Source organism: Cydia fagiglandana, chromosome 1 (assembly GCF_963556715.1).
Source record: "Cydia fagiglandana chromosome 1, ilCydFagi1.1, whole genome shotgun sequence".
NCBI lineage: Eukaryota > Metazoa > Arthropoda > Insecta > Lepidoptera > Tortricidae > Cydia > Cydia fagiglandana.
The window spans coordinates 2546569-2618657 of record NC_085932.1 but is presented as its reverse complement, the minus strand read 5'-3'; the positions used below and the strand labels follow the sequence as shown (position 1 = coordinate 2618657).

The 72089-nt window shown below is 38.6% G+C and overlaps 2 protein-coding genes across 2 annotated transcripts; both read left to right on the top strand.

Moving 5' to 3' along the window:
* The first annotated feature begins 12041 nt into the window (after positions 1–12041).
* Positions 12042–13617, top strand: LOC134669812 (uncharacterized). The gene is made up of 2 exons (XM_063527433.1): positions 12042–12318; positions 12755–13617. The coding sequence occupies exons 1-2, from the start codon at positions 12111–12113 to the stop codon at positions 13615–13617; spliced, it is 1071 nt and encodes a 356-aa protein (XP_063383503.1). The 5' UTR covers positions 12042–12110.
* A 20839-nt stretch (positions 13618–34456) lies between these two features.
* Positions 34457–71034, top strand: LOC134674351 (ATP-binding cassette subfamily G member 4). The gene is made up of 11 exons (XM_063532444.1): positions 34457–34762; positions 63909–64079; positions 64834–64970; positions 65268–65413; positions 65727–65965; positions 66138–66388; positions 67053–67221; positions 67699–67799; positions 68107–68262; positions 68735–68940; positions 69233–71034. The coding sequence occupies exons 1-11, from the start codon at positions 34519–34521 to the stop codon at positions 69372–69374; spliced, it is 1962 nt and encodes a 653-aa protein (XP_063388514.1). The 5' UTR covers positions 34457–34518; the 3' UTR covers positions 69375–71034.
* The last annotated feature ends 1055 nt before the right edge of the window (positions 71035–72089 follow it).

Here is a 72089-nt window from a genome sequence, read left to right as displayed (position 1 = left end):
CGATATTTTTACTTTTTTTAACGGTTTGGGATATACGCCCTCCCTAATGCAAGCATTGAATAGATAGGCCACAATCGGCGCGATTGGTTGCATGATTGATCGGAGTAGGCTAGGTGACATTCCATATAGGTCAGTGCTATGTTTTGGAGCTATGTACTTGTTTAGTATTATTATTATTTCGTCAGGGGTGAACAAAGTTAGCCGCAGTGACGAGTCACTGGCCGGTGTGCCAGCGCGCAGCGCGGCGTGCGCGCGCACCGCGTCGGCCGGCGGTGCTCCGCACCTACTGGCCGCCGTAGTGAATTCTGTGTTTAGTGCATCAACTAATTGTTGTTTGGTGTCAAAAACTACCCCATTGGCGTTAAGTAAGATATCCGTATAGTCGACCCTATCGTGGTTTCGTCGGCCGAGTTCTGTGTTTATAACGTTCCACATACATTTGGCCTTATTTGGGTGCTCGCTAATTTTTTTAGAGTAATAGTTAGTTCGTTTCTCTTTTAGACTGGCGTTATATTTGGCGGAGTAGTTTTCGGCTGTATTTAGGAGATCCGCATTGTCTGGGAACACTTTTGTTAAATGCAGAATATCAAATAACAGATTCTTTAAATTTTGAATATCGCTGTCAATCCAGCAGTTATTTTTCGTAAAGTTTGGTTGTTTCTTTATGGGAAAACATATGTTAAATTTGTTGACTATAATAATATATTTAAAAGAGTTTGCGCGAGCGCATTACAGTCGCGCCCCGATCGCTCGACCACCGCAGACCAGTCGATCGACTCGAGGGCGTTTGCGAAAAGATTCTTATTCGCGTTTGTTATAGACCGTCGCGCGACGCATCGCGGCGGCGACGCGGCGGCGCGCGAGACGAGTACGCGCTGGGCGTCGTGGTCACTGAGATGCGCCGCGACGCTGGTGACGCTTGTGATGCATTGCTGGGGGAGGTTACAGTAAACGTGATCTATAAGTGTCGCCGTATTTCCCTCCACCCTTGTTGCGAAATCCACCAATTGGTTAAAATTATGCCCGGATAGAATATCAACTAATTCATTTTGTGTTTTTGCATTTTTAAGCAAATTTATATTTATGTCGCCCATTGAAATGGCATCCAATCCTTCGTTACATATTTTAGTTAGTAATATGTCGAATAATTTTAGGTACGCAATATCATCTGTTTGGTTAGAGTGATATATTGCGACCACTAATATATTTTCGTCTACGAGCTGAACGGCACACACGTCAAACAATTGTTCGACTGATAAGTCACAATAATCTTGTCTATTTATTACTTTAATGCCACTTCTAACGTAGATGCAGCTTCCGCCGTGGCCTATCGTTGATCTACAAAAGTGTGATATTAAGTCATAATTAATGAGAGTAACGGATACTAGCTCGTGGCTCTGGAGCCAGTGTTCGGTCATTATGAGGACATCGCAGGATAGCTCCTTTGTTAATAATACCTCTAGTTTTTTAGTCTTATTTGTTAAACATCGAATGTTCTGATGACATAAAATTAAATCGTTTTTCTTTCTCACTGTCGCCGAATCGCTAGTTGAGGGTGGATTCGTGGTGACCAGCGGCGGCGGTGGCCGGTATCGATGCGCCGGAGTGATGACGTTCGTGACCCCGCGCGGCGCGGGGGCGGGGGCGAAACCACTCCGTGAACCTCACACGCGGAGGCCACACAGTAGGCGAGTTAAAAGTATTAAATAAGTTGTCCGGAATGCCGATTAGAAATGAGGCATGCCTATTTGTCTTAATATTCCTTTTCTCAACAAGATAGTCATGTGACATTACCTTTTCTTTTAAGAAACTTAGTATATTCTCGGTGGTCAAGAAACAGGAACACTTAATTACATACCAGAGTGGAGGGAAGAAAACTCAGATTGATTACATTTTGGTCGACACTAGATCGAAAAAATATTTTAGAGACTGTAAAGTGATCCCGGGTGAAGCATTAACATCACAGCATAGAATCCTGGTTGGGGTTTATGATTTGCCTAAGCCTTTGAAGCATGTATTTGATAGAACTGCTAGAATCAAATGGAAGGAACTCGCCAGTTCAAAGGGTGATATTCTCTTAGAGAATCTGCGCGCGCATATCACAGAAGACATGACTAACACGTACCACAGTGCCGAACCAATGTGGTCAAATTTCGAAGCATACTGTCAAAAGGAGGCAAACGTTACACTTGGTGTAGCTAAAGGAGGAGTAAGCACTGGGAAAGACCCTACTTGGTGGAACGATGAAGTTAAGGCTAATGTGCGGAACAAGAAAAACCTGTTTAAAGCATGGCAAAGGTCGGGTCTGGACGAAGACCGGGAAAAGTACAAAGCAGCAAAGCTGGCAACAAAGAGAGCGGTTGCACAGGCGAGAGCTTTTACACGGGAGGCATTTTACAGCCACATTGAAACGGCAAAAACAGACACAGATATTTTTAAAATTGCGAAGTCCAAAAACAGAGATAAACAAGATATAAAAACAAATAAATTTATTAAAGCTAAAAACCATAATTTGTTAACCACTGATAAAGAAATAACGCACAGATGGTTTGAATACTATAAGGAACTTATGAACGAGGAATTCCCCAGTGAAAAGTTAAATCTTATGAAACCAACTGAAGGACCCATAAAAGAGATTGGTATCGACGAAGTTAAGGCTGCAGTTGCAAGGATGAAAAACAACAAAGCCATCGGCCCAGATCAAGTTCCAGCCGATATTTGGAAACGCCTCGGAGCAGTAGGCATAGTTTGGCTTACCAGACTTTTCAACCTGATACTTGCTACCAACAAAATACCAGACTCATGGCGCCTTAGTCACCTCGTCCCTTTTTTCAAAAACAAAGGCGACATTACGGAATGCAGTAACTACAGAGGTATAAAACTGACGTCGCATACCTTGAAAATATGGGAACGTATTCTGAACCATCGTATCCAATCAAGCGTTACTCTGTCCCCAAATCAATTCGGGTTTACACCCTCAAAATCCACAACTGATTGTATCCAGACGCTGAGAATCATGACCGACAAATATCGCCTGAACAAAGAAGACTTACATCTTATCTTCATTGACCTGGAGAAAGCCTTCGACAGAGTACCACGAAGACTCGTGTGGCAAGCTCTAAGAGCTCAACACCTGCCAGAAGAATACGTAAGGCTTATTCAGGATATGTATGATCGTGCATGCACCAGAGTTAAAAGCCCCGCAGGTCTAAGTGAGGCATTTGAAGTGAGCGTCGGAGTTCATCAGGGATCGGCCCTTAGTCCTCTTTTATTTAACCTTGTCATGGATCTGATTACCAAAGATATCCAAGCCCCTCTCCCCTGGAATCTCCTCTATGCGGATGATATCCTCCTAATATCTAATACATCAAGGGAGGCAGAAGCTACATTACACCTCTGGGTCGATACTTTGGAGAAAGCAGGGCTTAAAGTCAGCAGATCAAAAACTGAACACCTCGAATGCCGGTTTAGCAAAAACAGTCAGTCTACCACTGTTCGCTACCCTGACCAAAATCCGGTACCCAAAGTATCCCAATTCAAATATCTAGGCTCGGTTGTATCTGAGAGTGGCAAAATCGAGGCGGACGTGGCCCATAGAGTAAGTGTCGGCTGGCAGAAGTGGCGTTGCCTAACAGGAGTACTCTGCGACCCCCGAATGCCAATCCGCACAAAAGGAAAGGTATACAAAACTGCTGTTAGACCGGCATTGTTGTATGGAGCCGAATGCTGGCCAGTGCAGAAGACAGATGTACAAAAGCTTCACACGACAGAAATGAAGATGCTTCGATGGTCGGGAGGGGTTACTAGGCTTGATAAGGTCAGAAATGAACACATACGTGGAACCTTCAAGGTAATCCCTATCCCCGAAAAGCTAAACGAATGTCGTCTGCGGTGGTACGGACACGTCATGCGCAGAGATGACGAGTATGTGGTGAAGAGAGCGCTATACCTGCCGGAAAAAGAAAGAGGTAGAGGCAGGCCCCCAACGACGTGGTGGACCAGCATGAACAGCCTATTAAAGAAGGAGGAGCTTCCTGATCCGACAACCCTAGACAGAATGTCATGGCGCAGAAAAATTAGGAGAGCCGACCCCACCTAATGTGGGAATGAGCAAAGAAGAAGAAGAAGTATATTCTCGGTGGTCGTCTCAGGTCTAATAAATGACCAGGCCTGTATATATCTCAGTCGTTCCACCCCTTAGATGTTATTATTGTTTGAGCCCATACCTACTATTATTTTGTTCTTTTTACGTTGGTTTTGGGGACTTAGAGTTTCTGAGTTGACATTATTAGTTAGTACAGTAGGCACCGTGACCAGTTGCTCGGTTTGAACCTCGGATTTTGTGGCCACAGTAGTCGGCGGCGCGTTATCTCCGCTATCACTGTTGTTCGGCGGCCGATTCTCGGGAACTTTCGGCAACGGTTTCGGTGGAGGTGCAGTTGTAAGCTTACTCGCAGGTGTGAGGGCGACGGGTGCCGCAGTAGGAGATGCCGCGTGCGAGAGAGACTTCCGGGGAGCAGAGGTGGTGGCTTGCACGTGTAGTGTCCTTGCATTCGCACGCGCGGCGCGCGCTGATGTTGTCCCGGTCGTTGCTGGTGACGTACCTGCTGGACGGCCTCCTCGTGCTGACTTCGGGTCCAGTTCGTCTGTCGTCGGCACTTGCACTGGGTGTTCTTGCTGTACTGCATTGACGCCATCTTTGCCGTTATTTTCTTGTTCCCTCGAAATCACAGGCTCTAATTTGGCTAATATCGCGTCTAGTTTAAAGTGGCATTCGGATATTTTAGTCTGTAGTGGTTCCACTGCCTTTTGGATTAATTTTTCGATGGCTTGTAGGGTAACTTTTGCCATATTTGTTCTAGAATGACAATATATTTTGCGAGAGTTCGTAAGTACGTGCGTTCGCGATAGGGGTGCGGGGAGGACACGTATTACTTATTGTATTACTACACATGTATTACTTATTGTATCCGCACACCTGACAATTAAAATCCAATCACTATCAAATTATGCATCAATTAATGTAGTCCGTCATCATTAATCGAACTAAGAATTAGAATGGAATATAGGTACCAAGTAATGACACAACAATTCATTAGGGTATTTAACATCACATTAAACCACTGTATGGCGGGGGTTATATTTGTGCGACTCTTGACCACAAAATTTCCAGTTTGGTTTATTTAAATGCCATAAATCCGAGGGTTGATTTTTGACAGCTAACTATACCTAATTCCAATGTGATTTAAATATCGGTCTGTACGGCCACAGAATAAACTAGGTACAGAAGACTCACTCTCTAACAAAACACGTCTGTTACGATCAGCACAGATATGGCCGCTAGGTGGCGACAGCGCCACGCTTATGGCTTTCCCCAAAATTGGGGCGGAACGGATGTACCTGTACCTGTACGGAGCTACCTGTAGCAAAGCGACGAAATCGCGGAGTGAGCCACGCCTGATACGGCTACCACCAGTTTTGACATTGACAGATACGCTCGCGTCTACGTAAATTACTTTCTATACATCTCGCGCGCTTGCACTAACTAATATGCGAGTACGAGCGAGATGCATAGAAAGTAAGTTACTTAGACGCGAGCGTATCTATCTGTTAATGTCAAAACTGGTGGTAGTGGTTCTGATCTGATAATATCAGAGCCATCAGAGGGGCTACCGCGAAAACGGAAATTCGCAAAATGCGGGGATCTTTCTCTTTTACTCCAATGAAGGCGTAATAAGAGTGACAGAGAAAGATGCCCGCAATCTGCGAACTTCGATTTTCGCGGTTATAGCCCAGGTGCACGTTCGAATTGGAATGTAAATCGTTTGGTGCCGGGCGGCGCTAGTCATAGAGCATTTAGTAACTGGAGACGTCATGTCTGTCTTTTTCTGTACAAAACAGTCTGCTGATTTTTGCAGCGGACGGAACGTCAAATGTATTGTTATTTCTAGATGATTTCTACGTAACGTACAAATAGCCATGCCAGTCCATACAAAAGTTTGCACAATTGTGCATGGTTTTCGGCAGAGAGGTAAACTCTTAAAGGCGACTCCAGTTATTAAATCTCTAAGGTGCGAATGGATGATTTGCACGACTCTCTCAAAATGACACACAATATTATACACAAATACAATGTACACACAAATATTATTATACGATATTTGTCTATCGCAGGAAAATTGTAAGAATCCGCCGTTTACAAACGGCGTCGTCAATTTACAAACGGTTTCACGTTTTGTAAATTGTTGTAAACCCGCCGCCGCCCGCCGCCCCGCTTTAACGCGCCGCCGCTCGCTTGTTTCCAGTCCACAGCCTAAAGTGTGTTGCTGTTAGTATGCCTCCCAGTGAATAAGTGATTAAGTTAACCTGCTGCTGTAGTCGGAGAGCTGGCGTCGGAAAATGGTGTACAGTTTATACCGGGTGTGCTGGGTGGCCTGCAACACGCGCAATAAACTGTAGGTACTCCTCAAACTGATCGACATTTGTTCAGCTACTTTTAAAAATGACTCGTGTTTTGATTTTTAGTACACACTTTAAAATTTATTCTAAGACGCAATGTATAGCGAATTTAGTTGTGTTACTTGTTTAAGGCGTAACAAGCATCGTCAGTTAAAATGATTATGGCGTACCTACATTGTTGAAGATAATAGGTATTTAATTTGTATTAAAATAAGAAGTCTAAAGACCTTTTGAGAAGTCAATAGTAGCACAGCTACTAACAATGGCGATGCCAGCGATCGGGTGCGCGCGACCCCTTCCCCCCTCCCCCGCCCCCTCGACTGTGTAGACTGGATAGTAACTAGTAGTAAAGTAGCCTAGGTCAAGTTACAAACATGAGCCCCGATCTGCGATTTCAAGACCAAATCGACATTAGCGAAGCTAGCAACAAGTTGGTTTATAAACCTACCTCTTTCCGTGGCTGGCTTTTAGACTATACAGGGTAGCCAAAAAATAAGTGCATTCCCGTTGCCAGGGAGGTTTCGAGATTATATTGAGCAACTTTTAGTATGGTACCAACCACGAAATCGAAAAAAAATTACCCTCTCATAGAACATGGAAGGAATATAAGGATTAAGTAAAAGTAGGGATTTTTAGACCAAATCGACATTAGAAGAGCAGGCATGGTAATTTGGTCTATTAACCTACCTACTTCTTTCCGTGCTGGCTCTTAGACTATTTAGGTACTGTAAAGTAGGTTAGGTCAAGTCAGAAACATGAACCCGCGCTGCGATTTTAATTTTAATTAGGGAGCCCTTCTGCATGTCATTAAGCAGACTTTGACTTCGTGTATGCATTTAATCGTGAATACATTTGTAAAACAGGAAAGGGTTGGTTTAATTGACTCAAATGAAAAATAACCACAGAATTTATATAGTATTTTGTGCAACAGGTACATTATGAGGGTTTTTAAAATTCAAGGGCCAAAGTTTTTTATTTAAACGAAACGGAGTTGAGTGTGGGTGGGGATGGCTACGGTGTCGGTTTTTCGTTCGCACATCAAGGGTAGTGGGCCAGCGATGGTGCGTACGCAACGCATCTACTAGTGCGTGTTCTCAACCATCGTATGGCTATCTTGCTGATCCAGCGCTGGGCCATCGTGTAGAGGAGGAGCCATAACCATAGTATGGCCATCTCGCTGGTCCAGCGCTGGGCCGTCGTGTAGAGAAGCCATAAGTTACATGTGACGTTCCACGGCAAAAGGTACCTTATGGCGGCTGGCGCTTACGTCGCATAGCGCCGCAATAATATTAGAGCGACGTTAATAATAGCGTAAACGCCAACCGCCATAAGGTACCTTTAGCCGTGGAACGTCACTATGAATAATGTCATAAAGCTTGTAAGTTATAACATAGGTAAGTAAGCCCTAAAGCTACTTAACGTCATTAAATCATGCTCCAATACCTTTTATTGCCTACGTTAAATTTGCATAAGCTACCTGCTACCAAGAAAAAATGGTTATCTTGATATTATACTAAATAGCAATGGCCGGCAGGGGACGCGTGCGGCTGTGTCGAGCTCCAGGTGGTGGAACAATACAAGTACTTGGGCTTGCTTATAGATTATAAGTTCTCGTGGCAGCCACATGTAAATGGCTTATGCAATAAATTAAGGGCAGTACTTGCAAAATTCCACCATCTGAAGTTCGTTTTGAATAGGGCTACTATGTATGCAGTCTACTATGCCCTAGTGGATTCGCTATTGTCGTATGGGCTGTTAAGCTACGGTCGTACATTTAAAACGTATCTAGACAAAATAAAGGCACTACAGATTAGATTCATGAAATTAATGGTTGACAAAAAAACTAAAATAAAATGTAAAAGTACTTCATATGAACAGCTCTTTTCAGAATGTAAAATTTTAACAGTTCATGAAAAAGTCACGTTATTTTTAGCCTTAGATCAAATGTGTAATGATGAGTTTAAAATACCTATTGTCAATCGAAGGTTAATAAGAAACAGAGATAGTAATAAATTGCTGGTACCTACATAGTTTTACGAATTATTATGGCCAGAGATGTAGGAAATATTTAGTCCCTAAGATCTATAACGAACTACCGTCGGATTTAAAGACCACAAGGATGACAAAACAAACATTTAAAAAGAAATTAAGTAGTTTTCTATTAAATAAGATAAAAGATCAAGTGCAACCTATGTAAACCATACACTAAGTTTTTTATATTGTACGCTCAGACCATAGAGTTGACCCCTTAACTTCATACCATAAATAAAAAGTATTTGTTTAAAAATGAACTTTAATAGCTATCAATAGTTTTCTAAATTGTAAATGCCATATTGGGCTACGCATGCGGTAAAGGGTTAAGTAGATAAGTTTAAGTTACATATAAATAAACTACCTAGTACTTGCATATTAAGCTAATTATAATAGGAGCCTCGTCTGCCAACAAACCGCTATGTGGTTTGGCAGAAGAATGTATTGTATCTAAATGTAAGTAAGCTTGTGAATAAACGCTTTATTTATTATTATTTATTTTTTATTAAATAGGTCTGTTCGTAAAGAAATTTACATATATGCAATGTGACCCGTTACTACTTCTACAAAAGTCTGTTCGGAAAGAGAAGAGTCGTGGAGTATGGGACTCTACGTCAGAATGATTTTTTGTTCGACTCGCGCGATATAGAGAACAATCGTTCGAAAAAGTGTACCTCAGGTAGAGTGTTTAACTCTGGTGAAAGGGCATCATTTCAGCCTCGGACTATTGGCGCTCTCACTGCGTTCGAGCACCAACCTCATTGGCCACAGCGTCTTTGCAGATAGTTAATTGCAGCGACTAAAGAAGGTATTCTAAGGAGATAGTTTACGTCGACTGCGATAATTGTATAGACCAATGGTGGCCGATGGGCACTTTTTGCCGCATCGATCACAGACGTGTCTTGACTCCTGGGGTGGTCCTTGGTTAACAATCTACTATTTACGGGAACCTATTTACGGGTTAACAATCTACTATTTACGGGTACCTTTTTTTTTATTTTATTATGGGCTATTATGGGCTTACTCATGGCCACAGACTAGCCGAGGCGTAGACGTGGCCTACGATGGAGCGAGCTCGCCCAGAAGGTGCCTGTTCACTCTTGATTTGAAGGTTGCCGGGTTATAAGAACACGGAAATATAGACGCCGGCAAGGAATTCCATTCCTTGGCAGTGCGCATAAGGAAAGTAGAAGCAAAGCGCTTCGTGCGAATTGGTGGAATATCTACCAAGTAAGGATGAAAACCGGCCGTGCGTCTAAAAGTCCGATGGTAGAATGGGGACGGTGGAATAAGCTCGTGTAGCTCTTGGGCACACTCCCCGAAGTGCAACCTGTAGAATACCGACAGGCTGGCGACTTTCCGCCGATGGGCCAAAGACTGAAGCTTAGCCGTTAGCTTCTTGTCGCCAATCATCCTCCTGGCTCTGCGCTCCACTGAGTCCAAAGCCTATTTAAAAACAAAGCAAAACCTATTTTAAAGTTACCCTTTTGACTTTTGATTGTAATTAACTGGGCATAGTGGATTTAATATTTGAATTGCTGCAATGCGGTAAGTTAATGGGAAGAGCGATATGCGCGGACGTGGACGGCCGCCAGTCACGACCTGTAATTAAGTGGTAGTTTGTTTATTTCAATATTTTTTTATGAAAATAAGTAGGTAAGTACCTACTTATTTTCATAAAAACATAATGAAGTACTTCAACATTTAATATGGGTATAACATAAAAACTACGTTTTGTACACATAAATTTTGACATAATTAATGCCATTAACGAGTCTAACGCGATTAAATTTCATTATTTTACCTTTTTTGATTTTATTATTACACGACTGCCCAAACAAAAAGAGTGTATTGTTTTCAGCGTTCATGTTTGTATGTATATATGTATGTGAGTTTCTTTATTCCACCATAACTTCTGAATGCCTTAACCGATTTAGATGTATGATACATCATTAGAATCCTTACGTCATCCCGACTAACATAGGCTATGTGACGTTATTATAAAACCAATATGGCGGACGTAATACACAAAATTGCGTCACGTTTAGAAAAAAAAATCTTGCAATCCTATCGAGTGGGGTCTCAAAATGAAGAACCTTGAAAGACGATTTAAAATATATATGCAGCATACGCGTTTAAGTCTTATTTTGGTTAAATAAGGATTTACAAAATGTGCTAAGAAAAATAAATCCTTCTATCTAATTTAGTGAGCTATCAAATGAATGGGTATTGACTGCTGATCATAAAATATATACATATAGGTCGACTGTAGCAATAGAAGTGTATTGTCATTCTATGTCTGAACACCAAATTAAAGGCGCACCAAAGGTAAACTTCGCGTAGGGCCGAAAGCCCGAAGTGTCCAAAAAAGGCGTACCTACCTTTAGTATAATATTGTACGCTTACCAAAGCCGAGTTCCTTCGACGCCCTCATACTCAAAACGTTGGGCGTAGCCCGACGTACGTTGCGCGCTGTACGCTTACCAATCCCGGGCGCCTCCGGCACCCTCATACTAAGAGTGTCGGGCGTAGGTAGTCCGACGTACGTGGCGCGCTGTATGTGTTCCAAAACCGGGCGCCTTCGGCGCCCTCATACTAAGAGTATCGGGCGTGCCCGACGTACGTGGCGCGCTGTACGCGTTTCAAAACCGGGCGCCATCGGCGCCCTCATCCTAAAAGAGTCGGGCGTAGCCTGACGTACATGACACGCTGTACGCGTTCCAAAGCCGGGCGCCTTCATACTTAAATCGTCGGGCGTAGCCCGACCTACGTGGCGCGCCGTACGCGTTGAAAAACCGGGTGCCTTCGGCGCCCTCATACTAAGAGTGTCGGGCGTAGGTAGCCCGATGTACGTGGCGCACTGTATGCGTTCCATAACCGGGTGCCTTCGGTGCCCTCATATTTAAAGCATCGGGCGTAGCCCGACGTACGTGGCGCGCTGTATGTGTTCCAAAACCGGGTGCCTTCGGTGCCCTTATACTTAAAGCGTACGTGTACGTGGCGCGCCAGACGCGTTCCAAAACCGGGCGCCTTCGGCGCCCTCATACTAAGAGTGTCGGGCGTAGCCCGACGTACGTGGCGCGCTGTACGCGTTTCAAAACCGGGCGCCTGCGGCGCCCTCATTCTAAATGAGTCGGGCGTAGCCCGACGTACAAGACACGCTGTACGCGTTCCAAAGCCGGGTGCCTTTGGCGCCCTCATACTTAAATCGTCGGGCGTAGCCCGACCTACGTGGCGCGCCGTACGCGTTTCAAAACCGGGTGCCGAACATACTAAGAGTCTCGGGCGTAGATAGCCTGACGTACGTGGCGCGCTGCACGCGATCCAAAATGATGAGTCTTTATTGTGGACCTTCAAACCCTCATGGCCATTATACTTCGAGCTTCAACCGAAGACGATTTAAAGTTTACAAGGCAGCAGTACACGGAATGATGCCGTCTCAGTCACACATTTAGAGCCCACAGCAAAAACTAGATTTTTTATCTCACTCGCACACTCCTGGTGGTGGTGGAAGCCGGGGCTCGCGCCATTACGCGTTTTTGTGCGGTCGAAGTCACACGTATCTTAAAAATTAAGCTACCGTATTCCTTATTTCAAATACGCACAAAAAGATTTACGCCATGGGGAAAAGGAAAAGGTCGCGTTCTAGGGACGACGATTACGACAGTATATTAAGAAAGGTTAAGAAACTTGAACAGCGGTTAAAAAATCGTCGACGAAGTAGTTCGCGCTCGCCGTCTATAGAACAGGAAAATATAGATGTGAATATAGACGTGCATCAATCGGAAACGCAGTCGCCGTTGCGGGATATGGAATTTACCGAAGCAGGTAGGTTGTGTTGACTATTTAGTGACCTACCGCTAGAAAAAACAACATTGTTGCCGTAAAGTGAAAATAGCTTCGCATCCGACTTTGAACCTTAACGTATTGGATTAGGGTTTCTTGCCACCTAAGTGCATATAGACGAAGTTTAGTATTAATTTATTTTTTCATACTTCGCTGTAGGTACGTATTGGCTCACGTATATCGTGTGGCTTAATACAAGTTAACTTCCTATATGGAATGTTAAATCTCCACTATTAGTGTCGAGTAATTGACCTAACATCCTATATGGATTGTTATATGAGTATTTTCCGCGTATATCGCGTTGATAAATAAAGGTGCCTTTATGGCCCTTAAGACTGGTGATCGTACGCTATAAGTGTGCAGTCTGTTTGCTATATATATATATGCATGTCAGCGCTTTGTTTTTTTTGCATTGCAGATAATAATGACAACGTGAATGAAGCTTGTTTAAATAACAAGAGTGTAGATAACGCTGAACAGACTACAAACGTGGAACCCGAGTTGGACCCTAATATTTTAAGCATCTTAGGAGATGACCCCCATAACGAGAATACTTTTGGTGAAAAATTACACAAGGATGTTTCAACTAGATGGCAACATCTTTTGATAAACGGGTTACAAAAAGAAGTGAAATCCGAAATAATAAAATTATATCCAGTTCCTGAAAACTGCAGTAGCTTGAAGGCGCCGAAACTTAATTTAGAAATAAAGGCGGCCCTTACCGAAATGAACTTGAAAAAAGATAACTTTAGCGAGAATAAACAAAATCAGTTATCCAGCGGTATTGCAGCTCTAGGCAAAGCGTTAACCGTCGCATTTAGTAGCAACCCGTCTTCTCAAGACCTAATAAAATACTTGAGCGATGCGGGACGCTTGTTGTGCGATTACCATTACAGAGAATCTCAATCGCGTCGATACTCTATCATAAATACTTTAAATAAACAGACACGCGATACTATTAGGGATACTAAACTGGACGAATATCTCTTTGGGTCTGATCTTGCCGATCATTTAAAGTCATCCAAGGCGATTGAGAAATCGGGATTAGAATTAAAGCCCGTGTACACGCCGCGGGTGCAATCAAAAGTAGATCCGGCCGTTCAACATCAACGAGGGGCTTTAAACTCACGGGGGGCGTCGCGGACAGCAGCCTCCGAGACGCGCCCGTACGCCGCTGCCCGGAGATCGCCAGACATCGCTCCGACGACCAGGGATCGCCGACACGAACCGTCAACGAGCCGCTCGAGCTACTATCATCGTCAGCGAGGGAGGAGACGCTGAGCACCGCGTCGCAGGTACCTACACGACTACAACATCCCAGTTGCTGGGAGAATAAAATATTTTTATGTAAATACTCGTGCGAGCTAACACACGGTTACATGATTTTATCTTGGATCAGGGAGTATTGTACCCTTTAAGGATAAGCCTTCTCAATCTTCGATACCTACTTACCGATCGATCATTAAAAAAAAAAAGAAAAGAGTCATTTTGCCGAATTTACCGTTGGATTGATAATATCGATGACTATTATTGTCCTTTATATACCTACTCGTACCTAATAATAATTACGAACTTATAATTTTTACTGATGCTAGTCTTAGCTTGCATCTTGGAAACTTGTACCTCACTCTGAGGTAATAGATGCCTTCACTTTAAATTGGAAAAACATGTAATTATGTTTATGCTTTTCCGGCCTTTTGCCTAATTTTAAAGGTCTTACTTACACTTAACCTTGATTATTGTCATTAATGCCGAAGTGTTTTTTAGTAGTACCTAAATGGTCATCACAGGCATAGTACTCGCTGTGGCTGACTAATATTTGATCCTCACAAATATTTTTTGCATTCTCCTTTCAGATTCTGCCACCCGCTGCACTCAAGCCTTTCCCTGGCGGCCGCGAGGTTATCGGGCAATCGTTTGCGAAAAGAGGCACACCTCATAATTCCCCAAAAATTATCATGGCCTCATTTTCTAACAATACTATTTCTCAGTATAGTTCATCATTAAGATCATGGTGGGCATTTTGCCAAAAGAATGATTATGATTTTTACGAAGCTACACCTTCTCAAGTTTTATCTTTCTTAACAGAGGCGTTTGAGAATGGTGGCAGCTATAGTACACTTAATACTCATCGATCAGCATTATCGATTGTCCTTGGGAAGGAGATAACAATTAATTATTGTATAAATCAGTTTCTTAAGGGAGCGTTCAGATTAAATCCTCCTAAACCCAAATATGATCAAACATGGGATACTGTTAAAGTTTTAAATTACCTATCAAAACTGTATCCCTACAATAACATTTCCATTAAAGACCTAGCATTTAAGTCTGCCACGTTGCTGGCTATCGCTTCCGCACAGCGGATGCAAACCTTGAGTCTGGTTAAATTAAATAATATTTCTATTGATAATGATGCAATTGTGATTAAAGTACCAGATTTAATAAAAACATCTCGACCTGGAGCTTTTCAACCAATCATAAAATTACCTTTCATTCGCGAAAATCCAAATATATGCCCTGCGCTCGCAGTACAGAATTACATCGAAAAGACGGCAAACTTTCGCGAGCAGTCTGACGATCACCTCTTTATAAGTATCCAAAAGCCATACAAAAAAGTTGGCTCTCAAACAATAGGCCATTGGGTTAAAAAGACATTGGGTGACAGTGGTATTGATGTGAGCGTGTTTGGGGCGCATAGCACCCGCCACGCCTCGACGTCAGCTGCTCATAAGGCTGGTGTTAGCCTAGATGTATTGAGAAAAGCTGCAGGTTGGAGTGACAAATCGAATGTATTCTTAAAATATTATAAAAGAGATACAATCAACTGCTCCAATAACGAGTTCGTTAATGCAATTTTTGATGTACAAGCTACAAATTGATTTAAGTACTTATTTATGTATGCTAACTTCAAGTGAATCAATATTGAGTTACGCTGAATAAAATTAATTGATTATTTAAATATGTAGTTTTTTTTTTTTTTACATACAGTAACTCTAAACATCTGCCTTGTAAACTTTAAATCGTCTTCGGTTGAAGCTCGAAGTATAATTAGGAATTAAACGAACTTACCTTGTGAAGTTCAATTCCAATTATGCGAGAGCTTCAACCGAAGACGATTACACTCCCACCCATAACCCAAGTAATAACCCAAAAAAAAAAAAACTACATAGGTAAAACCTCTAAAAAGTAATGGCGCGAGCCCCGGCTTCCACCACCACCAGGAGTGTGCGAGTGAGATAAAAAATCTAGTTTTTGCTGTGGGCTCTAAATGTGTGACTGAGACGGCATCATTCCGTGTACTGCTGCCTTGTAAACTTTAAATCGTCTTCGGTTGAAGCTCTCGCATAATTGGAATTGAACTTCACAAGGTAAGTTCGTTTAATTCCTAATTATAGTTAAAAAATTCTACTTCTTTCTAAGAAGTTATATTTAAAAATGTCGAATATCCCAAATTGTGAACACATCCACATATTGTCCACAGAAAAGAAGCCCGGACGTATTCCGGAACGGTGAGCTTTAATTAAAAGGTCCCAGTTCCAGAAGCTAATATCCACATAAAAAAAACTTCGTGGACAAACTAAATGGCCGGGGGAAATCTATATACCTACCTTAAATCATAGTTTTATACTTAGTTTTTTTCACTAAAATGTTTAAAATAAAATAATTAATTAAAAATATAAAAACACGACTGCTGCATTTTAAAGCGAACTGAAAAGCTAAAAATAATGTTCATATGTTAGTTACATAACTTTATGGTCGTTTCTCAAAAAGTTGGCACCGCCAGGTTAACGTTAACGTTTTTCAAAAATTTTGCGTTTTCGCATTTTTTTTTATTGGGATCGTTAAAAGGCAACTTTAACTATTAGAAAATGTGGAAGGGAAGCAATTCCTTCAATTAGTTTAGGAGATATAGGCGTTTGAAATTCAGGTTAATGATATCAAGGACAGGTGAAAGATATTTTGTCTCCAGGTTATCGATAGTAGAAGCAGGTTATCGAGAAATAAGTACAAATTCCAATGAAAATATTGACAGGTTATCGAGAGGCGTCATTAACCTGTGTCCGTTGCCGTTAACCTGGTTTCTTGTCATCGTTCACCTGTAATGAGTGTCATCCACCTGTCCACCACATCATTTTCAATGCCTTCTAAAAATAATCGAAAAATGTGTCATCTTCTGTAAAAAGGGACCTTATTGTCCACCATGATGATTAAAATTTTGGATTCTGACCCACCTCACCTTCGATAAGATTCCCAATTTAACAACAAGTTTCTGTGAATAAGTTCTTACTGTCTATTCACCCTGGCAGTACCTAGTCCAAACTCAGGTTTGGTGTAACATAGGCACATGCAGTTTTGGTCATCCAACTCGTCTTGGTGAGCACTTGGGAGAGCAGAACTCAAGATAGAGCTGATGCTGGACCATCGCAGTACCTAGTGGAACTCAGGTTTGATGCAACATAGACACACGCTGTTTTGGTCATTCGACACGTCTTCATGAGGACTTGGGAGGGCAGTACCCAAGATAGAGCTGATGCTGAACCCTCGCAGTACCTAGTGGAACTCAGGGTTGGTGCAACATAGACACACGCTGTTTTGATCATTCGACACGTCTTGATGAGGACTTGGGAGGGCAGTACCCAAGATAGAGCTGATGCTGAACCCTCGCAGCACCTAGTGGAACTCAGGTTTGGTGCAACATAGACACACGCTGTTTTGGTCATTCGACACGTTTTGATGAGGACTTGGGAGGGCAGTACCCAAGATAGAGCTGATGCTGAACCCTCGCAGTACCTAGTGGAACTCAGGGTTGGTGCAACATAGACACACGCTGTTTTGATCATTCGACACGTCTTGATGAGGACTTGGGAGGGCAGTACCCAAGATAGAGCTGATGCTGAACCCTCGCAGCACCTAGTGGAACTCAGGTTTGGTGCAACATAGACACACGCTGTTTTGGTCATTCGACACGTTTTGATGAGGACTTGGGAGGGCAGTACCCAAGATAGAGCTGATGCTGAACCCTCGCAGTACCTAGTGGAACTCAGGTTTGGTACAACATAGACACACGCTGTTTTGGTCATTCGACACGTCTTGATGAGGACTTAGGAGGGCAGTACCCAAGATACAGCTGATGCTGAACCCTCGCAACACCTAGTGGAACTCAGGTTTGGTGCAACATAGACACACGCTGTTTTGGTCATTCGACACGTTTTGATGAGGACTTGGGAGGGCAGTACCCAAGATAGAGCTGATGCTGAACCCTCGCAGCACCTAGTGGAACTCAGGTTTGGTGCAACATAGACACACACTGTTTTGGTCTTCCAACACGTCTTGATGAGCACTTGAGAGAGCAGTACCCCAGATAGAGCTGATGCTGAACCCTCGCAGTACCTAGTGGAACTCAGTTTTGGTGCAACATAGACATACGCTGTTCTGGTCATTCGACACGTCTTGATGAGGACTTGGGAGGGCAGTACCCAAGATACAGCTGATGCTGAACCCTCGCAGCACCTAGTGGAACTCAGGTTTGGTGCAACATAGACACACGCTGTTTTGGTCATTCGACACGTTTTGATGAGGACTTGGGAGGGCAGTACCCAAGATAGAGCTGATGCTGAACCCTCGCAGCACGTAGTGGAACTCAGGTTTGGTGCAACATAGACACACGCTGTTTTGGTCATCCAACACGTCATGATGAGCACTTGGAAGAGCAGTACCCAAGATACAGCTGATGCTGAACCCTCGCAGTACCTAGTGGAACTCAGGTTTGGTGCAACATAGACACACGCTGTTTTGGTCATTCGACACGTTTTGATGAGGACTTGGGAGGGCAGTACCCAAGATAGAGCTGATGCTGAACCCTCGCAGTACCTAGTGGAACTCAGGGTTGGTGCAACATAGACACACGCTGTTTTGATCATTCGACACGTCTTGATGAGGACTTGGGAGGGCAGTACCCAAGATAGAGCTGATGCTGAACCCTCGCAGCACCTAGTGGAACTCAGGTTTGGTGCAACATAGACACACGCTGTTTTGGTCATTCGACACGTTTTGATGAGGACTTGGGAGGGCAGTACCCAAGATAGAGCTGATGCTGAACCCTCGCAGTACCTAGTGGAACTCAGGTTTGGTACAACATAGACACACGCTGTTTTGGTCATTCGACACGTCTTGATGAGGACTTGGGAGGGCAGTACCCAAGATACAGCTGATGCTGAACCCTCGCAACACCTAGTGGAACTCAGGTTTGGTGCAACATAGACACACGCTGTTTTGGTCATTCGACACGTTTTGATGAGGACTTGGGAGGGCAGTACCCAAGATAGAGCTGATGCTGAACCCTCGCAGCACCTAGTGGAACTCAGGTTTGGTGCAACATAGACACACGCTGTTTTGGTCATTCGACACGTCTCGATGAGGACTTGGGAGAGCAGTACCCAAGATAGAGCTGATGCTGAACCCTCGCAGTACCTAGTCGAACTCAGGTTTGGTGCAACATAGACACACGCTGTTTTGGTCATTCGACACGTCTTGATGAGGACTTGGGAGAGCAGTACCCAAGATAGAGCTGATGCTGAACCCTCGCAGCACCTAGTGGAACTCAGGTTTGGTGCAACATAGACACACGCTGTTTTGGTCATCCAACACGTCTTGATGAACACTTGGAAAAGTGGTTACTAAGATAGAGCTGATGCTGAACCTTCGCAGTACCTAGTGGAACTCAGGTTTGGTGAAACATAGACACACGCTGTTTTGGTCATTCGACACGTCTTGATGAGGACTTGGGAAAGCAGTACCCAAGATAGAGCTGATGATGAACCCTCGCAGTACCTACTGGAACTCAGGTTTGATGCAACATAGACACATGCTGTTTTGGTCATTCGACACGTCTTGATGAGCACTTGGGAAAGCAGTACCCAAGATAGAGCTGATGATGAACCCTCGCAGTACCTAGTGGAACTCAGGTTTGGTGCAACATAGACACACGCTGTTTTGGTCATCCAACACGTCTTGATGAACACATGGAAAAGTGGTTGCTAAGATAGAGCTGATGCTGAACCCTCGCAGTACCTAGTGGAACTCAGGTTTGGTGCAACATAGACACACGCTGTTTTGGTCATTCGACACGTCTTGCTGAGCACTTGGGAAAGCAGTACCCAAGATAGAGCTGATGCTGAACCCTCGCAGTACCTACTGGAACTCAGGTTTGATGCAACATAGACACATGCTGTTTTGGTCATTCGACACGTCTTGATGAGCACTTGGGAGCGCAGTACCCAAGATAGAGCTGATGTTGAACCCTCGCAGTACCTAGTGGAACTCAGGTTTGGTGCAAGGTTAGGTCAGGTTAGGTCCGGGTTCAGGTTCAGATAAGAGCCGGGATCCAGGTCCAGGTCCGACTCCGGGTTTGAGTCTAGGTCCGGGTCTGAGTCACAGTCCGGGTCCGAGTCCGGGCCCGAGTCTGGGTCCGGGTCCCAGCCCCAGTCCCAATCCAAGTCAAAATCTAAATCGCCAAACGTGTACTATGCATCGTTGAAGAGTTCTGTTCTAATCATCATCAGCAGTTCCACTTCATCAAATGCGACAGTTTTTAATGAAAATGCTTGATTTTCTGATGTAAATCCAAAAGTCACTATACGCATGCCTTTAAGGTTTGAGGAGTTCCCTCGATTCCTCATGGATCCCATCATCAGAACTCGAGATTGACGAAAATGCAGCTTATAAACTTATCTTGCTTAACAAACATAACGAAGAGGACAAATCGCCAAACGAGAACTATGCATCGTTGAAGAGTTCCGTTCTGATCTTCATCAGCAGTTCCACTTCATCCAATGTCACTTTTGTGAATGTATATGCTTGATTTGTAAATAAAAACACAAAAATCACTATATGTATGCCTTTAAGATTTGAGGAGTTCCCTCGATTCCTCATGGATCCCATCATCAGAACTCGAGATTGACAAAAATGCAGCTTATAAACTTATCTTGCTTAACAAACGTGAACTATGCGTCGTTGAAGAGTTTCGTTCTGATCTTCATGAGCAGTTCCACTTCATCCAATGTCACTTTTGTGAATGTATATGCTTGATTTGTAAATAAAAACACAAAAATCACTATATGTATGCCTTTAAGATTTGAGGAGTTCCCTCGATTCTTCATAGATCCCATCATCAGAACTGGGTTTTGACAAGAACGGGACTAATCTGCATATACTTATACTTTTTACAAAACATTTTAATATATGTCTAAAACTAAAAACCCTCATAAGGTACCTTTTCCCGTGGGACGTCACAAATCTAGTTTGAGTATATGTAACATGGATTTTAAATAATTATCGATCACCTGTCATATGGCAGGTGAAGGACGCTTCGTTCACCTGCCATTGCATCATCCACCTGACTTTTTTGGACAGGTTAACGAGACTTAAGACAAAAGTACAAAAATTTCAATAATATGCAGCTTTAACAGATAGGATAGTTTTTATTCCTAAATTAACACACAAAAGCGATATAACCGCTATATAATTATATAGTTACGAGTATTAGTTGTGGTATCAGTGACATTAACCTGCCGCAAAATCTCATCCACCTGGCAGTTTTAGCCAGGTGGACGATATGCAGGTGATGGGGAAAATGGCAGTTATATCGCGAATACACAAAATGTATTAGCTTGATGAACTCCATACTTAGGCATATAAAACTAAACTATTGTTTACGTTACATATCTTGATAGTAATGCGATAGGTTACATAATTAGCAAGATATCGACTCCAGGATAAAGAGTACTTACCCATTACAAACTCCAATTTCCGATACTTTGTCGTTTGTGTTTTATTTGCGAAGCACAATAACCACGTCTTCGTCCTACCAGGTGATAGCTGATGAGTGACGGCTTCAGCTGGTGCGGAGTGAGACGGGAAAGGTGTGGTGGGGGTTATACAATCGTCGTGAATGTGACGCGCCAGGTGACTGTTAAGAATTGCCTTGGACAAACTTTGAAGCCGAATAACTTAAAATATAAGTATAATATTGTTATGCGATAGTAATATTTTAAAACTTAAGGATATATGTTAATAAAATACGGTAATGCCGTTAAATTAAGTTAATATTTTGTGTGGTTTTCATAGCTCGGAACATCAGTACCTCGCGTTGGGACACGGCAGGTTAACGGATAAACGTAGTTACAATATTTTTTTTTGTAATCAATATTTATTAATTTTTTTTCAAAGTATTAGGCCTCTGTGTAAAAAGTCTCTCTAAATATGTATTAATTTTTTATATATAAAAATAGTACATAACGAAAAAAAAGTTCTAACATAAACCTATTTACAGGTGGCGGTGCCAACTTTTTGAGAAACGACCTTATGAATCTAAATTGGAATGTAAATATACACTCACGGTCATTCACAGTAAATACTAAGGGTTATGCTCATTTATGACCGTGAATGTAGGTACGTGTACATTTAATTTCTATTGCAGTCGGGGGACCTTTTGAATGAGATGCACTTAGTTGGCACACCAAGGTCCCCCGATTGTAATTGAAATTAAATGTACACGTACCTACAGTCACGGTCATAAATGAGCATAACCCTTAGTATTTACTGTGAATGACCGTGAGTGTATATTTACATTCCAATTTAGATTCATAAAGTTATGTAACTAACATATGAACATTATTTTTAGCTTTTCAGTTCGCTTTAAAATGCAGCAGTCGTGTTTTTATATTTTTAATTAATTATTTAATATTTTATTCCTATAAAGTTTTTCTTTTTTCTGAATGAAATTTTACCGCATTAGTCCCGTTATTAATATAGGTTTTTGATTTAAATAATAGAAGCCAATTCGAACATATACCTACATACTGATGAATGATGAAATTTAGTTGTGGGGCGTCTCTCTCGCGCACATTTTTTTGTGTGATAAGCTGATAAGAATAAGAATAAGTTTATTTTCAAAAGAATATATAACTGAAATTGCCAGGGGACTGCACTAGGCTACGCCTGTATCACGGGCAAGTAAGATCATTCTTATGTAGCGACGCTACACGCTACAGTAGCGTGCACACAATTACACACACACCCACATACACACACACACTTCACCTCGAATATAAATTCCACTTACCCATATCTCACCTGCATATTTTTGTATTTTTCTGCATGCAATTTTTGTACTTAAACTAATTTTAGATTCGACAATATCAGCAAAAACGTCGTCAACTTCGGCGCGGATCTAGGGTCATCTATCCCCATTTGTCCCCGCCCTACGTGACCGCCACCACACAAGAGGAGACAAATGGGATGATTTGTATAAAACCACCTGTGCCCGGCGTAGACAAAAAGGAAAACACCGAGAAACAAGTTAGAGTCAGACCAAGAAAATTCTGCAGCGGATTTGATAGCCCACACAGTAAAAGTATTATTTTAAACGTCAAACTTCTATGAAATTAAGACGTATAAATAACACTGGCACTGCGAGGACTATCAAAATCGAGTCGATCTGAATTATCGTGGCTTAACTTTATAAGGAAAAGCATTCAGTGAATACCCGTCGCCGCCGCACGTACACCGTGAACCGGCCAATTATCGAAAACCTGGATGTTGCCGAATACCGGCTAGACAAGGGTAGTCTAACAAGCGTGTGTTCAACGACTGGGCCTTGTTCACATACGAGTACAATCGACTGCAAATTGGACAGGTAGCTAAGCCTATTGAAGAACAAAGGTGCCGTAAATTAGTCCACAACTTACAACAACTACTTATGGTCCATATTCATGTTTTAGTAAAATATGTTTAAGTATTTTTCATATTATGTTGAGTAAATAATACAGAAAGACCATTAGTGTATCTGTCGGCGGCCGATCGTAAGATCCTGTAATGTTCCTGTGTAATGTTTTAACGATCGAATTACTCTTGACAGAGCAGTCGTGGTCACGTTGAACGACGAACGATTCTACGCCAGTTCTCCCTGGCAGATGCTTCTCTGGCACATGTGTTAAGTGGGGTGTTGGTAAGGGCTTTTATCTGATCCGTCCAACGCATTGGGGAACCCAATATATAGGTAGGATATAGGTTCGTTAGGTTGCTTCAGATGCCCGAAGGGCAAACTGTCCAGAAATAGGAGCCCCGCCTGGCGGGCCACCTGCAGCAGTCCAGTATAGGTAGGTACCTATACTGGACTGCTGCAGGTGGCCTCACTATGTTTTTCGTCATTGAAAAGCAAGTGGTACTTAAAGATGAATCATGTGCAACTAGATTTATAAACTGTATTATAAATACATACATATTATATACACATACCTATAATAAGTAAAATGTAAATAGTAATTATGTTTCTTTTACCAATAAAATATTGTATCACTGTAATTATAATTTATTTTTTCACGGATAAGAAATACGTTTACCCGCGTCCCTTCAGAATCTTTTTAAGCGGATTTACTGTTATACCGGGTGTGGCCTGTAACACGAGCAAATAATTAAAAGATGGATTGAACTCCTCAAACGGTGACACTTTTGTTCGACAACTTTTAAAAATTATGAAGTATTTAGACTCCCTATTTTTCGTACAAAATAAATATTATCTTCAATGGACGCCATCGCCACGCCATATCATTGTGATTGACGTTGCTTGTCACGTCTTAAGGAATACTCACGTTAGACCGGGCCGTGTCCGGACCGGAGCTTCCGGCGCATCGTTTTCTATGGAAAGCATCACGTGATCGCCTGTCATGTCATAGAAAAGTAAGCTCCGCAAGCTCCGGCTCGGACACTGCCCGGTCTAACGTGAGTCGTCCTTTAAACATAACAAAATTCGCAATACATGCGTCTTCGAATAAACCTTAAAGTGTATTATAAATCAAACCACAAGTTATTTTTAAAAGTCGCTGAATAAATGTTGATCAGTATGAGGAGTGCAGCCTACAGTTAAATTTTTTGCTTATATTACAGGCCACACCCGGTATAAACAGTGATAATACTTTTCCCATTGCTATAAATAAATAATAACTTAAGTGTGTAGCCCAGGTGGCCCGATCACAAACATTCATACAAACGTAGTCCTCATTTCCCTCTCCGGATATTAATATTATTGAAAATATTATAAGGAAGCCTTGTGTGTAGACTTCTTTGTAAATGGAATAGGAATGAAAAAGAATACGTTTTTGGTCGTTACGTATAAAAAAAAAGTTCTCATGGCAACTTTCTAAGTTTCTTTCATGTAATTTCTCTGAAATTTCCGAGAGTATGAAATCTCATATTCGCTCCCAATTTCAACCATAATCAAAAAATCTAAAAATGTCAAACGTATGGGCATAGCTATGGCTAATAATTGATATACATCCACTTATGTAAAAATATTTTCCATAATATCAATATCCAGAGAGGAAAATGGGGACTATATTTGTATGGAGTCGCGGCCGTCCCCTTTCCTCTGAAAACTAACAAGGAAATAAACTAAAACAAAATAAGTGGAAAAACAGTTGAAAAGCTTCAAAAACTGTTTGTCCTTTGTTTCGACACGCAAGTCGGCGTTTAAAGCTAATTGCCACTTGTCGTAACGGAACACATGTCGTTTATTATATACTCGATCGATAATCTATTCTGACTGAACCAAAGTGGAACATTGGAATTTTACACTCGTTTCTATTTCACTCGCAGGCCTCGCAGCGTGTCGCTCTTGAGCGGGATGTACCTACACTGGCGATCAAAAGTGCATGCACATGTTTCAACCCTTGCCCCTGCCATGCCCTTTTGAACGCCACTGTACATCTAGGGTTGCCAGTGGTCGGGATTTGGCGGGATTCTCCCGATTTTTAGCATGTGCTCCCAATTCCCGACAAAGTGAAAACTGTCCCGAAAAACAGCTTCACGTTATAAAACAATAAAAAAGCCCTTTTCGATCTGGCAACCTTATGTACATCAGTCAGTATCATAGAGAAATATAAGTTAAGAAAGAGTAACTCCATACTTACATCAGTTTTCTTACGCGAGTTATTTCATAGTCGACATCTAACTTCAAGTAGTGGAACTATCCGTAGGTACCTACCGCCTTTTTTTTTACACCGAATGTTACAAGTGTCGCAAATGACGAAAAATGTAGCTAGAACTAAAACAATTTACAACTAATATTACGAGTATAAACAGGAGTTGAAAGACCGTAGGTAGTTATGCAGAAAACGACCAACTCAATTTTTCTCAACCAAAGCTACTGTCAAAGTATTTTTGTCAAAGTGACTTAAGCCCCTCATTCACACTCCTACCTTGTAGGCCGCCTCGTAGTCCGCCTCGTTGGGTAGGATTGTGTATGGGGGTTGCGGACTACGAGCCGTCCTACAAACGGCTAAACGGTAGGACGGCTCGTAGTCCGCAACCCCCATACACAATCCTACCCAACGAGGCGGACTACGAGGCGGCCTACACGGTAGGAGTGTGAATGTGGGGCTTTACACCCTAACTCAGTAGCTTTGGCCGCTTGCTGCATTGATAAAAAATTGAGTTGGTCGTTTTCTGCATAACTACGGTCATTAGACTTCCGGCTATTGCCTTGACTGGTAAGTTCCGGTACTTGACGCCAGTGGCCTATTTTATAAAGCTACAAGTTACAATTTACAAGCGGAAGTCTCGTTCTAACACATAGAGTTAGAAAGAGACTTCCGCTTGTAAATTGTAACTTGTAGCTTTATAAAATAGGCCACAGATGTCGACTAAGAAATAACTCGCGCTTTCGTAAGAAAACTGATGTATGAAGTTACCACTCTTTGTTTATACTTCTCTATGGTCAGCATTAAAAGTAGCGGATTAAAGGTGTTTACCATTCTCTAATAACTAATGTTCAAAATATATATATGTATGTCTCAGCTATAACTAGGTATGTAGAAAAATTGCAGATACTTTTGAATGCAACTCTCGCTTGGACCGACTCTATCACACAATTAATACGTCACTCACAAATTGAAACCCATAGGCCCCATTCGCACGACAGCTTTTTCAAAGCGCGTTAAAAAAGCGTTTGAATGACACAAATGGATAATCTGTATTCACACGACAGCGGTGGCGCTTTTTTAACCGACTTCCATTTCATAGAAGGAGGAGGTTCTGTATTCGGTTGTGGCTATTTTTTTTTTTTTTCTATGTACGTTCACCGATTACTCCGACATCCGTAGTCCGATTTGAGTAATTCTTTTTTTGTTTGAAAGGAGCTACCTCCGAGATGGTCCCATTTTAATTTGGTTCTGTTCTGATGATGGGATCCATGAGGAATTGAGGGAACTCCTCAATTTTTAAAGGCACATGCATGGTGATTTGGGTGTTTTCTTAAGCAACTCGAGCATTTTCTCCCGAAAACCACCACTTTGATGAAGTAGACCTGATGATGATGATTGTTTTGATGATAATGATGATGATTTATTAAATGTAGTATGTTCAGCGATTACTCCGGCACCTGTGATCCGATTTGAGTAATTCTTTTTTTGTTTGGAAGGAGTTACCTCCAAGGTGCTTCCGTATTATTTTTGGTTCTGGTCTGATGATGGAATCCATGAGGAATTGAGGGAACTCCTCAGTTTTTAAAGGCACGTGTAAAGTGATTTCGGTGTTTTCTAAAGTAACTCGAGCATTTGCTTCCGAACACCGCCAATTTGATGTAGTGCAAGTGTAGCCTTACCACGAGTTTGACATTGACATATTCGCTAAGTTAGCGACGCTAACGTCTTCGTAACTTACTTTTTATGCATCTCGCTCGCACTAATATGCCACTACGAGCGAGATGCAAAGAAAGTAAGTTACACACACGCTAGCGAATAAATCAATGTCAAACTCTTGGTAAGCTGGTAAGGCTACTGATCGGGGGTTAGGTTTAGGAGTTAAGGGGTCGGGGATTAAGGGGTCGGGTAATGGTGGTTGAAGGGGGGGGGGTTGAGGGATTGAGTCAGTGGCGGGGCGGAGGATGGATTTAGTGTAGTGACAGGAATTATAATTTCCCAGACGGACTCGAAAAAATTCCAGATTACATATTTATTAAAGTAGATACACGAATTTAGTGTTAATCATGATGTTGTTTTTCATTCACGCGTCGCGCTATAACAATGCGTTAAAACTAAAAATGGAAAAATAAAAACTTTTTACAAAAAAAAGAAAACCGACTTCAAAAAGGATGAAATAAAATATTATCCTTTTTAAGTCTATGTCTATTAGTAAAGAATACCCGTCAAAAATAATCAGCTTTATGACTAAAAATCCCATTAGAACTGTACCATTAGAACTATTATAAATGTGTAAGTAATTCTGTCTGCCTCTTTGTCGCCTTTTCATGGCTAAACAACTGAACCGCTTTAGGTGAAATTTGGCAAGAACGTAAATTCCTTGAATTGTTTTATATTTTGAAATGTATAGTCCTCTGAATAAGGGACGGGAAATAACTTCAGTCCCAATCCCACGCTTGCGTGCCGACAAACATGGTACGGACTGTGCCAAGAAGGTTTGATCGTGTGTTCTGAGGTGTGTTCTTAGGTACAGTCGACGTCAAAGATATGTACACTTTTGCACCTTACTCCTTTGTAATAAGACGAAAAGTGTAAACATATTTTTAACGTCGACTGCACCTACAGAAAGTACGTTCATTGTAAGGCAATCCAACGTACATCCTTATCGAATCGCACCAAAATCATGGTATGCTTCAAAAGTTGGCTTGGCACCGACTTCAAACATATCAGTTGGTAACGCATAGACTTAAAAAGGATAATATTTTATTTCATCCTTTTTGAAGTCGGTTTTCTTTTTTTTGTAAAAAGTTTTTATATCAAGCGTTGTTGGATTTTCGACTTTAAGCCTTGGTCATTAAATCGAATTTAGAGTGCGGACAGATTCAAGCGCTTTTTTAACGCGCGTTGAAAAAGCTGTCGTGCGAATGGTTGATTGGTACAGTCGCCATCAGATAGGTATATCGGAGCGGCCAAGGTATTCACAATATCTGAACACGCACTCTAACGCCTTGACAATAGAGGCGTGTTCAGATATTTGTGAACACCCTGGCCGCTCCGATATATCTGATGGCGACTGTACTAAAAATGACATGACGGTGACGGTACGGTACCGGTACCTACATTAACTACTCAGGTATTCATTTTCATTATGCAATTAAATGGACCTAGTTTATTTTCCACATGAGATAGGGTTTGCTAACAAAAAACAGCACACACTGGTCGATACGCGGATATCACCGTGTCCGCACCGCTCCGGTGTGTGAGCGAGACAGCGCTATGCACGTATATAGTGGTGTCCCGCTCGCACACTGAAGCGGCGTGCGAATCTACCTCCAATCACAGAATAAATAATAGTACTAGGTACAGAAGACTCACTCTCTAACAAAACGCGTCTGTTACGATCAGCACATATATGGCCGCTAGGTGGCGACAGCGCCACGCGCGGCTTATGGCAAACCCCAAAATTGGGGCCGAACGGATGCACTTTTAGCTACCTGTAGCAAAGCGACGGAATCGCGGAGTGAGTCACGCCTGCTCCAATTTAAAGACTGCCATGCATCACCGCAGTTCGACGAAACCAGTTTTAGCAAGTTGGTAAAATTAACAACTTTGAGGCCGTTTTAGCAATATTATAGCAAGTTCCAAACACACGTACATCAGTTGTTTTGTTTATAATGTACTTATACAGGGTGTTACTGACCATAGGGCTTTAAATCCAGGCCTCGATTCTACTCGCTAAACTGAGCTACTTTTATTATAGCACCAATCCCGAAATCCCGAATTTTTTTTTACATTTTCATACATTTTGGCTGATCAGATGTCGACGTTTTCTATGGAAAGGCCAAAAAATTTTCCCCGATTTTTGAGTTGGTCCCATAGTAAAAGTAGCTCAGTTTAGCGAGTAAAATCAAGCCCTGGATTAAAGCCCCATGGTCAGACACATACTGTATGTTTAATAGCTAGGTGTATATTTTTTACAGATTTATCATTTAGTAATTGCGAAGACCTCTTCTTTAAAAGCGATAATCCCTATTTTAAGACAGACAATTTTACTAAGCAATCTTCTATTTTCTTTACTTTTGGGACCAGCGCACACGGCCCCGTGTGTTTCTCGCCTTATTTCGCGGGAGCAATTTTATAGAGTTTAAATATTACACAGTAGTCTAAGAGCTAATCCTCGAAAAACGTTTGTATAATCACAATACAATTTATCAAAGGGGACAAGAAGACAAACATGAAAATCGGCCGCTATTTTGAATCCGTGAGAGCTCTGTCGCATCGAATAAAATTTTTATATGGAGTAGCTGTCATGTATGTTATAGCAATAATTTTTGGAGGTAAGTAACATAAATTAATTACCCAAGTAATAAAAATACGGAAAAACATATTACTCCAAATATTTTTTGAATTAAGCCCAATCTAAAGAGACTTGAAGGAACTATCATTGCGACCATCATTCGAGGCGAGAGGTATGCTTAAAGCAGTGGGGAGACACTCTTCTTTTCGGGCATTCTCGGCTCCGTTCGGCTGAGCATTGCTCCGAGCAATTATTATGGTTGGTACAACTTGACGTCCCTTTGCGTGTACGACCACAGATAAGATAATGACTTGAATTTTGACAACCCTAAATAGCCGAAAGATTTAGTACCATACAGCATACCCATAACACACCATACCACCACCACCACCATACCATACACCATACCATACCATACCACCATACCATACTACCACCACCACCACCACCGTACCATATAGTATAGCATAGCAGTAGAGACAGCAAGTTCGTCCGCTGTCAAACTTCGGTTTTGTAGGAAGCTTCCTTTCTGTACGGTCGTACTGTTATTTATTCTGATATTTCTGTGACTAGCTCTTCGACTACGAGCTCGCTGGCGCTACCTATTTTCATTTTACTACTGTTTGCCGGAGGTGGGCATGGGCACTGTTTTACTTATTCCTGGCTTTATCGTACCGTAACTCCGAATACGGGGATTGGCCTGGATTCCGCCCGTATTGGGCGGGAAGCAAAGTAAAGCATTGCATGTAGTTTAGTAAAGTTTGGTTTGGTGGTTTGTGTCCCAGAGGCGAGAGAAATGGAGAGGAAAGAGGAATTTTAGAAAATATAGTAGTACTATAATTATGTAGGCACACTTAAGTTCTATACAATTGATTGTATGGGAGCGGGTTTTTGGCGGCGGGTTCGCGAGGTTCTTATTAATATTTTTCACGTCCTTTTTCGACCTCGGTATCAATGTGTGATTATTTGATTTTCTCAAGACTACCCCGTATATTATAAATTGTTGATACTTGACAACAGAGCCATCTACCGACAACCGCCAACACTTCTTTTTATTGTAATAATGTTAGCAAGGAATGGAGCTTGTGCCTACTCCATTTAGTTCACACCAGAGTTGATAGATGGCAATAAACACAAGATTTGTACTACGACCGACTCACTGACCTACCTTTAATTCTTAAATAGTATGATAATTATTCATAGCCTAATTTAACTAAAGAATCTTGTGACTCTGTAAGCATTAGTTAGTTTTATTTCATTCAAAATAGGTAGGTAGGTTGCCATACAAGGTGGCCACAAAATACGTTGATACATTTTTTACTGCATATTTTTGATAATTTTAACAAACGTTTGCGTTTACGGTTTTATTTTAATTAAACGGTTATTGTTCTAATTTTGAATTAAGTACATTTTGTAAATAAAGTAAAAGTAAAAAAAAATCTCAAATAGTTATTTGTTTTACAAGGGGGCAAATTTGTTGTTTAACCGCTCGTGCTAATATTGATACCCGAGCAGGCGAAAGATTCCAAAGTTCGAAAAATGGAATCATGAGTGTTGCGAGGGTTTCAAAGCACGAGGGTTAAACAAAATTTGCCCCCGAGTGAAACACAAAATTTTTCACCACTCCAACCGGAAGCAAACATTAAATGTAAGTAAAATATCAAACAAAATCAAACCAAATCAAATCCAAATTTATGTTATTAAATATTTATCATCCAAAATTATTATTTGAAAGTTAATTCTACCAGCAAACATAAAAAATGAACTCAAAATTTGCATTTGATTACTTTGCCTCACATGTGAATAAAATGCAACTTTGCTATCCGTCTTTGAAGTGCAAAGTAAGCCTTTCCGAGCTGGTGTGGTGAAAAATTATTTGTTAACGTAGTAACTACTACTTTGGGCTAACTGACTAAATAAATATTTTGGGCCACCCTACAGGCTGCATAGCTGCTACATGAAACAATGCCGTTATTTTCTATGCACACATTAATGCTGGTTGTTTTGGTTATTAAATAAATAACAGGTAATTAAGTAATTACAATTACTAATAATTACAATTACTAATTAGCTCTTAAAGTGTTTTCTAATTTAGGTACTTAACTACAACTGATTTTTGTTCAACTAGGGGCCACATGCACCATCCCACTAACCCGGGGTTAAGCGGTTAAACCGTTAACCCAGTATCAAAGGCTTATAATATGTGACGTCCCAAGGGTAAAGGTACCTTATGGCGGTTGGCGCTTACGCTTTTATTAACGCCGCCGCCGCTCCAATATTATTGCGGCGCTATGCGACGTATAAGCGCCGCCCGCCATAAAATTCCACGAAGTCACATATGTACTTCCAAGGCGAGTTTAAATGTTCCTACAAGTATATGACACTTACAAATGTTGTTTGCGAAAGCAGTAATTTAAGAAACACACTTTGTCCGAATAACGTGAATTACCTACCTACTCGTACGTACGTAATTGTAAACAAAGGCGGATTTTATTTTTAGATGGTGCTACAATAACAATGATATACTGCCGTATTCGAACTTCAAGATATTCACAAGAGATGACACGTACTAGATCCATTCTAGATACGTTATAGTTTAGATATCAACTAGTTCTCTTTTGCAGCGCAATTCGGGCAACCAATGTCACTTTTGTGTTAGATAGAGTAAAGATATCTATTAGATCTGAACTGGACATAAATAGGAATATAAAACTAAAACTAACTACAATTAAAATAATTAAAACTAAAAATTTAAAATACCTATCAAAATTTGGTGCCCTCGGGAGGGTGCCCAACACGCAGGCAGCGTTCCCGCGCTGGATTGCGATGGCAATTCGCTGCGCGAGAAAGCTGCCCGCGCGGGGGTCACCCGTTGCCTCCCTCAACCTAAGTCATATCAAGTCATATCCTATGGAAATCGTTCAAGTGTATCTCCAGAATCACGCAAATGTCAAATTTGACAGGTTAGATTTTAGAGTGTGCGCGGAAAAAGAAGAGTCGTGGAATGTATGGGGCCCAATTCATTTCACAACTCTACTCTTTCCGAACAGACTCCAAACATATCGTTATCGTATCTTGGTGATGTCTAACAGATGTCTAATAGATGTCTATTTCAAAATCCGAATCGGGCCCATCGACATCATATTAAGGTTTCCCTTCCATTGTGACCACACTTTTCATGAACCAAAGCGATTGTTTTCAGAATACTTAGTTGCACTCCAATGCAATTTAATGGCTCCACTACACGATGGGCCAACGCCGGCCACTCCAAGGGACGAAGCCATGCGGTAGAATGAGATAGCAATATCACTTGCTCCCTCTAACGCCTAAATGCGTCCCTTGGAGTGACCGGCGTTGGCCCATCGTGTAGAGGAGCCATAACACATGGAGTGCATGGAACACGCGGCGCGATTCGGGAAATGAATTAGAGATTCACTATAGATACGAAATAGTACAGATATGTGGCGTTCCACGGCAAAAGGCTCCATTGCCCCGGCTGAATATTGGCGACGTTAATAAGCGCCAGCCGCCTTAAGGTACCTTTTGCCGTGGTACGTCACATATCTTTACTATTTCATATCTAGTGAATCTCTAATTCATTTCCCGAATCGCGCCGACGCTCAGAGTTCCTGCTCACAGCTCCTGTTCGTAGTCGCTTTCTTCTACAAACTGCCGTATTCGAACTTCAAGATATTCACAAGAGACGACACGTACTAGATCCATTCTAGATACGTTACAGTTTAGCAACTACATAGTTCTCTTTTGCCGCACAATTCGGGCAACCAATGTCACTTTCACGTTAGATAGAGTAAATATATCTATTAGATGTGAACTGGATGTTTAAGTCATATCCTGTGGAAATCGTTCAAAAGTATCTCCAGAATCGCGCAAATGTCAAATTTGACAGGTTAGATCTTAAACATATCGTTATCGTATCTTGGTGATGTCTAAAAGATATCTAATAGATATCTATTTCAAAATCCGAATCGGGCCCAAAGCGTGAAAACGCTGGGATCGGCTACGAGTGTAGCGCTACGAAAACGTTGGCAGAGAAAAACTAATTTAATACCTACCGCAGTTCCACTTATTGCCGGTCACTGTCCTTTTGTCTCATCGTAAATTCGCCCAATAAATGAATAAAGCCTATTGTTCAAACATCTTCGTAAATATTGCCACTTACAAATTACCGAGAGAAGCACGATTTAAGAGGAAAGGGGACGGCCGTTTTTCCATACAAACGTAGTCCTCGTTTTCCTCTCTCTCTGTGCCTCTCTCGATGTTAATATGTATTATGGAAAATATTTTTATGTGATATACATATGTTATGCTATGCCCCTACGTTTAACTTTTTTCGATATTTTGATTACTGTAAAAATTAGGAGTGAAAAACAAATTTCATAAAAAAAATTAAATGCTTCCTAACTCTTATAGAGTCAGACCAAGAACAGTCTTCTTGAAATTATGACGTATAAATGACACTTGCACTGCGTGGGCTATCAAATCCGCTGCATACTTTTTTGGTCCGACTCTAATAGCATAGGTAGCTGTGGTTGATATGCAGCAAATTGTGTCAAAACATTTTCAATAATGTTAATATCCAGAGAGGAAAATGAGGACCACGTTTGTATGAAAACACGATTTCGCGCGGGTCCTCCACTTTCGTCTTAAGTCGATTATCTTGCGGACAAAGGGTGCTAAGACATTCACACAACAATCATCCACAAAACCAGTCTATTTAGACCTCTTATTTCACTAACTTAGCACTTGACGCTATTCTGGTCAGGAAAAAGACCGTTGGCGAAGTAAAAACAACAGCTGTTGACAGATGGTCGATGGTCGCTCGCGCACTCGCCCGCGCGACATTCGCCAGCGCGCACGCGTTACGCACGCGCGAATTTCGAAACGAAAATGATGCTCGCCGGAGCAGAAATTGTCGACAAGAGTGTCGCGTTCAGTTCTGATGGTGTGGTGCTGCCAGCTCCTGCGGCAATACCTGCCTCAGCTGCTCCCGCCGCTCCTGCTTCTGCAGTTCCTGCCGCGGCAACAATGACCCAAGCTGCCCCGCAAGGACTGTCAAGGGTGCCTGAGCGGGAAGCCGTGGATATCCACTTCAGCAACATAACGTGTACAGTCAAACTTGGAATTAATAAAGGTATTTATTTATATTTTTTATACGCGATGATTGCTAAAAAGCACGCGGCGTTTGTAGTTTGAATGCGCATTTGAAAAACGTGATATATCATTTTACTGGTGTTTGAAATTTTATAAAACCACAGTGAAGTTGCTTTAGAGTACCGACATAACTTAAAAAGATTATGAAGTTTAAAATAAGTACTTATAATAAACATTGGGCGAGTACATTACGTATTTGATACCTATTTTAAAATTGAAACACGTTGACTATAGAACACTTACTACCGTAAACGTCTTCCCGGCTTTGCCTGACCTAAAAAACTGATAGTCTACCAAACCTCTATCCATATCTAATTCATAATAAAATGGAAATAGGGTAACTGTTTAAAGTGTGACCGTTAAAAGTTGTAATACAACTTACACAGCCATTTGATAAAGAATCACTGTTTTTTCAAGCCAGGCAATGCCACTATTTGGTAACTAAGTACCTTTATTTTATAAAATATCGACAAGTCCTCGGCACTTTAATATAAGTAAGTAATATATTGTTTTTAACCCCAATTTCACTAAACTAATACATTCTCTCTTATATTATTTTAAGTCAAAACGTATCTTCTCAGTATTTTTCACATACGAGTAGCTTGGGTAGAGTCTGTGTGGTAAGAGAAGAGTCATAGAACGTATTGATTCTCTTATATTCCACGACTCTTCGCTTTCGGCACAGACTCTAAATGGACTAAAATTGTATGGAGATGACAGTTGTCACCGTAACGAATCTACTACTTACTTACTTGGTTGACGCGGTGACCCAAAATGAGTCTTGGCCTCCAACACAAGAGCACGCCACTTTGATCGGTCCAGAGCGGTATCCCGCCAGCTTTCGCCGACGCCGAGCTCACGGAGATCTGCCTCGACTCTAAAGCCTCATCTCGAATAGATGGGTGAAGATCGGGCAGCCAAAAGGGCCTACTTGGGTCGACCAACTGGGCACCGTCCTGTTGGTCGTCCTAAATACCGTTGGCCGTACCGAATCTAATGAAAAATAATAACTCTGTCCTCAATAGGTCAAATATCCTCTAATTATTGCAATTTCCTCAAGATGACGCAAATATCTTAATGAATGCCGAGATAGCTCGCTAATCAGAACCAAAGGTCGCTTTTAAGGTCATCTAGCGTTAGATATTACAACCGGACCTAGATAACTCGTGCTTAGGAACTAATGATAGGTATCAAGTGCGATTATAAACAACTTAATAGATAATATGAAGTATTTCTTATTACCCCGGTATTTATTACTCGTATTATTCCGGGTATGCCCTTAAACCACGTCCAAGGCCACCGGTAGACGGGCAGCAGCGTCCCTCAATTTCGCTGTACTCGACTGCGATCGCCAACCCGCCTGCCAAGCGTGGCGATTATGGCATTCACCCCCAAAGGGGGAGGCCTATGTTCAGCAGTGGACGTCATATGGCTGAGATGATGATGATGATGATGATGATGATGATTTCTTATTTAATAACTTAATATTCCGTGTCTTTATTGTTTAAAAAGTTAGTTTAATGTCGTCACAACATACGCATACGTGACGTCGATAGACTCATTGGAACTGTTTAAAAACAAACTTTAATGCAATTTCAATTGTTTTAAACGATTAAACTGACAAGTATTAAAAACTAGTAACTTCCAATAGAATTTCGGTCGTTTTTAATGCTCAAAATTCTAAGTAACAAATATTTACAAATTTTATTTAAAAAAAAGCTGTACAGCAACTACGTATATAATGTACGTAGTCGCCAAGACCGAAACGGCCAGGACAGGATGATGATGATGATGATATAAGTACAATAAGTAGGTAAGTACTACTGTGTCGTACTGAGAAGCATTAAAAACTGGTAACTTTTCGTATAGATTTCAATAGAAACTCAGCCGTTTTCAATTCTTAAAATTCTAAGTATCAAATACTAGTACACGAAGCGAGCGAGTAGCGAGTACTCAAAGCTAATGTAAAACCTTGTAAAATACCTAAACGCAAAAACACGACTTCTTGACATGTAACCGAACGTTAAATACCTATCCTCTTATCTTCAATACATTTGAATGATAATTGGTAGAGCAGTTGTAAATAATGACTTAATGACATTAATGACTTGAGTGCTTAGTGTACGAGTTAGACACGATTTGATAAGTTTGTATTGACCGAGTGTTAGTGAAGGTCTCCGTTGATCTTAGCGAACAACTTGGACAAAAATGCTTTACGGCCCAAATCGAAGTTTAAGATTGTGTAGGTACGTCGACGTAATATTGTCTAGATACGATATGGATTAGATATGTCAGTGTCAAAAGTGACGTTATTGTTCAAATAAACGTCGCTTTTGACACTGACAGATCCGATCCATATCGTATCGAGATCTAATTTTTGACGTTTATTAAAATTAGTGTCAGGGCGTTAGTAAGGTCAGATCAGTCGGACGTTCTCCTTTAGAAGTAGCAATTTTCTACTAACCGATTCTCGTGAAATTTTGTAAGCAGGTTCTATGTTTATTATTTTTTATGTGGATTTAATTTGTGGAAATATTTCAAAATGGCGGAGCCATACATATATTCAGTTTTCAAAGACCACTTGGTTGTAAAACTTGTAAAGGGTGTTTTCTGGGGTATGGGGAGCAAAAACAGTTATTATACCCAAAGGTAATGGTTCGTTAACTATTTTGTCGCAAAATCATGAGAACTTGACGTGGCGGCGAAAATGATAAAATGTGAAAATTAAGGTTACACATAAATTAAAATTCACTGCTTAGTTTTATGAAATATATCGTTAATCCGCAAATACGCTAGGTAACGAGATCCATGCATATACGTACCTAATAATATACAATATGTATAATTGTATATATATATATAGGTATGTATGTGCATTGAGTGCACCAACGCAAGGTGTATGCGGTTTTGTCTTCACACACTTGACTGACTCGTAACGGACTATTATTATTTAAATTACCATGTGGGAGACACAGCAAAAAATATATACGATGCCTTCCCACATTGGTTGTATCCAGCGGAACGGAGAAGAGAACCATTGTTTTTGATTCCCTTCCATTAGGATAGTTTTATGCTACAACTTTCTAAATATTCAGAAAAAAACAGTATGGGACTCGTCCGATTGTACCCAAAATAATAATAATTTGATGAAGTATTTTTTTCTTACTCAATCCGTATTTATGCTTAACAAATGAAAATGTGCATAGAAATTCTTTTCACGCCTTACGGATATAGCTTATCTCGTATTAAATATTTCGAGGTGAATTTGATTAGATAATGAAGTATTACTTCATAGTAAGAGAGTTGATACGTATTTATTTTATCTTCGGATTAAATTCATTACAAATTAATTTCACAATTTTCACGCGAGTCAAGGATACTTCGATAATTCCGATATTCGTCCTCTTTATTGTATGTGAATGTTTTAACATAGATTACTTCCACAAGTTCTCGCATTTTGTAAAATATAGGTACTATAAAGTATTTAATAAACTAACAATCTTGGATTTAGTTGAATAAGTATGATTAAAGTCAGTTAGACGTTCTGTACTGATTATTTCAAGTATCAATATCAGTTAACTAAAGAGACAAGTGATTAATTATTACGAAAAAACTAATTGAAACCATACTATATGCAGTGTGATGTAATTTTTTGTGGCCCTAATATAGGTAATAATTGTACTTGTATTTAGTATTGCCGTACTGCCGGAATATTCAGGCAAAAATAATTTATTGCATTTTTATGCCAGCCTTATCGAAATCTGATTTTTACGCCTTATATCTCAGTTCGTCATCGATATTATGATAAGAACTTTAGTTTAAATTATAGTCTTGGTTGTCAAATCAGGGACCGTTACCGGTATTCTGACTACAGGTTATTATTGAGGTATAACCGGTGTAATTTGAATTTGGGTATTTATATCACTTAAGCTCCGAATAGAGGTATTCGAATACCGGTATTCAATAGTGTTATCGGTTTAGCCAATTGACAACAAATACCACTATTTGATAGTTTACTCCTAAAGCTATTACCGGTAATAAGTAAGTCCCAATACCGGTTGTAGTAGTACCACGATTCGTTCCTTCGCTACTCGTCAAGGACATTGTCCGGCCCGCTTGTAAAGTTGTAAATACTTAAGATTCGGATCTTAGAATGCCCGTTTTCATGTTGCTGGTGAAATTAGCTGTTAGGTGATGATTTTGATGGATAAATATTTAATAGCGTTCATTTGATTCTTTTAATTGTTTTTTTATTGTTGATTTAATTGTATTTTATTATGTATGTAGTTTATAATCTCAAAGATATGAGCGCCGATTAGACGTGCGCGCCGCCGCCATAAGGAGTCCGCGCGCCGCCGCCGCCGCCGGTAGTTTAAAATTCGCGCCGAATATTTTTTTATAAGACCGTATTATGCAGCGTTAAAATATGTAATAGGTTATAGTCCGATAAGAAATAGTTGAAAATTATTGCGGGCGCCACTTCCTACGAGCCCCGATGCATATGTTTTCGTCAGGTGACCCCACTTTTTGAGGTTCTCGCGTTTGTTCAAAAATAATGTTTTTGTTTAAAAATTACTAATATTTAATGCTTATATTAATGTAATTTAATTTTATATGGTAATACTCTGCAATAACTAAATCCAAATACAAGAAATACCGTTTGTACTGAAAGAAAAAAAATAATGTTTTTTTTTTTTTTTTGACGGGTAGGATTACAACATATGTGAAAAGGGCTATTACCAGAGAAAGCAATAGGGCTCTGCCAATGTACTGAAAATTTTGTTTCGAGCCCATGCATGCAGCAGTGCTGTAAGAGAGGACAATATGATTTGGACAACGTTTTTGAAAACTCCTTTTTTTCAGCAATAAAAGTCTCGTGCAATTTTATTATACGATCAAAATAAACTACATTAAACATTGCTATTATGGTTCCCATTACTGGGTCATTATATGTTCATGTGTAAAATTTATTAAAATAAACAAAATTGTTGCGCGGAACTAGACGAAATCATTTGCATCAGGGCTCGTACGTAACTCTCACATTATTGACGTAAAATACTTACTTAAAAATGGCAATAATTACGTACTTACGGAATTTTTCTGGTTATATAATTGAATTTCTACTATTTTATGTCGCACCAACACCATACTAAGTCATTATTTGTCGTATTACAACGTAATGAACCAAATAGATAAAAAAATATTATTACGGATTTTTTTTCCTGTGCGTTCATCAAGACATCAAGAGACAGACCCGATTTCATTTAAGAAATTTCTTACGAAAATATTGATAAAATTACATGCATTATTGTATACCATTGTTCAGATGTTGCTGCATCCTACGATACCCCGCTAAGTTTGATTTAATGTTAATAAAATGACGCCAATGACTGGTAAAATTTTACCACCTACGAGCTATAAACTTTTTGGAAAAATATAAAAATAATAGGTTTTACTTTAGTTTATAAGTTGACATTATCAGTAAGTGTATTTATAATTAAAATGCAATTATTCTATATTAATTTAAAAAAAACATGATATTGACAAAAAAAAACCTCATGCATATAAAGTACTGTATATTCGGCAACGTCCAAAATACTAGACGTCTTTTCATTATGCGGCGTATCTTTTTATTTACACCGAACCTGGCAACATCCAACATATTTGTCATACCTATGTTTTTTTCGAAACTATTATAAATAGATTTTTTTCATGATTTTTCTACAATAAACAACCACATACCTAATAAGATAATAACACCAAAAAAATGATACTAACACAGTTTTTAAGATTTTTTTTTCCCTTGTCGATTTAAGGGTTAAGCATGACTTTTCATTATACGTCTTAATATTGAAAAGTTGAAAAATTCCACGCCGCCGCCGTGGATTTTTAGGTGGCGCGCCGTTGCCCAATTATTTTCGACCGGCGCGCACGTCTAGCGCCGCCCGATAGGCATTTAGCCGGCGACGGTTCGCCGGTCAAAATTGGTTGGCGGTGGCGGCGAATCGGCGGCGTAGCCTTGAAAACTTGGTTTATGCGAAGATAATTCAAACCTTTTAATTTCAAGGATTATTTATTGAATTATGGTAGGAAAAAAGTTTTTCATGCCATGAACTGTAGATAAGCAGCACAATGAACATCTTTATATTGTGAGGTTACTGTTAATTGAATCTATCACTAATTCACTACACATTATAAAACAAAGTCCCCCGCCGCGTCTGTCTGTAACTGTATGAATGTATGTTCACGATGAACTCAAAACCTACTCAACTGATTGTCATGCGGATTTCAGCTATCAATAGAAAGATTTTTGAGGAAGCTTTAGTTTAGGTGTACAATTTGTTAATGTTTTGTGTTATCCGTGCGAAGTCAGTGCGGGTAGCTATAGTCAAATATAATAGTTATTTAGGGTTATGTACGTATCGCCAGGAGAGGTGAATGATTACACACACTGCTCGCACAGAGTACCTACTAATCGCAAAAATAGTATGAATGAATCAATGAGTGAATGCGACTTAAACGTACGATATTAAAAGCCTATAAAAAAAACCTTCAAGAAACTTTTTTACAGTTGATATCAACTTGATATTGGTACGAAATACGGAACCCTAAAAAGAATATTAATTTCAAAATCTCACTGTCATTACATGATTTTATTGTTGTGTGCGTGACTTCAACTATCGTGCTCATACCTTTACATGCAATTGTTGAGGATATGTTCTGGAATAGACGTAGTAGGTTAGGCTCCATATCACCTATTTCTTATTCATTGACATTGCCTGGCCACCGAATCGCTAACTACTGCCACATGTTTAGCTTAAGCATAGACAAGAGAAAGCATGCAGTCTAATATATATTAGCCAAAAAATTTATATATCCGAACTTAATATAAGATGCTAACAAATTAGCTACCAATATTTTTACAGCTGATAATACTCGACTCCTGGAATATATTTAAGTATGAAACATTTAGGTTTTATGTTTTTTTGAGAAAATTGGAAAACAAATTTGCTACGTAAAAACACCCTGTTAATGAGATAATTAAATGAGTCCTCTTTTTAACTGGCCACTTCACGTTGATAAATGAAATGACACGTTGATGATAATGACATTTAACACAAACAATTGTTGACAAAACAGAAAGTGTTAAACATCTTGTCAGTTAAATCATAGACAAATATAGTAAGCATAGAGTGCTCACTCCGTACATCAGTTTTGGTACCAAAAAGACTATTATTTTCGTAGTTGACATTTAGCATCCAGTAGCGGGATTATCAGTACCGCTACTTGATACTAGATGTCTCAAATGTCGCGACTCACGAAAATTGTATTGAACAACTATTTACAACTAATATTAAAGCAGAAGGAGTTGAAAATAAGTTCCAGATAATCCTTGTTTAATATTCGCTGAAAGTTGTTGAGCATTAGACATTTCGGTCGGTGCAACATCTATTGTCAAGTAGCAGTACTGATAATTCCGTTACTCGATACTAGATGTTGACTACGAAAACAATAGTATTTTTGGTACCAAAACTGATGTATGGAGTGAGCATGAGCACTCTATGTATTTTTTCTTTATGTGGTTAAATGCACGTAATGATTATTTTTAATTAATTTTTTTAATATAATTCTAATTTATTATTTTGTTCGGTAAATAAAACAAAAATATGATATGAAAAGTTTTCTTGATTTCTATTTAAAGTTAATTGTTTTTATATAATAAAGTACCATCTCTTAAAATATCGGTACCTAATTTGTTAGCACCTTATATAAAAGCAATAAATTCCCGATCAAACTAATCTGCATAGCATTTGCAACGACAACGTGTGAACGATGAACGATGATATTTACATCGTTAATGTCAAATTTCTATGAAAATATGACGTTTATATTATAATAACACTCCCTCACTTTGTTCTGTTCAAATCGGTGCAAAGTTAGCTTAGACAGACTCTAGTATCTAACAAGGTCACGCCGATGCCACGGCGATAGCGCAGTGTCGGCAGCGGCGACGCGAAAATTTTGGCGGCGGCGGCGGCGCGAAAATTTTGATGGCGGCGGCGGCGCGCCGGCGCGGCGCTCATATTTCATATGGAAATGTTTTCTGGGGTTAATTCTTTTCATTAATTCATTCATTAACCTCGTGCTTTGAAACGGTCGCAATTTCGAACCACTTGCTACGCTCATAAATTATGAAATATTTCGCTTGTACAGCGATCAATATTAGCATGAGGACTTAACAAAAACTTTAACCTCTTGTCGCAAAGTTTTTGGTTACTCTTTGATCAAGTGCAATGAATACCGGTATTAAATACGATAACCATTACCGGTATACTGAATACCTGTTATTATTGAGGTATTAATGAATACCGGTATTTCATTATGTCAATTAGTGTAGTTTAGCGATAAAGACAAAAACGGAATGACAGCAATACCTCTAATTCGAATATAGGTATAACATTTTAACCGGTATTCGTTTGACAGTTTATATACAGGTATTTAATAAAACCGGTTATACGGTCCCTGTGTCAAATACAACGTTATACATAATCTTTCTAGCGTTGTCCCGGTTTTTTCATGTAGGTATCACTCAGGGGGCATGAAGGCTTAGCCAAGTGAGGTTTCGTTAACTATAAAAACCAGCATTCGAAATTTAAATAGGTAATGTACTTAATGTAACGTTTATGGGTATGCGATTGTCATCTTGGGTACGCCCGTGGGGTCCGCTCGGCGACGATACGCTCCATAATGAAGGAGCCAGTGGGAGGTAATCTATACTTTTCCCCCTTCGATAGGATGCCGCCAATTTTACCCAATTATTGTGTATTTGTCTCAATGGTTCTTTGTTTTGGTGCTTCTAATATAAAATGTATAATATATATTTATGTAGAGCTGACTTTACATTTTTATGTAGGGCTCGTAATGCTCGTATCAAATAACTGTATAAATGTAGATTATTGGCTCTTATGTTTATGAGAAAAAAAGTATATAACTTCATCAATAAATGTACTTAAGTAACTTTCTGTTGATTTATTTGCATTTGTCGTTAGACGTGTACTAGTCATAGGTAGGTATAGCATGTTGTTTTACATTAAATATTTATTACATGTGTCAAATTTAATTTTGCATGCCATTTGTGGCTAAACATGTATTGCTACTTAAAAATAATGTACAATCTTATGTACCAGTGTACTGTACATTGTGCATTACCACTGTACTTAAAGTTCGTTTTTTTAGCATTAGAAAAAAGGTAAACAATCTTGATGTGTATTTTAATTGAAAAACACGTTTTAAAAATAAGTCACGGCAAATATGTAACAATTATGAATCTAATACGATCATTTATATTCTTCGCCTTTCATAAGAAATAGCTTTTGATTTTTAAAAAGCGATATTCAATTAAAAGCATGTCAAGATCGCTTACCTTCTTGCAAGTTCTTTCTAATGCTAAAAAAAACGAACTATAATGTACCACCCAGCAAGCTTCCTGGCCTAAACACGGTACTCGACTGAAAAGCTCTCCATTATATCACGATTGTATAAAAAACTACTTATTTACGAATCATTAGTTAACATTGTGGACAACACATTTCGATGCGCAATCGCCATATATCTACGATATATCGCGATAGCGACATTTCTTTGTCTCTGATTCTTTGTTATATAGTTATATGCCCAGTAAATTAAAGTACCACGTTTGTTTGTTTTATGATTCAACAACGTAGTCTATTACATTCACATAATAGTTATAAATACTAGTGATTCTTGGACATTGAACTGTTTGTGAGGTTATCTGGAATAAACAGAAAACATTGTGTTAACCTAATAATTGAGCGTTTTATAACACCGTCATTATTGTAGCCATTATACAACCAGAAATAGAAGTGTTCGTGGAAAAAATGAGTGTTTGAGAACATACTTAACATTTCGATAAATCCGTTATGGATAAGTCAGTCATAGATTAATAAATAAAATATTATGTATAGCCGGCCAAATAACTTTGTCAGCAAAAAAAGGCGCGAAATCCTAATTTTCTATGAGTTGATAACTCGTCGCGCCTATTTTATTTTTATTTTGCCGCTTTTTTCTACTGACGGAAATGTCTTGGCAGACTATAACTTCTACTTGCTGTAAATTACCGAGAAGTTTCAAGAATGTAATTAAATCAATTAGAAATCGGATAACTACATAATTTCTTTCTTACATACGTAGGTATATGTTTAGTGCCAAAAAACAAAAACGATACCTCGGAAACTAACTTTTTAACTCTGCACAGACTTGGGAAGCGGAAAAATGTACCAGCGTCTCTATAAATAAACGTCACATTTTTATAGGATTCTAAAGTTCATGGTGACGAATCCACACTCTGTCGCTTCCTAAGTCCGTTTAGAAAAAGGTTTTTATTTATTTATATTTAATTATGTAGCTACTAAAACGCAATATACTTATTTATTCCCATGAATTCAATATGAATCATTTCTGGCTTCTGTGCTGATTATACTATGTTTTGAAACAGTGTGTTCCATATAAATTTGATACTTGTAAAAAATTGAATATACCTAATTGACACCAGAAAAATAAAGTCAGCATGCGAATTCAGCCACACACGTGTCAGATCAAAATACGCAAAACGTGTGGCGGACGTGAGTCGCCTGCGCAAGCCGATATTATGCAGTTATACGACGAGGAAGCTCATTAGGAAATGGCCAAACAAAGGTGGTGTTTATCTGACAACACAATTACTATCCCGAGACTTCATGATTCACACGAACCTATATAGCCGCTGCCATACAATCGATGTTATGGTTTAATTTTAAAACGGCATGAAACATGATATTGGGCATGCACATTTAAGTAACAGCGACTAGTTTTCGTTGCCAGAAATAGTAATACCTATAAAAAAATTCGAGCGAAAAGAAGAAAAATGGTGAGACAACTGGACCTATCAAGCAAAGATTAGAAAACATGCATACAATTTTCATTTGGTATATTGTACATTGCGGTATCTGATCATTGATCAAACATTTGAATGCACTTTTAGCTTACTATTTTAATCAGGGTTAGAGAGCGTCGTTCTCATTAAATAAAAGCTTGTAAATAGTCCTCGAGCCAATTCTCAGGATTACAAATGCCAAGTTCAAATGAATATGACTCTACATGCAGCAAAATGCGCTCGCATATCCAGTTTGATGCGTATATTAACACATATGCGGTCAACATACATGCGGCCGCGGTCGGGTTTTCCAATCAAGTTGGCAGCCTTGAACAATTAACGTGAGATCAATGAGCAAAGTCGAACATTGTTTAATGACTCAAGTATCAAGTGTCAAGGGTACTAAGTGCTACTTAGTGTTAGCAAAATCTTGACAATTATTTATTACTCAACGAGAAAAAAAGACAAATGAGGCATTTTTGCTTTATTAAAGAAAAAAATGAGATGTGGCCTTATAGCAGGCAGCATACGAGGTAGTGATTGTATACTCGTAGTTGCAAACCTAACAATTAATAAAAAAACCGGCCAAGTGCGAGTCGGCTTCGCGTTCCAAGGGTTCCGTACATTACAAAATTTTTAACAATATATTTTTTTATATATGTGAAACGCGAGTGAATTGCCTTTAAAAAACTCGTAGGGGTTGGATCAAAAACTAAGTATATAATTGGTCCGACTCACGCTTGACTATATATTTCTAATAGGTTTTCCTGTCATCTATAGGTAAAGAAAGATCTATTTTATGTGTTTGTTTCAAAATTTTAGACCCAGTAGTTTCGGAGATAAAGGGGGGGGGGGGGGTGGGAATGGTCATTTTTTGCCTATTTTCTTGAATTACTTCTAAACTGTTTATTCTAAAATTATAAAAAAAACATGTTTAAGATTCTCATATTGAGCTCTTTCATTTGATATGTAACACGATCTAGTTTGAAAAACTTTATTTTTTGATTTTCTCATTTACCCCCCAAAAGTGGCCCCCATGTTTAAAATTCATTTATTTACGTTACATGTCCGTCTTTGGGGCACAAACTTACATATGTGTACCAAATATCAACTTAATTGGTGCACTAGTTTCGGAGAAAATAGGCTGTGACAGACGGACAGGCAGACAGACAGACAGACAGACAGACAGACACACGAGTGATCCTATAACGGTTCTGTTTTTTTCCTTTTGAGGTACGGAACCCTAAAAATTGCGAAAAATAAGCATTACATTATAAAAAAGTGGAACGGATTCCTCGGAGTGCAAGTTCGACTTGAACTTGACCGCGTTCTTATACGTCAGCAGCAGAAGTTGCTACGCGGGCGAGGTGTTCAAAATTACCTTGACACGCTCTTATTCTCTGAACAATAAAGTCGCGTCAAGATCATTTTGAACACCTCACCCGCTTAGCAACTATTGCTGTTATCTGTACCTATATCAGCAATTATATTTTTTTTAATTTATTATTCATGTCAAAACATACAAATTGATAATCTTAACTTATAGAAATAAGTCGAACGCTACGAATAGGAATAAACGCATACAAAGTTTGATTCTTTCTTTTGTATGAAACCATATATTTTTTAAATATATCGGAATAATAAATTTCGCAGTAGCGTTGATAATGATAAACTTTATTACGAGTTAAACGTTCTTTACCATTTACCTGTCTTTGACCAAACATTCATCGATCCGGTCAAGGATAACGATGTTAGCGAAATCTGCGACTTCGTGATTTTTTTCTGTTTTATAATAATTATCATGTAGATACATGCTAAGAGGAATTATCAATAACTGATCATTGGTAGGCGTTATTTCTTTGAAATAAGGTTTATTTTCAGTAAACATTTAAGACGCAGTTACGCGTAGATGCTAAAATAATAGGTCGTGGTCGATGACAGGAATGGCATGGTCAGAGGGCCTTTGTGTTGCCACTCTGTCGCACTTGTAAATTATTACGCAAGTGTGACAGGGAGGCAACACGTCGAAAGTGTTGGTAACTTGTTGCGGCGCGACGTCGTTATTACCGCCGCTGTAAATATCTTTAAATTCCCTTGTACAGATGTAGTGCATAATTTTTCCATTGTATTTTCTCGGAAACGTTCGTATTTTTGAAGTAAAAACTTCTTAAGCGGCGCTGTGCACTTTTTGTGATGGGGAAATTTTTTAAACTCGCGACAGGTCACGTGACCGTAAGATTCGTAAGACGTAAGACGGACACGTGACCTGATCGAAAAACTGTGACAATGTCATTGGAATAGAAATAGAATAGAAATAGAAATAATTTTATTCGTGAGCCCAAACACTTCAGATTTCAATCACAATTGAGTATTCACTTCTGCCGGCACTCCCGGAGTGCAACCCGTTGTTTTTTTTTTTCATGCTAGTTCAGTCAGTCAGTACTTTTTGAACGAGACTGACTTTATACTTCATTTCATTGAGTTGGCACTGCGAGATACGAGGTTTTTTCCTAGTGACGATATGGCCCAAAGCATATTTAGTTGAATGTGCTTAATTATTTCAAAATATGCATGACCCCGCCACAAAACAATTGTCAAAATCATAATAATTTGGCATAATCAAGCATGCCAAGAGTGCCGTTAACACGATATTATAATATGATATATTCCGGTTTCGGGAAAAAAGAATATGTTATTGACCTGATGCCCTTTCTGTCATAAATGACGTAATCTTAAACATATATATTATATGTCATGAGTTGTAAAACTGGTATATTTATTTATTAAATATGTACTATTCGTAGATAAAACAGCTTAACAGCCATTGGAGCGACAGAGTGTGGATTTGCCACCAAAAACTTTAGAATCCTATTAGTATGTTGAACAACCTTTTTGGTTCCCGATGCGGCTAGAGTTAAACCACAATAAGTCTGCAACGATTTTGATAGCACACGCAGTGCAAGAGTTATTATACGGCATAATTTCATAGAAGTTTGACATTTATAATAACACTATCAAAATACTGATCTAAACTTTCACGATTATTTAACATTATGAAACTACACAACGCTCTATCTTGCCAACGTTTTATCTTAAAACTTAAATACGCGATTAAGTCCCGTTGTGTAGTTTCATAACTATCAAAATAGTTTGCAGACTTATTGTGGTCTAACTCTACAGACAAATATGCAACATGGATATTGTATGTACGAGTACATAGGTAGATTTGTACATAGATATAGGTATAGATTTTGCTCATAAATGTACCGACTATTTGATTTAAGTGCCTATATATTTAAACAACAAACAGTAGTAAATAGGTAATGTTAAGGCCAACATTACATTAACTATAGGTAAAACAGTTTCGGGTGATTCTAAAAAAATGTATTAAGTATTAGGACTATTAGGTACTAAAAGGCCAATTCAAACGTGCGTGAAAATACGATGGCAAAAGGATTATATGCACTACATATGTAACGAATAGTTAAAATATAAACAACTTCAAGGATTGCAAGACATTTTATTTTAAGTTTTAGACGTAGGTATACTTACAGAGATATTATAGGTAGAGTTGTAAAACCTTATAGAGAAAAGACGCGAGTTCCTACTAACAGTATTGTGTGTGATCCGATTATGTAAGCCTGCTTGTAGATACAAAATACAAAATGCTTTATTTCATAAAATGCACAAAGATTATGATCTAAGGGATGATGCCTCCCGGTAAGCAAATTGTTGCCTGTGTTGGGAGACACCGCTCTTCCTTAGGTACTTAATAAAGATTTCATTTAAGTACAGATTGTTATACCCGTTATACCTAAACATTTTTACAGATAGAATACAGTATATTATGTTTTAGTTAATGATAATACCAGTAATGAATCACGCTAAATGGATACCGGGTGCGAACTCAAAGTACAGAGTCTGTTACATGTTACACACTAGGTATCTCGCATATTCACGCTGACTCATACTTACCTAATAGTTTAACATTAGCATGTATGTACTTAAATCATAATAAATTTCCATCGTTTTCATTATGACATATATGTATATGGCCGATTGTTTAATCCTTTAAACTCTTTAAAGGTCACACACTTAGATTTAATATGGCGAAAATGACCACCCTATAACATCGTATAATAGTATGTTTTTTTTCTATGCAGAATTTTTAGGACTTTATTGAGGCGATGAGACTTGAAAACTTTAATTTGTTAGAATAAATAGTTAGATACATACTTATGATAGTAAATAGATTAAATATATTACAACCGGATGTGTGTAGTACTCAATAATAAATCTAGATACACATTTCCTGCCGTTTGGACTAGATTGGAATAAACCTCTGAATAATAATCAAATATGTACCTACCTAACATTCAATAATTACTAATAATTATTTTCTGATGTTACATATATAGGTAAGTAAATATATGAACAAATAAATTATCTACAAAGATAAAAATGCCCAAAATGATGTTAATTACGATATAAGTGTGAAAAGTAGGAAATTTAATCGACACGAGTTATGAATGGTAACTGACGTGATTTTTTTTCTTTTTCCGCGAATCTAGATTACCTAGATTCAACGGCGAAGCCAGCGGTCAGAATCCTTCAAGGCTAACTAGGTTTAGCACGTTAACCTCTACCACTAAATATCCTCAACTACTTGGTTGTTCACAATTATACCCTTCGTTAGGATACCTAGGTATTACTGACACGTAAATTCTACCTTAATAAGCTTCAAAATTAATGACTGCAGTGTTAATTTCCTTCGATAGCGTGACGTGATCGCTGTTCAAAATCCCATACAAAAGGAGACTTAACGCTAAATCGAGTGAAAGGAACCCCTCACTAGGGGTTCAGATTTTTTTCGTAATTCCCTGTGACTTGACAATCTTGACATCCTTTGCTACATTCGACTGTCGATGTTCATTACCAACATTTGACTTTAAGACACTTTAAATAAAAAATATTCTAAATCTATGGTCAGTATGTACTTAGGTATAGCGAACTGCAAAATTGCATGGACAGTATGTGGACAGCATGGACTCATTGTTAATGAATTCCTTCACTTGTATAATTTACAAAAAAAAATCACTATAAACTATGGCGAATATCTTGCGAAAACATTAAAACAATCATAATGTATAACTACGAATATATAAATGCAAATACGTGTAATTTAGCATGAAATATAAGACCTACAATAAAGTTAGTAGGCACGCATTTTAATCACAAACAAGTTGCTTGGTGTCGCGTTTCTGCTTATTGGACAGAAGGTCATTTAACGATACTGTTACCCTAGTAGCCTAGCCGTGGCATTAACAAGACATAATTAATCATTTTAAGCTGTACTAATTAGTAAATTTGTTTGTCTAAGCCTCTAAGCCCTAAGGCTACACAATACATATTCGTTTACTGATAATGAGAAAAACTGCTTTCGCAAAATAGATTGACCCAAAATTGGGAGGCCAAAAACAGTATTTTAACATTGCCACTCCTATACACACGCTATAATATAAAACGCATTTTTCGCGAAATACCATATACACAATACCTATACATAGTTAGTATTTTAATCACAAACAAGTTGCTTGGTGTCGCGTTTCTGCTTATTGGACAGAAGGTCGCCGTGACGATTCTGTTACCCTAGTAGCCGTGGCACTAACAAGAAGTTATTATAAGCTGTACTTATTAGTAATTTGCTAGAAGTAAATTGAGGTTTGCAGTATGTAGGTATTTAAGGCGTTTATCACACTAGCTGGATAGCTTAGGTAGAGGAACTTGCAAGAGTGGCCTGTAATGCCAAAAATATAAGTACTAATATTGTATTTCCGTTTATTGAAAGATAAAAGACAATGCCCCTTTAAAAATTTACAATTCTATAGGAGAAAAAAAGAGTTCTAAAATTGACATATTTTCTTACCATTTAAAGAAAATTATGAAAAATGGTAACGGAATGGAAACAAAACCTGAGACTCTTCTTTTTTTCGACAGATCGAAAGACCTTGTATTGTAATTCTGAGCAGTAAAGTACCATTTTTGTCTTTTTATTTACACACGTGAATCATTAGACAGAGATAAAGAAGTAAAACGATGAGCTACATTCAACAAAAAGCTTGTGAGATAATTATGCTAATTTAATGGGTATTAACCTTGATTCGTCACATTAGACAGTGTATCGGAATCGGAGTTCTTAATGCCTTTTTTGTGAAGGCAAGGACGTCGCTGTACGAAAGTAGGGCAACAGACTTCAAAAGTATTTACACATATTAGGCGAGAATGATAATTGGAAATAATCGATCTATATATTCCGTACTATTATTGCGACTTCAGTTAGTAAAACAATATTTAAGTTTTTTTTGTATGTATTACCTAGTTTTTTTTATTATCTTAAGTACCTATACAAGGAAGTAGTCAGTTTATAGCGGTGCGAATTGTAATTTTTTTTGTGAAAATTATGAATTCCTAATTCGAAAACGTCAAAAATTTTTACGCTTACCCTTTTTTCCTAAGCAGATTATTACACCTATTTAAACATCAGGGGTTAGAATAAGAACTCAAGCCTTCATTGTTTTGTGTGCATTTAAGAGCTAAAGTACGATTATGATGACAGGTGCGATTAAAAATAAAGACCTTATAAATTATTACTTATTTACACTGTCACGCGTGTTTTTACACGCCAAGGTCACAGATAAGGAGATATATTATAATAACCGCTACCACACGTTGCACAAAGACCTATTATCATTTACATGTGTAGGTTAGGTAGGTGCAGGCTAGATTAAAAGTAATTAAAACGACATAATACTTTGGACTTTGTATGATAAGCAAGTATGTTGTTGCATTGCATACCTACTTAGTTACCTATATGATTATTTCCAGAGGTGTCACCAATTAGTCAATCAGTGATCTGCTGTTAACTGTATTGTTTTTGTTTTAATTTGAGAACTGTTATCTTATTTCTACAATATTAAAGATCTCGAGCACTTTCGATCCTAAAAGGAAAAAAAATCCCAAAATTTTTATTTCCATTCCGTTACTATTTTTTATAGACTTTGTATACAGGAATATAGTGTAACAAAAATATTAGGGATCCGTTTAAGCGCATACATTTGTAGCAAAACTAGTGGGAATCCATTTAAGGTCATATTGGGTATCATGTTCTGATTAGGAAAAATAATGCAAAAAACGAAGTACCAAAGGATTTTGCAAACGCATCAGCACGTGCGCGTGAGTTTCGGCAAACAGTGGCCGTATCGGTGTCAGTGAACGCGTGACGTCACGACAGCTGATAACTGATACCGATGTAGAACAAGGGGAGCTGCGCGGGCGCACAAAGGAGACCTCGCGGTCACTGACTTTGTTTAAAGTCTTTGAGTACTTTGTTTATTTTTGTGTATAATGCCAACTGAAGGTCTTGACTTAGGATTAACAGTTAAAGTCTTAAAGTGCAATAGAAAATGATACGAGTTTGTAAAACATCTTCTTGCACAACTCTTCTCGGTATTTTTGCGCTATAAATAGTAGCTTTTATAATTTAGAAAATGATGTGAAATTCAAAGAATATTACGGGACATCAAACCAAATTTGAACCTTTCTGGCTACCTTTTGTAATTTGCCGTAATTTTCTTTGCAGAAATGTTCCAGATTTTTTAACGGAAATATAGCGTTACGAATGTACAGGTAGATATGCAGTCTTTTTCAATTAAAAAAAATCATCCGAAAAAGTAATTAGAGTACCTGCTTGTTATGTCCAAAAAAGCGTCATCAGTTTTCTCTAACACAGCTTGGCCCTGAATAAAAGCGGGGCGCACAGTTAATTAAATTAAGTTTGAATTGTACCGATTATCACTAAATGTAGGTACTTGTCACTATGCTAAATTGGGCAACTTTTTGTTTATATTTATTGTATTACTAGGCGACATTTAGGCCGGCGCCACACACGACGACATTCGATAAATAAATTAAAACCGGGACAATACCAGCCAGTAACCGAATAAATATTTGGGAACAATATCGTATGTATACTTAGGTATCGCCAGGAGAGTTGAGGTGATGATTACGCTGAGTACTAATCGCAAAAACAGTATTGAATATTGGCTAAAAATAATAAAAAAATACCTCGAAAATACTTTTTGGTGCATCTTGAGGCTGGCGGTTCAACTTTTTATCAGAACGACAAAAAAAACTCATTTCAAAATCTTGCCGTCGCGCGTCGTTACGTGATTTTGTTGTTGTGTGCGTGACTTCAAGTCTCGTTACCTATACTAAAAACAAACTTAACCCATTAATGCATGTAATAAAAATATTTGTTTAAATTGAAGGACATATCCGCCAATTCTGCCAAATATGGCTACTTATGCGGTAAGGGGTTAAGTTAAGAGGATAGTGGACCACCGCTTCTCTATACAAACACAATCCCCATTGTCCCCTCTGGATATTGACATTATGGAAAATATTTTGACACGATTCGATGCATATTGATTGAATTTATTGGATTTTTTAATTATTACGAGCCCCGATGCATATGTTTTCGTCAGGTGACCCCATTTTTTGAGGTTCTCGCGTTTGTTCAAAAATAATGTTTTTGTTTAAAAATTACTAATATTTAATGCTTATACTAATGTAATTTAATTTTATATGGTAATACTCTGCAATAACTAAATCCAAATACAAGAAATACCGTTTGTACTAAAAGAAAAAAAATAATGATTTTTTTTTTTTTTGTCGGGTAGGATTATAACATATGTGAAAAGGGCTATTCCCAGGGAAAGCAATAGGGCTCTGCCAATGTACTGACAATTTTGTTTCGAGCCCATGCATGCAGCAGTGCTGTAAGAGAGGACAATATGATTTGGACAACGTTTTTGAAAAGTCCTTTTTTTCAGCAATAAAAGTCTCATGCAATTTTATTATACGATCAAAATAAACTACATTAAACATTGCTATTATGGTTCCCATTACTGGGTCATTATATGTTCATGTGTAAAATTTATTAAAATAAACAAAATTGTTGCGCGGAACTAGACGAAATCATTTGCATCGGGGCTCGTATAAGAATTAGTAGCTTTTTAAAAAACTTGTCTGGATATTTTTCCGCTCTAACTCTTATAATAACCAAAAAAATAAACTAAAGAGCATAGCTACGATATGATTATGATTAACATACAGTAAACTGTGTAAAAATATTTTGCATAAAGTCAATAATAAGTCAAAAATAAGCAGGACTTTGTACCATCTAAATAAACACATGGTGACGAAATAAGAAACAAACTTACCTACGTCAAAACCATTTGTTTAATAGGTATACTGTAATTTGGAATTAGTACATTACGATACAAGTGCGAAAACTAGGGAATTCGCAACTTTGGTTGTGTTTCAATTTATGGCCATTCGTTGCGAATCACCTTTTCGCACGTGTATTGTACAACGTTTTCAGTACATATGGCCCTTTAAGAGCCCTTCAACGTGCGTGTGCACGTACCACCACTGCTAAATAATCGTAATTATTTAAATTTAACGACAAGTATTTAAAAATGGGGGCCGCTACGGACTGTATTGTGTATTTAAGTACCTTTTGAATATATCTAACTAGTTTTTATGTTGCTGGATTCGTCGATCTAGGAACTCAAAACAAAAAACGGCCGTTTTTACTTTGGCGGCATAGATTGACAAATCCAGCAACATAAAAACTAGTTTGATGTTTTCAAAAGGTACTTAAATACACAATACAGTCCGTAGCGGCCTTTTTTTTAAATATCTTTCGTGAAATTTATATAATCACGATAATTTATAGTTCGTTTTTTTTAGCATTAGAAAGAACTTGCAAGAAGGTAAGCGATCTTGACAAGTCTTTTAATTGAAAAACGCTTTTTAAAAATCAAAAACTATTACTTATAAAAGCAGAAGAACATAAATGATCGTATGAGATTCATAATTGTTACGTATTTGCCTTAACTTATTTCTAAAATGTGCTTTTCAATTAAAAGACACATCAAGATTGTTTACCTTATTTCTAATGCTAAAATAGTAGTGGCGCTAGTGTGCACGTTGAAGGGCTCTTAAATTTGCGACATACGCACGTATAGGGCTATTTACCGCACTAGGGCGGTAAAGTAGCACCATATGTACTGTAGAAGTAATAAACCAACTATAATTTAAAACTAATTAAAACATTGCAACTTAAAGTGACATTCCATTTCCAACTGCAGCTGCAATACTGTTCATTTTCTATGGAAATTGACAATGACAGCGAGCGTTTCCATAGTAAAATGAACAGTGTTGCAGCTGCAGTTGGAAATGGAATGTCACTCTTATTTATTGTAGACACAGTCCATGACCAAGGGGAGGTCATATCACATAATCAAACAATGTAGGTATAAGTATGTAGTAAAACTAAATAAAATCGAGGTAGAGGAACCTAGGAAGAAAACGGAGAGTCCGTTACTGTACACAGATGTATCACGTTTAATGTTATGAACGATTATGAATAACATATCAATTTAACAAAACTATGGAAACAGCTGTCTCAGTTATTGTTTTCATAACTCCACTTGAGCACTACGTCGCATTAAATGTTATATACACATTTAAAGTAAACATAATGTACCATTTGGTACCTTATCACAGTGACCGTCAATTTTACAGTACATCGGGTGCTCCATTACGACACCCTGTACTATAATAAGCAGATTACGTAACCACGTCACAAATTTAAAGGGCCATAAAATAAATGTAGACATAGACATAGACATCCTTTATTGGTAATGATAAATTACCTATACAGGTGTACTGTACTTACTTCGATCGTGTTTTAAAGAAAGCCACTCGTTGCGAATTTCCTATTTTTCCCACTTGTATCGTAAATAACTAATTTATCATTATTCGATTATTGATAGGCATTTTCTATCAAGAAATCGTCATCTTGACTAGGCACCCTGAGAATTAAAATGTTTGCTTTCGCGCATATACTGCCTACTGAAGTACGTCAGGTATTATATAGATAAGTCAAAATTCTTTTCTTCGTCTTGTTTTCTGTTCCCAAAAGGAGCTGTTTGTGTGGGGTGAAATTTAGTTTATAACTTTTCTCAAGAGGAGGAGGAGGAGGAGGAGGAGGAGGTTTTAATCTATAGCTAGAAGGAGATGCAATAGAACATTGAACTTTATTATTTATATGATAAAAGACAAACATAGAAGCGTGACGGTGTGTTCAGGGCTATAACCGCGAAAATCGAAGTTCGCAAATTGCGGGCATTTTTCTCTGTCACTCTAATTACGCCTTCATTGGAGTAAAAGAGAAAGATCCCCGCAATTTACGAATTTCAGCTTTCGCGGTAGCCCCTCTGAACCGAGACAACGAAAATAATTTTGTCCCAGCTGTCACATTCTTTGTTTTCCAAACAACCATATAACTTTACTTCTTTACAACCGTAAATTACCTTATTCCTAGTAGGTAGGTAATTATGCTTTAGTTGTGTTTTATGCTTTACTTAACTAAGATTTAATTGTGACGGTGACTACCTAAAAATTTAAACGTCTCAATTCAATCTTCCTATAATAATAACTGTCAGTTAAGCATGTGGCATGCCAAAGGCCACGTATATCTAACGTATATTATCAAATTACCTAAACAAGCGATAAATAAATAATTAAATGTCTTCGTTGAATATTTCACAATGCTGATCATTTCGCAATGCTATTGACAGGCGTATGTAGGTCGATACTAATTGATTATGTGCGTTCATTTAGTACTGAATTACTAAGGAAGCTAGTCTACAATATTAGGAAATGTACCTAAATGTATAGATTTAGTAAAGTTTATTAACAAAAATAAAAGTATTAACAAAATATAGTTTGTGAATTAATTTTGAATTAAGCAGAAACGTCTGCAAATTATATCACAAAGCTTGGAAATAAATAAAAAGGGTTATTCTCAAAAAAATATGTGTGCGGTCTAATAATTATTAGGTATTAATAAGGTAGGTATGAAAAGAGTCATGGCAATTTTGTCCACTTTTCATTTATTTCCACAAGCTTTGTAGATTGTGAATCTTGCTTAAAATATTTAGTGAGACTAACGCAAAATTGTAGTTTTTATATTTCAAAAATGACACGGAAAATATATTATCCTCTTGGGGTTCAATGTCCTAATACTAGTACAAATTACCTCCAATGAAATTTAAATCTTAATGAAATGGAATAGAGTTTCTTTTATTTCGTTTCGTTCGATTTTAAAACAAAACAAATTCAACTCTATTTTTTAATACCGTTGATTCAAATTCGATTGCCAATTTTCCTTGTATGGTGGGCCGCTAGAGGCTATACACATTTGAAAGGGCAAAGTCAAACCAAAACCTTACCTTAAACCTTATCGTTATAATATATTTAATAGGTTAAAGTTGGCTCGATAGAAAAAATTACGGAAACATTTTCATTTTAGTTTTTCTAATTCTACATATTTATATGTACCTATTGTATGATTTGTATGAGGTAAAACGTTAAATTTATTTCCTTTACTTTATCATAGATGCCTACATTATACTTATCTATTTAAAATCTAAAATCGTGACGCCATTTCACGTCACACGACGACTATTATATTCCGGTTTAGACAACATCACACGAAATTTCTCAGTGTTTAGTGTTAAGTCCAAAGATCATTCAAATCTTGAATTTTTAACAGCTATTTAAACACTTGAAATACGTAATAAAATGTTTAAATACGTCATTGTCTACATATTAGTTAAACAGGTTTTATTGCAGTTTATTTTTTATGTTTTGTAATGTTAAAGGAATTCTGTCTAAAGATCAGCTATTTCCTAAATCTATACTAGTTTTCCATAGAACCTTAATTTAATGTCTGACTTAACTTGTATGTTTATTTACCCTTTGGACCCTAATAACGCGTAGCTGTAATACGCTTAAAATAAGTGTTATGTTATTGCTTACGGTTAAAGAATTTTATTTGTGTGCCACTTAGTACCTACATTGTCATAGAGATAATTAATCAATCAATCAATCAATCAATAGGTAATCATTTATTCAGGACGAAAATCCGTAATGTGTTAGTAACATACTAATACTTAAATCTAGGGTTAGTACCTACAAACTTAACATCAATAAAAATATTTGGGAGGGACTTTAGTATTTGGGATATAAGAACAGGGTTTAGAGCGAAAAGGAACGGTTAAAATATTTAATTTTAATTTGAAAACTTTAATCAAAACATACATAAAAATTACATCTCAAGGCTCCGTTGTATCGCCTGCTCTTGTGTCGGATTAGGCAGTTTGACCAGAAGTCAGCGCTCTTCACGGCTTTAAATTAACCGCGTCAACTAATTATCTTAGCAAAGTCATTAAGTAATAAGCATAACGTTCGCAACGCCATGTTATCTCCGCTGTAGTTAACGATGATCAGTTTGTTATGCTTCCGCACATTTATTTACAAAAAATACCACACTATCGTACCTACGCTACGCAGTGAGTGATGCTGTTGATTCTATTCTAATTGTGGGAGAGTCGATCGTGCTTGAGAACCAGATAGAGGATCGACAACTTCGAAAATCGAATCGTTATCTGTCACTGTGACAGATAACGTTGAGACTCTCGGTGTTGGATAATGTTGATGTGTGCAATTAAACGCAATGATCGCAAAAATGTATCGTGGAACTTAATTTTCTTTCTGGCTAAACATTTCCGTCTCAAAAAGGGGGCAAATTCTATATACATTTCACAATTGTAGACACATTCCGTCATACTTTGGCTTTTTGCTTTGTTTTTTTTTTATAATCTCTTCTCGTACTTACCTATTTGGCTCTAAACCACTGGTTCATCCAATAACAGACTCGTGCGCACCCATCGGAATACACACGGCTCAAGTGTCAACACAATATGTTTATCTCTGTAAACACTTCGGGAGTGGAGAATTGTATGTGCGTGTGCGCATATTGTTTCGGATTTATGAACATACTTGACATTTGAATGACAAATAAGGATAGGAGCTACTTGAGTAGGTACTGAGATTAAGTAATTCCGTTTCTATGAGATAAGAATTTGGAAGCAAATAACTTCCAAAAAAGGTATTCTTTTGTATTCAGAGATAAAATAATATATAACTGACTTCTTTAGTGATTTCCTAAATTCTATTCTAACAATAGTTTTTCTTGGAATTTATCGTAAATTACTAATAGGTAAGTATATTTGTAGTTAAGTTGCTCTTAAAAAAAAATTAAATTTATAGGAGCAGAATCGACTAGTATAGTAGGTATTACAAAAGCAAAGTTATTAAAAACATCGCATTTCCTAGACTATTTAAATTTGTACGTGTAATACCTAAGAAGGTGTTATTAGATTTGTTCTAAACGTAAACGCAGTAGATTTATTCAATTAATATTGTCCTTGCAACAACTCAACCATATTAATAATAAACATTACATATCAGCCAATTAATGTCATGTAGCCAACACTCAAGAGCAGGTCAATCTAGGAGCCTACTCGAAGATTAAAATCTTTAATAGATCAGATTTCATTATGACGCTTGGAGTGCCTTTACACCTCCAAATCTTATTAGTACCTACTAGATACGGTCAAGGGATTTAATTTCAGTAACATTTTGTTTCTTGTCACAGTGACAATAGTTTAGGTCCCTAACGACTTTCATATTAATTGTCACTGAGACAAAAGATACGGTTAAATTCTTTGACTGTATACCTAAATACTAGTCTTATTTTAATTTATTATTAACAATAGACCCTTTAAAACTGTGTTGTATTGTAGTAGTTGGCTTATTTTTAAAATTATTGTACTTCTAAGTTTACCCAGGTAACTGGCTGTTGTATTAAATGGTGGTTATTGTCGTTGTTGTAATTTCATGTCACTTTATAATGTCATTGTAAATGTTTTCTTAACCTGTGAAAGCCCTTCGTAACCTAAATAGGTATCTCCAAAATATTATTATATTTTTTTACATTTTTAGTTTCTGATAAGAACTTAATAGTAAGGCAGATTGCACAAAGGATACATTTTACAATATGTACTTACAAAACTTAAGAAACTAAAACCCGTTCTGAGCCGTGCCGGGTCCAAAGCTCCCGATCACACTAGCAGCGTTACCCCGCTGTATGGCGATGGAGACCTGTTGGACAGGCCATGACTCAGAACTTAGGTACCTACCTAATTGATTGGTGGATATTGGTGCTCTCGAAATGCACTACGAGTTCAGTCATGCTCACATCATATCAATAACCAGTCAAGTAGAGATCTTTAAATTTCAAATAGGCTTCGTTGACAGCTAATCGCTGACGTCCGTATAGGTTATCGCAGCGGTTAAGGAGGGGGGAGGAGGGTAGCAGTATCGCGGAAACGGGCCCTGTCGATCAACTAGGTCATTTAGCGGCTTGTCAGGACGTTTGTAATGCGAAATAGGCTTCAACCATTCGTCGCACCTTTGTCGAATATGCTACGGGGATAATATAACACTCACCGCTCTTGCTACTTGCTATACTGACGCTGCCGGTCTTTTGACTGCCGTCTGAAAAACCGATTCTGACGGCAAGCAAGGGCATGAGCAGGATGGCGGATGGCGTTTACAGAATATACGTGCTCATTGCCCTATGGGTTTGCACGGAACCGAAATGTACCGGAAGATCCGCGGATCCGGATCCTGATCTGGATAATTTCATACTTTTCGGTTCCGGGTTGCAAATCCTGCCTATCGTCAACGGCCAACTGTAAACAACGCATTCATAATTCAACTTCAATCACTTGTCATGCAAAAGTACGTCTAAGAATTCATAGAATACAGTTACTACTAGGTAAATACAAACATAAATATAATAAATGATCTTTGGAACCAGTAAATGACGCAAAACCCCTGATAATTCGTATAAGAATCAACATAACAATAAATAGGGAAGCCAGTTCCAAACACTAAACTACCATGCATAATTATTAACTTGATTTTATTTGCCACTTGTTTAAAAGAACGCATTCCCACTTTCTAAATCAAATATGTATTTAACTCTTTAAATTGCGGACTCTTAACCGGTGGGGTGGGGAGACACTCCTGGCTTCGGGCAAACTCGGCTCCGTTCGGCTCAGCATTGCTCCGAGCAATTATAAGAGTCACAATTTGATAGGGCATGCTCCCGGGAATTCCCGGTTCTCATATTCCCGGGAATTCCCGGGAATTTTATGGTGTCAAAAGAACCGGTACTGAAGACCCGGTACCGGTACTTCCCGGTTCTCATCATATGACTATTTATTCCCATTTCAATAGTAGTAATGTTTAGTACTTTAGCTCAGGACATTATATAACATTTAATAATGGTGCTATGAAATGGGGGACCCAAATAACCCGACAAACTAACCTAGTAAAGTAGGCATTCGTGCCGTCATAGTGCTGAGTGCATCGACTACGCTACGGCCGTGTGGCTCGGCTCGGCCCAGGCGGAGGCAATGTGTGCCGGTTAATTTCGTAAAATAGGTTGAAACGCCAATTAAGTCTTTGTTTATAATAAAATAAGTCATTTATTAATTCTTATTTATTTATTCATATGAAAATAAGTCATTCATAAAGATTGTACGCTACAGAAACAATTTCTTAAAAGTAATCAAAAGATGCCTTGAGAACCGGGAAGAACCGGGAATCCCGGTTCTGGCAATGCCCAGAACCGGGAAATGAAATTCTTGGTACCGGGACCGGTACTGCATGCCCTACAATTTGAAGTCCCTTTGCGTGCACGACCATATAAGATAATGTGCAGTCATTATAGATTTTGACCCGTGAATAATTAGTTCTTGGATTTTTTTTTCGTAGGTCCCTCAGGGGGGTCACTGGGAGTGTAAATTCAAAAAGTAGGCTGAATCAGGCTCCTGCGTATATTCTAAAAATGTTTTTTTTTCCAAAAAAACGGTTTTCCTTCAATAAATTGGCCATTTTTGATTTTACAGTAAAACCGTAAGGACAAAAATTGTAGGAAATTTGATTCTCTACAAGTTAGTCCAGTCATTATATCCAAAAAACCGACCCTTCCCGTGAATAATCAGTTCTTGGATTTTTTTTTTCGTACGTCCCTCGGGGGAATCACTAGGAGTGTAAATTCAAAAAGTAGACTGAATCAGGGTCCTGTGTATATTCGAAAAACGGTTTTTCGTGAATAACTCGGTCATTTTTGATTTTACAGTAAAACCGTGAGGACAAAAATCTTAGAAAATTTGATTCTCTACAAGTTTGTTTCCCTTCATTTATGCCGTAAAGCGTGGAACATAGGAGATAATGATAATATTTTGAATTTGTCGCGTTTTTCAGGTTTAATTTTTAAAATATCGATTTTGGGGGGAAAAAGGTGGGAACCAAAATTGTTCAGAATTTAATTCTCTACAAGTTTAGTCCTCTTCATTTATGTCGTAAAGTTGAAAATAAACGAGATGTTGAAAATATTTATAAGTGTCGCTTTTTTCAAATTTTATTTCCAAACTATCGATCCTAGAAGAAAAATTGTGAGGACCAAACTTGTAGAGAATCAAATTTTCTAAAATTTTTGTCCTCACGGTTTTACTGTAAAATCAAAAATGACCGAGTTATTCAAGAAAAACCGTTTTTCGAATATACACAGGACCCTGATTGTCTACTTTTTGAATTTACACTCCCAGTGATTCCCCCGAGGGACGTACGAAAAAAAAATCCAAGAACTGATTATTCACGGGAAGGGTCGGTTTCTTGGATATAATGACTGGACTAACTTGTAGAGAATCAAATTTCCTACAATTTTTGTCCTTGCGGTTTTACTGTAAAATCAAAAATGGCCGAGTTATTGAAGAAAAACCGTTTTTTTGGAAAAAACCCATTTTCGAATATACGCAGGAGCTTGATTCAGCCTACTTTTTGAATTTACACTTCCAGTGACCCCCCCGAGGGACCTACGAAAAAAAAATCCAAGAACTAATTATTCACGGGTAGGGTCGGTTTTTTGGATATAATGACTGTATTCATTATATAAATTGAATTTTGACAAGCCTAATTAGGCTAATTAGCCGAAAGGGATAGTGCCATAAGTTAGAAAGGGATATCATGATTCGACCCTGAATCGCTGTCAAACTTCGGTTTTGTAAGAAGTGTCCTTTCTGTACGGTAATAGTACTATTACTTATTCTGTGCCTTAACTCAAGTAGCAATTATTTCTTTTCAGGATACAAAGAGATCCTCCATGGCGTCCACGGGCGCCTCCGGCCGCGGCAGCTGGTGGCCATAATGGGGCCTTCTGGGGCCGGCAAGTCTACATTACTGGACGTGCTCTCAGGGTACAGGGTCACTGGGGTTGGAGGAGCGGTGTTCCTTAACGGCAGAGGCAGGATCATGAGTAAGTCTCACTTTTTCTACCATTGCTATTGGACAATTTGCTCTGTCCTTTGAACCGCTGACCCTTTCGGTCCCACGGGCGCGATATCGGGCAAGCATGACAGTCAAATTTCAATTCTAAATTTAAAACCTTAAGCTTATTTTTTCGGTGGCATATAATGATCCCGGGATGGGACGATGAGATTTCTCACTTGCTCAAACAGTTGCCTTCGTATATGACTTTTGTCTTTTTATTACTGCATGGAGCATGAAACAGATAATATTTTTACTCGGGTTCACAAGGTTGATCAATGCTGATTATGCTTATTTTAGTGTAGGTCTAGGTGATCTTATAGGTACCAGTGGCGGCGCGTCCATAAAAGCCGATTCCCACCGGCTTGCCTGTTTTTGGACGTTTGAGCAGAGTTGTAAAGGAAATATGTAAGCCAAATTCGCCCCGGCTTGCCTATGGATATGTTTGACGCGCCGCCACTGATAGGTACTATCCTAACAGTCCCTCAACCCTTTAGCTTTAGGGCTTTTAGGCTCTCTACAGTATCTATGCTGTAGCTCTTGGACTTAAAGAAACTTTTAAACGCTGATTAAACGCCTTAAACACTTAAACGCTGGGGTTGATTGCCTTGAGTCCAGTTTTGTATTTTGCAGTCTTACTCGTACTTGCGTAACATGTTACGCAACCCAATTTTAATAGTAAATTATCCGTTTTTAACAAATTATATGACGGCGGCTAAATTATTTCCATATTGCAATTCCAGAGCAATTCAAGAAGATGTCGTGCTACATACAGCAAGACGACCGGCTGCAGGGGCTACTTACTGTAGGCGAAAACATGACCATGGCTGCCAACCTCAAACTCCCCACCAAGATGGATAGCTACGAGAAGGGGGAGATCGTAAGTATAAGTAGTTACTGTACTTTCTAGCACATAATAAAATCATTAGTATGACGCATATTCAAGTAAAAGCTCTCTCCCCCCCCCCACACCACTTCTTTGTCTCGACTTTCGAAAAGTAATCATCAATCAAAGTAAACATTCATCATTTCTGGAAAAACGGTAAAGGTTACAACAAAACTGCCAATGAACAAAGGGGGTCAATCAGGTCAATGGGTACCTACATTGTCTACAATAGTTGTCTACGAAGTGTGTTGCTAAGAATTATAGTTTTCAAGCTATATTCCCCTATTTCAGATAGAAAATATTCTCACCAACCTCGGCCTCTACGAACACTCCAACACTCGCGCAGCACAGTTGTCCGGCGGACAGAAAAAGAGGCTCTCCATAGCTCTGGAGCTCATTAACAACCCTCTTATTATGTTCCTTGATGAGCCCACTACGTAAGTAACTTCTTTACTAACTAATAGTTATAAATAATAAGAACTGGGTGAGTTGTAGGTATGTGATTTCTTAGATACTCGTATGTTGTAGCCAGAATATAGATTTTGATAATCTCATATTAGGTATGAAACCATCTCAGAATTGATCACTTCATGATAAATATGATTAGGTTAGACTTGACTTTTTCATGACATGGCCAACCGATCTTCATGATTTATCACATCATGAAATGATCAATTCTAAGAGTTCTTCAATGAAATGATCTGAGCATGACATATACAACTATTCTAACCAAGTATCCCAACTTTCCAGAGGCCTCGACAGTTCCTCGTGCACACAAGTAGTCCAGCTCTGCAGCAGCCTGGCCCGCCAAGGCCGCACGATCATCTGCACCGTCCACCAGCCTTCGGCCTCGCTCTTCGCGCTGTTCGACCAAGTATACGTGCTGGCCGCCGGACAGTGCCTCTACCAGGGCACCACACAGAACCTGGTGCCGTACTTGGATCAGACGGGTGTGCCTTGCCCCATCTACCACAATCCTGCTGATTATGGTAGGATATGAAGCTTCTTACCTAAACATTTACAGCAAAGAGCATTCCACACGATAGCCGCTTACGAAAACTAATCTTTAAGTTTTGTTTTGACACTGTCAAATTTAGTACCTAACCCAGTAGTATTAGATTAAATCCCAAATTAATGACCCATAAATAATATTGATTTCAGTAATCGAGCTGGCATGCGGAGAATACGGCGAAGACAAAATCCAACTCCTAACAACCAAATCAGAGAACGGGCGAGCACTGAACTGGTTCGACAACCATGAGTCCATCCCCAGCATGGAGGCTCTGAGGAAGCAGTTCCCCCTGAGCGTGCTGAAGGCCCTGGACAGGGGGTCCAGCAATGAGGAGACGCCGCAGTCCAACCAGAGATCTGTTCTGATTAGGACAGGGTTCCTGAAGGCTAAACGAGATGCTGTGAGTACTTTTCTTATCCACTCACTTGCTTGATATGTTCAGTGATCTTTACGGTATCGTCTCATTTTGCAGACAATCAGTTGTACTGAATTGAAAAGGCTTACCTATTCAAACTCATAACCTGTTATTACAATACAGAATAAGCCTCTAGTCTAGTCTTTAGTTTTCCTAGATTAAGAAATGTCGAAACCAGAATGCTGTAGACATTAGTTGTAATACAGCAAGTATAAAACTTGAAGATTTTTGACTTAGTATGACTTAGTAGTAAATTCGTCTCACTGACTGGCTATTAGTCAGACACTCTGACGAATGCTGCCTCTGCATGCATCTCATGACACAAGAGCACCGTCCGCTCGGTGTTTACCTTACATTTCATTAAATTAAGGTAAACGTAGGTACTAGTGCTCGACATGCTAATGCCCAATAGATGACGACACCTTGCTGTCACCTCTATTGACAATGACTTAAGTTTCAAGATGACTAATGAGTTAATGACTAAGATGATAATTAAAAAAAATTACTCGTACTGGGACCGCGTCGAGCACCAGTACGTTGACCTTATCAAAAAGGTGTTGGTTTCGGCTCCGCGCACGCCTCCCAAACGTTTGGAACAATTCTCGTATGGGTTCAGCACAAGTGTACTAAAATATAACAAATTTGACAGACCATGACCCACATCCGTGTCCTGGTGAACATCCTGGTGGGCATCATGCTGGGGAGCCTCTTCATCAACGCGGGCAACGAGGGCTCCAGGGTACTGGAGAACTATAACCTGCTGTTCGCCATACTGATGCACCATATGATGTCACCAATGATGCTCACCATTCTTACATGTAAGTTTTTCAAAGCTCAGCCTCGGGGCGAACCAAGGTCACGGTTAGTGAACACGGGAGTAGGTAGTAGAATAATATATGTAAACAAAGCTCATTGAGGGGATGCGGGTTGTTTAATGATCATCATCAGTCGTTCCCTCAATGCTGAGGATCGTGACATCATGTCCTAATGATATTGTATGGAGAAAAAAAAACATACAACCGAATTGAGAATTTCCTCTTTTTAAAATCTTGAAGTCGGTTAAAAAGAGGGGAGACCTTCTCCCAGTATAGTGGGATATTTGCTGCTTTTGGGGCTGGGCACGATTATGGTAACAACCCCTTTGCTTGGCTTTTGCTGGTCTACTGTTGAGCACAGCTCTTCATTTTCTTCCTAATCTTCCTTCTAAATAAATTATTTTAATTCGAAAATTTAAAAAATTTTGTTTGTTGTACTACTTTTTCTTACTTAAAATATTTTATATTTTTCTCTTTCAGTCCCGTCAGAAATGTCGATCCTGTCCAAGGAGCACTTTAACAGATGGTACTCCTTGGGATCCTACTACATCTCCATAACTCTCGTTGACTTGCCCGTATCTGTAAGTACCCTTCATATATCTATTTAACCTACTTAATTTTATTTTTCTGAAGACTATAGCATGAACTGAAATCCTTTCAAATAACGAAATTGGGGAGAATACATAAAAAAAAGTAGCTCTTGTCTGTCTGTCACCTCTTCACACCTAAACCGCTGAACCAATTTAGAAATGAAATTTGGTACCCGTGGTGGCCGGGAAAGGACACAACACAGGATAGTTTTTACCATCATCATCGTCATTAGCGAAGTCGCAGGCAGAAGCTAGATCACCATAATTATTAACCTAAAACGAAACTGTTACTTTCCAGGTAGTATCATGCTTCGTGTTCAGTGTGATAGTCTACATCATGTCATCGCAGCCGCTAGAGCTGACCCGATTCGCCATGTTTTTCGCCATCTCCATGTACACCGTCCTGGTGGCGCAGAGTTTCGGACTCATGATCGGAGCAGTCTTCAACGTGGTGGTGAGTATCATTATATACATTATATGCCTTATGTTTGCCTTTTCCATGGATCTTGACAATAACCGGTCGTGCACAATGGTATCCCGCGGTCTTTCTTGCCTTATCTGGCGTTCTCCAGTTACCTACTACTTATTCAAGAAATTCTCTGCCCCATCAGCCATCGGTTCTACGATCAGAAGCGGTATCATGGTCGCATTTTTATCACCTATCATACCGTGCGTCACTTTCGCACTTACATATTTATTAGAACGTGACAGGCATAAAGCAGGTGACAAATGATAAAGACCCGACCATCTTAACTCTACAGTATGCCGTATGTTCTTGATATTCCCTCTTCTTTTCTAAGAAGTAAGATAAAGTATGGCTAAGTTTATCCAAATATATCAAGCTTTCTACGTTATTTGGATTCGGTTAATTGTCACCGTCCAGATTGCCAAGCAGTACATTTGCATAACTTCAACTTGCTTTACAGAACGGCACATTCCTGGGCCCGTCACTCTCTGTCCCAATGATGATGTTCGCTGGTTTCGGTGTGACGCTACGGGACCTGCCCTCCTACCTGTATTGGGGATCGTACGTGTCCTACCTGCGCTATGGGCTCGAAGGACTGATCAACGCCATCTACGGGATGAATAGGCCCGTACTCGCCTGCGAGGATGAATTATATTGCCATTACAAGTGAGTAGACACTGAAGGTTCTAAATATGATCTTTAGCGTGACTAGCTATCCTAACTGTACTGGGGATTAAACGTGCCCTACCTGATTTAAATGAAATGGAGATAGTTTGAGGTCCGAGAAAGGACATAGGATAGATTTATCAATCAATGATTTGATTTTGTTTAACTATCAAATATCTAGGTATTGTAACGCCGCCTATTTAAGGTTTTTGACGGACACTTTTTGATACATGGAGATTGTTTTCCTTACCTTTACCTTCCATACTAATTTTCTCCGTGTTTTTTTTTTCAGGTATCCCAGCAAGTTTTTGAAGGAGATTGCGATGCGATCGGACATGTTCTGGTGGGACATCCTCGCTCTGACCGTCAATGTTGTCGTCCTAAGAATACTGGCCTTCCTATTACTAAAATGGAAACTAAACGCAGTGCGATAAAATATGTCTGTACGGAATATTTGTGTAAATTGGTTGGGTAGTAGTGTAGATACCAGTCTAGCTCTAATTTGTGTGACAAGTGACAATTATTTAATATTTAGTCTAAAATTGCCCGAAAGAACTGGTAGCAAGTAGCTGTGTTAGAAAAAAATATAGGTATTTAAGTGTTATTAGAATAAATAAGTGCATTGAAATTTCTGAACCAAGTTAATAAAAAAAAATAGATGTGATATGAAAAAGTGACACAAAATAATCTATTGTAGTAGGTAATGAAGCTGAAGCTTCTTGGTAAAAAACATTCCGTTATAATAATAATTAAAAAAAAAAAAACAAAGAAATTTTGATTGTAAGTTTTATTCCAATGGAAAATGTGATGGTTAGATTTTTAATCTGTGATATTATTCCATGATGTTTTTTTTGTTCTACTACTTCTACTTCGTAGTTTTGTGTCAAATTAAATACAATATGTGTATTGAAACGTCTATTTTATGCCAAGTCTTTTGACATTCCTTGTCATTTAGCAGCCTATACATTGACATTATCGACTTTGACAAAAGAAGAATAAGCATTATAAATTCTTTTTTACATGGTGGAGACGCAAGGATTAGAGTAAGGTATCTACTTCTAGATAGTTCGCTATGAAAGTACTTGCCTAAATTATACTTCCAAAGATTAAGTGGTAAAGTATACCTCTTTTACTATTAAGTGTAAATTGTTGAAGAGTTGAGGCTCAGGTCACGTGTTTTTAAAGTTAAATAATATACCCTTAGGTATATTAGTTTTACTTAAATGTATACGAGACGAAACATGTTAATTAAGTAGTAATAATTTTGGAGCGCCTTTAAATATACAAACAAATCTGTAGCTTTGTATAGACATTAAGAGTCATGAACCCTTTGCCATAAAGCCGCTCCCATACATTCGAAGTTACGCTCTCATTTTATTAGTACAAGCTGAAACAACAAGAAACTTGGAATAAACATATTATTAATTTTTATTGCTAAATATTGTAAAACAGATAAAAACAGTGTGTTAAACAAGCTCTACATATTTGCTCTAACATATGCATTACCTAGTTGAATTTCCATGCCAACTTGCCAAGTTATTTCCATGCCAAATTGCCAAGTTATTTCCAAGCCAACTTGCTAAGTTATTTCCATGCCAAATTGCCAAGTTATTTCCATTGCCAACTTGCCAAGTTATTTCCATGCCAAATTGCCAAGTTATTTCCATGCCAACTTGCCAAGTTATTTCCATGTCAAATTGCCAAGTTATTTCCATGCCAACTTGCCAAGTTTCTCAATTCCGTCGTTTTAAAATGAGAGCGAAACGTCGATTGTATGGCGGCGGCTAGGTTCGTGTGACTTCTTACATTAAATACGTAGGTGGTTAGTATTTTTAGGTAGTTTTCGAAGTTTATGTTTTACATAATTTAATTGTACCTACATCCTCTGTAGGAGTAATGTATGCACACGTCTGTGCTTATTTTCTATATTCTGTTTGAAATTCTAGATATATTAGCTGCTCAATTATATTATTTATTATTTTATAGATTAAAATATTTATAATAAGGGAACTTGACATTTTTATAACTTTTGTATAAAAAAATACGTTTCCTGGTAACTTTTTATAATTATCAATAAACATTATAAACCCATAATTGCCTTTTATTCTTCAAACAAATTTAAATCGTTCGGATTTCTTAATCCGCACACAACTTACACAAATATCACCTTCTAGTATATAATATACCTATTGGAGCGCGACCTTACTGGCTACCCGATTCGAACTTTAAAATTCGTCTAATATTACGTCTGAATACGATATGGATTTGATATGACAGTATCAAAAGTCATATCTAATCCATATCCATAAATTCGTAAGAACTATTTATACTTATAATCTGTGCCATAAGTAGCTTCGATTGTATAGGAGCGGCTGTTTGCCAAAAACAGTCTTTAAAAAATCTTGGACATATTTTGCTACCTATCACATTACTATACTCGTACATCGGTAGACTACGTAACATGGATTATTCCAACAGACAATCTAACACGGGTATTAAGCGAATTATAAAAAATGCATTATCTATTATGCATTATCAATATTATCGTTATAATTTTATTGATAAATATATTATGTTGATTTAATATTAAGCGAAAGATAACCTGCTAATCAGTCACTTAAACCACCAAGAAGGGGATGTATTAGTGAAAATAAAAAATGATTTCTCAAATATTTTTATCCGTGTTTTTTGTAAGCGCGGAGAGTAAAATCGATAATTTTGTTCAGAGATTTGCATACGACTATGAGTTATACGAAAATGTTCTGGATCCAGAGCTGTGTCAACAACACTTACGTGAAATGAATACGTTTGAATGTAAGTACATATTTCCATCGTGACCATTTGAAAGTCCCTATCACTTTACTAAACAGTGCCTCTACCATCAGTTGGCAGAGTATTTTTCACTTACACTCGGTGAATAAACGTGCCGTGTGTCACGTTTTACGTTTCTTTACGGTCTTATGTACCTAACTTCACTCCACTCCAAACGATGCTGTCCCTTTCTAAGTATACTAAAAAACAGAGCAAGAGTTATATCGGAGTTTTATACAGCGCCTCTAGGACTCACTTAAAGAACTAAATAAGAAAATTGACACATTTTCTCACGTCTACGTAATTTACTATCTATGCATCTCGCTCTCGCATATTAG

Bases quoted from the DNA above. Each gene is read 5' to 3' on its own strand.
- LOC134669812 (XM_063527433.1), top strand. From the start codon at position 12,111: ATGGGGAAAAGGAAAAGGTCGCGTTCTAGGGACGACGATTACGACAGT. The intron at 12,319-12,754 runs GTAGGTTGTGTT...TTTGCATTGCAG, and splicing joins TATGGAATTTACCGAAGCAG to ATAATAATGACAACGTGAAT.
- LOC134674351 (XM_063532444.1), top strand. From the start codon at position 34,519: ATGATGCTCGCCGGAGCAGAAATTGTCGACAAGAGTGTCGCGTTCAGT. The intron at 66,389-67,052 runs GTGAGTACTTTT...CAAATTTGACAG, and splicing joins TGAAGGCTAAACGAGATGCT to ACCATGACCCACATCCGTGT. The intron at 68,941-69,232 runs GTGAGTAGACAC...TTTTTTTTTCAG, and splicing joins GAATTATATTGCCATTACAA to GTATCCCAGCAAGTTTTTGA.